We start from the raw sequence: 72089 nt of genomic DNA, 5'->3' as shown, positions 1-72089 counted from the left end.
GATGTGTAGCCGCCTGTGATGTGGCCCGGCATAGTATAGCTACCATAGCGCCTCACAGCATAGTAAATGAAGGCAGTAATTAGTATTTTAGCCATGCCTTGTAACTATCATAACATTTTAAGGGTTCTATCCCATAGATGGATATTCATCTAGTAAAAGGGTGTGGGAATTTTAAAGCCAGAGTGTCAAAAATCTATGGCATATTATAGCCTAATTCGATGTTGAAAAGACTACAAGCAAGTAGTGAGGTGTGTGTGTGTGTGTGTGCGCGTGTGCAAGTGCGCATACCTAAGCAGTAAACTTAGGGTTGTTCTTAATAAACAATATCCATAACAAGAAAATATGCACAATATATCCTAAGTAAGGCACATGTGCTACCTAGCTCACTTATTTGGCACAAAGGTATGTTCAAGAAATAAAATCTTAACCATTCGTCGATACAATTGGAATGAAACCTTATACATGTGAATAACCTCCTATAAACATTACAAATCAAAACTAGCTTCAAATTCAAAAAGATATTTTCATATTGATCTATACTAGTCAGCATAAGAATTTATAAATAACCATAAACATCACCAAGTTTAAAAGTTAATGTGTAAAACCTTACGACTATGATCTGACTAATGAGCAAAAAGTGAGGTGGAAAATGTGTGTAAACCAATTGGTGTGTTTACTCATATTAGAAAAGAGATTCTACATTATTAATGTATGAATATGGGTAATTTTTTACTAAACACACACATATGTAGCATGAGTTCATGTGTGTTCATGTACATGTTTGTATAAAGAAAAAAAGAAACAAATCATAGACCCAAGAATATGTATGTGGAAACCATACTCCAAGGACAATGGTGAAGCAATCAACCCCGTTCTGTTCAAAACTTTTGGCACCATATGCCACTTATCTAATCTTTAACAAATAGTGTGTGTGTGTGTGTGTGTTTGTTATAGCCGGCCACTTAAGCAAATGACCACAATCCAATAAGATATTGATAACCAAAACTTTACCTCAGAGAAAATCAATGCTATAACTAAACACGTACTTGATTAGAAACTCTCCGTGAGTGTCATATAACATAATGTTGTCTTTGTCAACCTCGTTGCATCATAAGTAGATGAGAATGTCCATGTGTGTGTGTGTGTGTGTGTGTGTGTGTGTGTGTGTGTGTGCATAGTTCAAAAACACACGACAATGAGATTAGAGTTTTCCACTCTCAATTTCAAGCCGAGATCTTCCACCATTTGATACCAAAAGAGGTACTTCAAAGACGAAGCTTGAGGTTTCATGTGCACATGTGTGTGTGTGTGTGTGTGAGTGTGTGTGAGAGAGAGAGAGAGAGAGAGAGAGAGAGAGAGAGAGAGAGAGAACAATAAGAGAGATCCCTTGGATGGTCTATAAGAGAAAAATTGTGTACAATCATTGCAATTAGTTGTAGGAGCAGTAGTGCAGATAAGGAAAAGTTGTATTGTTATCTCTAGGTGTGTGTTTTTGTGAGAGAGAGAGAGAGAGAGAGAGAGAGAGAGAGAGAGAGTGCGAGAGAGAGAGAGAGAGAGAGAGAGAGAGAGAAGGGGAAGCGGAGGAAAGCACAGATAGAGAAACAGGGGGAGAGAATTGGGCCTTCATTTTCAATTGATGTAAATGTGTTGTCTTCTTATTGAATTGCACATGGGTGTGTGTGTGTGTGTGTGTGTCACTGTTTTACTTTTTATAAATACACACCAAGGAACAAGACGTTCAAAAGACAATTGGCTAAAGATGTCTAGGCAAAGATTAGTACAAAAACAACTCAGTCTTTGATTCATAATTGTACAACATAATAAGAATGAAGTATCATTCGAAATGAGTTTATACAAAGGTATCAGAACTATCCCAGTTGAATCATCAAGTGTTTTCAAAGTCGAACTGCAGCAAGCTAAACCTTTTTAAGCCAAGATAGAGTTCTCGCCTGCATCCATATAGTCAAGACAACAGATATGTTAGACTTGGCTACGTATGGTAGGCTTCAAAGAACATATCAGTTGTTATCCATGTCAAACTTAAAAATTATTAGACTAGCTATTGTCCTATACAAAGTAATCCTACCAGAAATGCTTCATATGTTATAAAAGTTCTTCTTTATAATAACCATTTACTGTGAGAGGAAGTCGACTACTCCATATCATCCTATGTAATTCTTTAGTTTGAACATTGTATGAAAAAAACCCAGGTTTAGGTCAACCAGCAAGATCCTGAGTTAAACGAGTAATCTTTTAATTTTGCAATAGCTTGCTTACCTATCAACACCCATTTAAGTACCATAAAGAGATTTTCTTTGGTGTCAAAATAGCAATTGGATTAATGTGCCCATGAAGTATCAGCCAGAGTCACAAAAAATGGAGCTCATTTCCAATGGTAAAAAATACTTTCAAGTCATCCCTTAATCCGTGCCACAATGATCCATCAATAAGGTATAACAACAAAAGTTTTTAGATAGATTTTTACTCAAACTTTAGTGAGCAGGCCCGAAGTATAATTATCCAGATTTAAGCCATAGTTGGCGAGAAAAATTCCAACCAGATGTAGTGAAAAAAAGGACCAGATTTAAGCCAACAATCTAAGTATCAAGCTGAAGGTCAATGTTTTGTCGATGCAAGTAGCCTCCCCCATACCATACACAGGTAGTAAAGCAAAGAAAGACCAGATCAGTACTCACTAGATCAGTAACAAGGTCAGATCAGAATTTAAGCCAATTCTCTTTAAAGAATAAAAACTAGATTATGTATAAAGCCAAACCAAAAAAAAGCCAAACCATACTCCTAGTAATTAGTAGCAAGCTGCATGTCATATTTTCTACATGTCACAGTCAGCATGACAAAGTCCAACAAGGTCAGCACAGAGAAAAAGATCTTGCTAAAAATAGACCACAGCAGTATAAGCCAAGGATGTACTAGTCAGAACCAAAGCCAGATTCAGCCAACTCCAACCATACCCAAATACAGCTAGTTCATGAGAGTAAGATCTAGCCCAGAGACTAGGTCATAATTTTGGTAGTTGTAATAGAAGAAAGATCAGGACTAAGCCAGAAATCCAAGACCCAAAAAGCCAGCTAGTAATCAGTAAGCAGGTTTTAGGTAAACCAAAGCAGCCAAGCACCCCCACCTCAGTAGAGAGATTAAGCCAAATATCAATAGATAGTCATGGTATTTATCAGCAAAAAGTATGTATCATAACCAGATAGACATCTGCAATCTTCCAAACTCAGATTTCGGCAACAAAACCAGCAATGCCACAGGTTTTCAACACCAAACTCACCATAAGTATCAAGTTAATGCAAAACAATCAATGTTTCATAAGTTTCCATGATAAGCTACTACTTCAGACATAATTTGGCAGTAGAGCATCAAAAATCAGATCCGTATCCATAGATTTTAAGCCAAGCATCAAACCTAGAATATGCATGAATGTATAAGTTTAAATTTTATGGCAGTAACCCCCACCAGCTAGCTGTAGTTGAAAAAAACCAATTTTTTGGACTAAGCGGTATATCCACGACCCAAAAAGAACTTAACCAGTAATCAGCAACAGGATTTAAGTAAGTCAAAGCAAACAAGCATCTCCTCCTCCAGTAGAGAGTTTAAGCCAATCAACTATAGATACTCATGGTTTTAATCCGCAAAGTGTAAGTAACATACCTAGTTTAGAATGTGCAATTTCCAAGCCCAGCTACCATCAGTAAATCAATTCTCATGGTTTTGTAAAAACTTGTAAGCTGAAATCCTTTCTCCACAAAATCCCAATGTAACTTATTGCTAGCTTATGAACCACCACATAAACCATCAGAATACTAACTTGAAGGAATAAGAACCATCATATAACAATCCATAATATCAACCAGTGTTCAGCACAGTCAGAAAAGTTTTCCCCATATCACCATAATATAACACATTTAGGTAGTAGAAAAACCCCATCAGTAACCATACGTCTGTCAAAATTGATGCCATCAGAAAAAACTAGAGTGAGTATGTATGTAACCAGTAATAGATAAGAAGCAAAAAATCCCCTTTAGTGATGAGAAAATGTCAGTACCTAGGTTACCATACCATATTCCTTAGCTGATTTTTTTTTCAAATGTATAGTTCTTTCAAAATCCTTAAGGTAACAGCAGTTGTGTCAAACCTAGATTAGTGGTAAAAAGCCAGTGTGGTAAACAAGCATAGTTTATATTAAGGACAGTGAAAAAACCTTTGAAGTGGAAGCCATCCTAATCATCAACACAGTAGTAGTGGACTCCAGAGCCAAGCATCCACCGGTAATATTTAGACAGACCCAAGTCTAAGTGAAGGGAAGAACCCCTCATTATATAGGGTTAGTGGTTGTGTTTATGTCCGCAATCATCACCCAATCATCATGCCAGGTATGGCTGCCCTCTGCAAGCCCTCCGTTGTGCGCAATCCCCTTAGTGGGTCAAAACGCCCTTAGTTATGGATGTGACGCAGCAGCCTAGCCTCGAACTTGAAGCTAGAATCACTGCCAAGAATCATATCGAGCGATGGAGGCAAAAGAATCCCTACCAAGCCACCCATTGTCCAGCGAGAATCGTGAAGTATCATGAGTGAAGGGGGAGAGAGACCAATCGCGATAAAAACCAGAGTGTAATTTCTTTATGCCAGAAGGGAGGGAAACCTGGCCCCCTTTTTTTACTTTATGGGTTAAAAGATTTTTTAAGGGATTGCTCCCACAGAGCTTATATTCAAAAACTTGGCCCATACTGAACCATGCTAACCAAGACAGTAGTGTAAGTAATATTCGGAATTAAGGATCTAATTAAAATCACCTTATGAGGTAGTTTACAAGTGTGGCAATAGATATTGAATAAAAACTTTGCATTGGTTTATGCCAGGAGGACTTATAAGAGGCACTCATAAGACCATGCTCACCACGTCAGCCTAGTGATCCAACAACAAGGAGTTCAAACCTTACTTTAGTAATTCCAATCTTACGGTGGAGAACCTTATGCTAAGAGTAGGCTACTTGTAATTATGCAACAAAAGGATTAGTCCACTGCCAGAAGTATGTTGGGTACAGCATGAGCTATATACATAGTCTGGGTAGCAATACTATAAGGTTGAGTTAGTGTAACTAGAACTAGCCATCATAGTCAGATGCAGTGACCAAGTGTGTGTGTGTGTGTGTGTCACACACACACACACACACACACACACACGAAGAACGGATATGCTTGCATGTGAGCATTAGTTTCTCTTGCCAATTTGAGGTAGTTGAAACAATTAAGGAATCCTTATTTAATTAGATTTTAAACCTTAAAGTCCTTGTTGGGTATAGGAACCGAACATGTGGGCTGTTTTGTGCATTCTCAAAACAAACAAAGGACTCCCAATTATTGTTTTTGAGTCATGAACCCGAGACTTAATGGGGGGGGGGGGGGGGGGGGAGAGAGAGAGAGAGAGAGAGAGAGAGAGAGAGAGAGAGAGAGTCCACATGTGAAGTGTGTGTGTGTGGGAGGCAACCAAACCCTCAATTCCTCAAGGGCTTGAGAGGTCCCAAGGGAGGTTACATGAAAATAAGGGGACATGTGTAGTTCCATCCAAAGTATAGGAAGGTAGGGGGTAAGGTGTTTGTGCATGCCCAAAATTTCCTAATAGATTCTCATGAGAAAAGTGTGAGTGTGTGCCCCTTCACCGACCCAAGGAGAGGTGTGAGTTACTTGAGGCAGCAGGAAGAATGTGAATGGAGAGAAGATTGTGCTCATATAATTTTGTTGTCCCCATTCATAGCACATAAGTAGGGCTATCAAAGGTGTAACCATGATCATTGTGTGTGTGTGTGTGTGTGTGTGGATCACACACACACACACACACACACACCTTCCTTCCCTTGTTGCTACTGTCCAAGTCAGATTAGAGATGTTGCCTGTGAGCTTGATCTGAACTGCCTGAATCACAATTCCACCATTCTCTACAATTTGGCTGACTTTAGTCTCTTGCTTCTCCTCGATCTGCTCTCGATTCAGCTCACTTCACCTATTGTCGATTAAAGCTTGCTCATCACGATTTGCAACCTTTTTTGCCTTGCTTCTAATTTCTCTATTGCAACTCAATTTCATGCTTCCCGTGAGCCCTTGATTCCTTGCTCTATGCCTTCGATTGCAATGCCTTTTTGCTATTGCTACTTAGGGCTACTCAATTTTATTTGCAAAAAATTGATTGCCCTATGTCAGTTTTGCACGATTCACATGCTCAATTCTCCTTGCTTTGCTAACCACAACATTGTTGTCTGCTTTTAATTCCTTGCTCAAAATTCTTACTGCATGTGCTTGCTCACAGTGGACTCCTCATGGTGAGTGTTGCTCCCTTTGATGTTAATTTTCTAGTTCCACTTAATTTCCTTGCTTTCTAGTGCCCGACTCTCTCTCTCGTAGACCTTGCTTGATTCTACAGGTCTTGCCTGCATGCTAGTGCTTTTCTAGCTGCAACCTTTGCAATCAATTCATAGGGTTGTGCTCTTCCCAAGGTCTTCTACTTCTCTCACTCTAACGAGTGAGTGTGTGTGTGTGTGTGTGTGTGTGTGTGTGTGTGTGTGTGTGTGTGTGTGTGTGTGTGTGTGTGTGTGTGTGTGTGTGTGTGTGTGTGTGTGTGTGTGTGTGTGTGTGTGTGTGTGTGTGTGTGTGTGTGTGTGTGTGTGTGTGTGTTAGTTTATGTTTAAAAAGGTTCATATTGATTCCCATGACAAATAGTACTTACAATGAATGGAAAATTGAAGATAAAACACATTAGAATGATTCAATCTAAACAACATTTCTAACAATAGAACCACATCTTTCTCATAGATTGATTATCAGTTTACACTCGAATCTTCAATAGTCTGGAGGATGATGGAAGGAGACCCATAGCAAGCCAAGGCTCAGAACTTTACCTGCCACCATCCAACATCAAAAACATATCAAAATATGCTCACAAACTCTTGGGTAGAGAGGTATCCAAGCATCCTGAATCGCTTGCTATCTCACCTAGACCACTTTTTATCACCTCCCTTAAGTGAGTTACTAGGGTTAATCATATGACACGATTAGGGTAAATACACTAGATATGTACAAGTCTCTTCAATCATTTCAAATACACATGGTGAATAACTATTGTTATCACAAAGCGCTACAAGGTCAGTCACTAATTTGTAGCATTCTCAGATACCCATCAGCCTATTGAATGTATCCTTGCAAAGGTGCCAGTGCTACAAAACACCTGCTAACTCCATATTTCAATATCAATATTCTATGCTTGCAAACTCTTGGGTAGACAGGTATCCAAGCGTCCTGAATTGCTTGCTATCTCACCTAGACCATTTTCTATCACCTCCCTTAAATGAGTTACTAGGGTTAATCATATGATACAATTAGGGCAAATAATCCAGATATGTACATGTCTCTTCAATCATTTCAAATATATGTGGTGAGAATAATTATTGTTATCACAAAAAGCTATAAGGTCAGTCACTAATTTGTAGCATTCTTAGATACACATCAACCTATCGAATGTATCCTTGCAAAGATGCCAGTGCCACAAAACACTTGTTAACTCCATATTTCAATATCAATATTCGATATTAGGTATTGGCATGCAGTCCAGATAGACATAAAGTCCCTCTTATTCTCCATATCAAGTTATTACCATGCATAAACAAAAGTGATTTTCCTACAGTCTTATTCAGTAAGAACAGATCAGGTTATGTAAGTAATCATTCCCAATAGGGTGTATCCCCTACATATTTAGAAGGACAGATCGCACTTGTGGATGCTTCCATCATGATGCCACTCAGACTCAAAGTTAGGCTCTGCACCAAATGCGAGGGGTTGACACTGTGGCAATAGGTTGAAGCGTGCCAACAGATTGACTGCAGAAGAGTGGCAAAGGGAAGATTGGTTATTGCATTGTATCGAGCTCTACACAACACTCTTATATAGCGCCATAGCTTTTTGTTAATAGATATACCAGCTCATCGAAGAAAAAAATATCCCTACCAAGATGGTTTCCTTTAATTCCCTTTACATAGTTGATATTAATCAACCCCACTACTCCAACTCAGATGCATGCAAGTGGTTCCTTAAAGAGGTATTACTATTTACGACTATGCTTCGTTATCCAATAAGTGGATTATTTTGTGATGACTATCAGTAACCCTTGGCATTTCAAGACTACTACTTAGTGTGGCCACCAAAGCACCTAAGACGACTTTCAAGCACAATTTCCTGCATAGGTTAGCTAGAACTGGTACAAGTCGCTCAAACAGTGGACTCAAATTCGGCAAAAAAATCCTATCCGCAATGGTAAGTATCACACTTAATGAGTTTGAGAATCATTATCATAAACATATCCAGTTGTTCAAAGATATTTTCACAACAATTACAAGAATTGTGTACCCATGTACCATCTATCAAGGTGAAAATACAAAAAAAAACCCCAAAATAAAGGCATTATTCAGGTATCTTCAGAGGGATGAATTCTGCCTAATCCACCATCTTATCCCAAGAGAGAATTGCAGCCTGTAGAACATGAGCTAGCATCCAAATGTAACCAAGTTCAGGAATGAATCCGTAACTTGGCCATTTAATTGCAAAAACCAAGGTACAAGGCATTCCAAGTTTTTTCAATAGTCATGATGCCAGATAAACATATCCATCTTTCTGAATAAGAGCCATTTGTATGCACCAAGAAAAATATCAAGCATAAAATAGTCAAGTGTATGTGTGTGTGTGTGTGCGCGCGCGTATGTCGCACGTGTCGATGCAAGGAACTTGTCAATACACTGTGTGCGAGGTATAGATGGCTCCAAGTACGCAACTAGCTTAAACTAGTAAGCTCAAAGAAGACGATGGTGTGTCACTCACCGCTCTACGCTTGCTGTCGTGGAGGATTCCTCGCTGCGAAGAAGAGGGAGATGCCGCTACGCCACGCTCAACCGCCTCGCCGCCATCGTGCCGCCGCAATGCTCGATTGCACTCTCTCTCTCTCTCACGCATACACACACACACACATAAGGAGATGAAGAAGAAGAAGATGGAGATGGAGCAAGAGAACTCTTCAATTGCACAAATGAGAGAATGAGTGAATTTTAGGTTTAGTTGACTTTTATATGAGCTCGCTCCATTCACACTTGAGCACCCATGCTTAGCCAACTAATTCCTTGAATGTTCCAGTTAGAGTGCACCTCTCATCGGCGGTCACTCTTACCCTTTTCCTATTGGACCGACAAGCCCGGTACCTGACTCTACCAAATAAATAATACGGCGTCCATCTTAGGTGATAGGAATGTGCGTGAGGGTTAACATGCCCCCCTTCCTGATGTAGATTCCGTCCTCGGAAGCTATTGAGTTGAAGCTCGTTCGTTGAGGTGGAAGAGCATTTGAGATGAACGCCCTTAGCCTCCTTCAGACACTGCAAAATCAAACAACATTGGCACAGTAATTGCATTCTCATAAACAATAAGAAAACAATATGCAGTTGTAGGTAGACAATTTAATTGGTAACAGAATTTTAAACTATTTGTCAGCAATAAACATTAAATTGCAATATAATCAAACGCATAAACAGTTGTAAAGGTAAAAAATTAAACAAGTCTGGGGTCGTTAATTTAACGGTCGAAAGGCACTAAAGATCGACTATTAATACCATATGGGCAAGCTTCTCAATTTTCTCTGGTCAATTAAGTTGTTTAATCGTGAGAGCCAAGTATTTCATGTTCAAGGACTGACTAGAGGCTATACCTAGAAGACCTTGTAGTTAAGCTACGATAAAAAGAATTTCTCATGAAATCATCGCCTGACTGATTACCTTTTCTTTGACCCCCAAAGTTCTTTCACAGTGATTCAATTTTGATGTGTGTGCTTATTTTGTATGCCTTGGGTTTTTTGCTTTTCAAGGAAAAGCGTCTACACTGGGAACCTCTAGGGCTCTAGTACCATAGGCTATACATGTGAATGGAGTACCAAATCAAGCTGAGGTTTCTCTTCCAGCTTAAGATTTTATATTGTGGCACTTTGATTTTTTGTTTGTTCGTTTTCAGCATTTTAATTTTGTTACTTTGGGGGGTCATATAACACTGTTACCCTCCCCAGGCTCATCACACTAGTAAACTCCCTTTATAATACTTAAGCTAAAGGTCAATAGGGACTAAGCCCACTAGAAAGCCCTAGTACACTTCACACAATGCTGCCTAAATCAGATTAAGAACCTAAGTAACCATTAATAATTAGGAAGGCATTCCCCATGGTATTAAGAGAAGATCTCTAACGCTTAGCTTGGTTAAACTAGCTTAGTCGGACTACTTGATTTTTAAACACTTAGACAAGTGATTATGACAAAAAATTACATTGAATTTAATGTTTGATATTAAGCAAATGTGTTGAATATTATGCTACCAATCACAATTAAAGCAGACAAACATGGATGCAAAAAGATAAGGGGCAATGCTAATGGAGAAGAAACACCTGTTTGTGTTGATGGTCGTGCTTGATTTGAAGTGTGAACGAGAGAAAGATTCCATCAAGGTCCAAATCCTAACAACAGGCAATTGTTCCTGTACACACTATGAAACACAAACAATACCTCTAGGAGGTAAATTAGTGGGAAGAACGAACTTTGCTAATCACTAAACTCTAAAACAAAAACACTGATATCGTACTAATCTTACCTACCCTCCATCACTCAAGTGATGAGGATCAAAGTTGTTTGATGACATAGCTTTTTCAGTATACCGGATGTGAATGTGTAGTCTAGGTCAATGTTTTGACTTTTATTGTGCATACTCGTTTGCTAATTACTTTTGCTCTTTATTATTTTTGTTTTTTGTGAGTATAAGGCTTTATATATACATTCCCTAAGATTGGGAGATTGAGAGGTCAGGGAGGAAGGTTGAGAGGGAAGCAAGTGAATGATGACTGTCAGCAAACACTCCCCCCTTCCTTGGGTAGATCATACCGTTTGAAATGAGGTTGTCACCCTTTGAAACCAATTATTCCAGTTGGTAATAGGTGAGGATTTTTGCCATTAGTTTTCTATTACCTTAGGTGCCTCATCGAGTTGCAAGGGTGGTAAGGTACTCTCCCAGGATCAAACTTGAAGTGGTTCATTAAGTGATTCTTCAACACTGGGAGGTGTGGATTCCTTTGTAACTTTATGGAGGTCCACTATTATAGGTGGAGGCTGTGGAGAAGCTTTTACCTCTGTGGATGCATTACATGAGGAGCTAGAAGCTTCATGGGACTCCCCCCTTCCTAAGCTAGGTAGAACAAATCGTTCTTTCTTCGGTACCCAAACTAGCTTTGGAGCGGGTGTGTAGCATTCTATGATTTTTTTCTTTCCACGATCGTTGATTCATTTTGGAGCTACGGTATTGGGCTCACATGGGTTATGTGACAAGTAAGAACACAATCTACGTTTTGGCACCCAGATTTGATCATTTACTTGATAGTAGCCTTGGGCTTCCAATAGTCGTTTAGGAATCCATCGCCACGTTTCCTTATAATTTTTGGGGCGAGTGGGACGTTTCTTACAAGGCTTCTATTTTCTCGCACTAGCTATGGTCGCTAAAAAAGCTTTAGGGACCCACTTGTATGTTTTCTTTGTTATATTAGGATGAGTCTTGCCAGAAGCTATATCCATTGCTTGTAGCATATTTAAAGGTACGAGTGGTGGCATTTCATCCCCCTCAGGTGTTACCCAGGTCGTCCCCCTATTTCCCCAAGTGTCTATGGTTGCTGCTAGGTGGACCCAATCCACATTGTCTGACTCAGTCATCCCAGGTAGTACATCCATATAAGGAGAATCTTCCCCAACATGAGTGTCCGCTTTACACGTGTAACAATACTGCAATGGGGCCGAGTGAACTGTGGTGTCAGATCTATGATCAATTACAAACCTGTTTCCTAGAGGATGTGCTCAACCAGTCACAAGATCCACTCGAATGACAGAATCTTGAAACTGCAAGTAGACATGGTTTTTAGACCAGTCATGCACCATTTTTGGTTCCCTCATGAAAGGACGTCCTAAGATCATCTCAGATGCCATAGTGTGCTTGGAGAAATCATAGCAATGAAGGTAACTCTTATATTATGTCCAAAGAACTTGATCTTGAGATCTTCTAGCATCCCAATAGGTTTAACAACAGACCCATTGGCCACCTTCACTACTATGGTTGTGGTCGCAAGGTGAGTTCTTCCCATAGATTCCCAACAATTTTTAGTCACAATGCTAACCCCAACGCCACCATCAAGGATTCCCTTCACAGTTAATCCCTAGTGATTGGTATGGTCGCATTCGATTCATCACCCTCAAAGTATTGTCCCAACTTGTTAACAGGTATTTCTATAACAAGGTTCTCATCTAGGTTAGGTTGTGGATCTAAGAGTTTCTCCTTTATTGGCATGTCCCCAGCTTCATCCATCCGTGCAAATTGTGGCAGCCCAAACTTTAGTTCTCCATTGAGGAAGGCTTGAAGAGCTGAGACTAGCTCAGGGTCTTTATATAGTTTGGACATGATGGTGGTTCTAACTTCTGAAGACATGAAATCCATCAATTTGGCAATGTTTAACGGCACCTTTTGGACTTCAATCCCTTGACGTGGTGAAGATGGGATTCTTTGTAAACATTCTTTCCGTCAAGAAGTGAGTACGTCCACTTTCCCATGACTTTAAGTCACTTTCATCTTGGATGACACTAGGTATGGCTAAGGGTCTATGGACTTGGTGAGGTTGTTTTTGCATAGGGAACACGGTGTCTGTAATTTGGATCTGCCTAGGTGCTGGTTCTAGATCCCTTTGGGTATCTTCTACCAAACTCCTTAATTGCTTGACTCGCTCAATCTCCTCTGTAGGGTTTGGATAAGTTACTATATTCTTCTTCGATCCTGGTCATTGTGGCTCATGAAGATCTTACCTTGTTGGTTTCTATCTTAGTGGTCATTTTGGTCTCCATGGTTTCACATGAATCAGAATCCTCTTTCGCATCGTTCATATATACGGGGTCATCACCAGTCCCTATGTTGGTCTTTGGACTGGGGTCTGACTTCGCTGCTTTTTGTGATCTCTTCCTTCGTGTTTTCTTCTTTTTCTGAGAGTGGGAAATTGATGCCGTGTCTCTTTCCTCAAGGATATAATTCTGTTTTTGGAGCAATGATCGTGTGAGTACGTTTACGGGTACCACAGGTGTACTTTGTGATGGCTCCTCGGTAACTTCAATCAAGTTTAATGGCGTGATCTTCGGTGCATTTGGATTATTTGGACATTGGGAAATCAAATGATCTATGCCACATCGATTACACATGGGTATCGGCATTGTAAAGGTGCTCGCTTGATTGGTTTGCATTAGTGTTGCGTTCTTTTGTAGCCTAATAGGACACTCGGTTACACGATGTGGACCTCTACACTCATAGCATTGAAGAGGTGGTCTCTTAGCAGTGTAATTGATATTTTTGCCTCTTGCAGAAGGAGCAGCTACTTGATAGATATGTTTGACTTGTCCCCAATAGTCCTCCATGTAGTATTGTGGACTTTCTTCGAGCACATCCATCCCATAGGCAATATTAGGATCTATATCTTCTTCACAGCCTTCCAAACAAGCAATAGATGACTCACAACCCACATGATTCACAGAACTGATTCTCGGGTTTGGTGGTTGTGGTCCTAGCACTGGAGGTGGTAAGGGTGTTGTTTGAACAACATTTTGGGCCATAGGGACCATGTGTTGTGTTGTTTGTTCAAGAGGTGGGGCCGGCATCAATGCAGGCACTCGAGGTGTGTCTGTCCATGCTAAGGTTGTTCTATTGGCCATCGTGCGCTGAAATACTATACAACCCTTAGCTTGATGACCATACCTCCACCGGCATTGCAATTCCCATTGAATTTTACTCTAAAAGTAGGGCATTCACTGGTACTATGCGGTCCATAGCATAGTGAGCACCATTGTTGCTCCCTTCTTGGATACATATGATTGTTTTGCAGAGCACGATTGTCTCTAAGACTCTCTTGAATAGCCTTGGTGAGATCTGCTAAAGTCATCTCAGATATCTTTGGCTCCTTAGCAATAGGCTTTAAGGTCATTGGCTCATGTCATGATGCTTGCGAGCTAATAGATAAATAGGCTCACAGACACTCTTTCTCCTTGAATCATTAAATTATCCTTCAATTGGATCGCATTGGTGCGGTGACTGCTTCCCAAGTGGTGATACCTCTAATGACTAGGCCTTTGTAGATATTCTCATGTCGTAACCCCCTAATGAATCTATCAAGCAATTGGTTATTGTTGAAGCGCTCATTTGGATTACAACGAGAATTCAAATGCTTCAAGCAAATAATAAAGTCTCTCACCGACTCTCCTTCCTCTCGTTGGGCTTTCTGGAGCTGAGAGGCTACACCCCAAAGCACTCCCTCTCGTATAAATTCTTTCAAGGACAGTCTCCTAAGAGTAGGGTAAATCGTTTTTTCTTTCACCCTTAGGGTTCTATACCAATCCTCTGCCTTCCCACTTAAGGTTAGGCTTAAAGCATTACTCTTATGCAAGTCATGTGTTCTCCTAGAGAATCGCATATTTGTTCAAACACCTCGATATGCTTTCTTACATCCCCGTCTCCACTAAATTTTTGTTTGAGCTTGGCTATTTGTACTGCCTTACTTCTAGGCTCTCTATCAGGCGTGTTACGCATATTCTCAGCAATAGATCGACCAATAGCTTGAGCAAATGTTGCAAGGTCACCTAAGTGAACAGACACCATGAGTGAAGGTGCTCCAGAGACTACATGTGGAGTAGGTATTGGCATTGGGCTTAGCGCGTAGGAAGCCCTTGGATTCCACGTTGGGTACGGTGTTGTGCCATGTGGCGGCGCAAAGTTCATATGTGTGGCCCTAGGCATAGCAGACGTTGGATGTGACATGCTAAGGCTAGCCGGTATAGTCCCATGGAAATAAGGACTTGGGTATTGTGGTTGTGGATTATAGGTTGTTGAAGCAATGGGAGGGGTAGGAACTACATGAGTAAGAGGACCCATGGGTGTATACGATTGGTACACACTTGTAGGTACTGCTACAGGCATTGAGCTACCATGTAGTGGTGCTTTACTAACAAATGAGGTCCATGGTGTATTTCTCGGCATGCCCATCATTGGGGTAGGCATGGTAGCCGTGGTGTCATCAAGGGAAAGATGAGCTATACTTGGAAAGGTAAAGCTATCACTTGTGGGCTCAGATTGCACTGAGACCCCTGACGAAACAACATATGGAGGATCCATCGGACTTATCGAGGGAGTCTCCATTTGTGATAAGGTCGATTGTTTATCCTTTCCTGTATCGAAGAATCTCATGAGACCTGTTGAAGGCATGTTGATCCGCTTGTTCTGTCTCTCTAACTCAATGACCCTATGGATGACCTCACAAACTCTTCGTTGTTGATCCTCCACACTAGTAGCACCCATTGTGGATCGTAGGACATCTAACCAACCCACGTGATGGGTGCTAACCAACCCACGTGATAGGTGTGACCTGTGTATAGGTCGGTTAGAGTTTTCGTTTGTAGTTCGTACTCCCAGTTCTCATTTAAGAGCGTTCCATCTAGGATTGAGGTGCTAGGAGTGTCCTTTGAGCTAGATGCTATGTTGCTCTCTATGGGTTGACCCTTAATGGTCGCTAATTCAAGAGTACTCGATTGCTCTCCTAGCAAGGATATTGACATAGGGGCTTTCGCTTTTAACTCTCTTCGTTGCTCCGCCTTGCATAAACTCTCAAATTCCTTTTCCCTAGCCGCAATGATATATCGCTCAACCTCTTGCAATTCGGCAAGGCTTCTATCATCGGGTAATATGACCTCGGAGGGGAATAGCTTTGAAGAGTCAGGAGGTGCAGTGAATGAAGTATTCACGTGCACATTCTCTAAGGGTATAGGGTCTACGTTGGTAATGAATGGCGAATTTACTTCCCCACCCCCCTCATTTACATCATTAACTCCATGTTCGAAGCGAGTGGCTCTACTAAAGGTTTCCTTCAAGCGGCTAAGCATGCTCGGTCCGGACCGCCGGCCCATGGCATGCATGTCTTGGCTTGAGCTATCGGGATTAGGCATTGGGAAACCCTCCATGACGTCGTAGTCAGAGGAAGAGTCACTAGCCGCTATGTTCGGGTCTTGGTTTGTGCTACCTTGGATCCACGTCGAGGGCCCGGAACCTAAGGTAGGTGGATATTGAGAACTCGCGTAATTCAAAATTCTCTCTAAGTGCTCCATCTCTAGTACACGACCAGAGTGTAAATACATGTGCCTTTGGCACCCTACAAGCGTCGGCGAATAACCTCGAAGGTTAACCGCTTACTTTTTTAGGCGTCCGTTTTCACTCGTTTTTTTATGTTTTTTAATGATCAGTTTTTTATTAAAGTGTATGATAGCTCAAAACGAGCGTATCACTCAGAGGGTCACGGTGTGCTTTACAGCACAATGTTCGGTCACCTGAAGCTCGGTTGGTCCTCAAAAAAGTTTATTTTTAGCTACGTGTGAAGCTAAAATACGTAATTTTAAAGGGCGACTGAGGCCTGAGCTTGAGCATCAGCTTGAGCTTGGGTCTGGGCTTGGTTTGGGAGATATTCCCGATCCCGATCCTACCTTTAGTTTTTTTTTATTATTATTATTCTTTTTTAATGGCTAAGGTCGCCATGACCTGCGCGCGAGCACACACACACACACTCTACCTACCTACTTACAACTAATACACCTATTGTTACACACTAACACACTTCATTAGCTCTAACAGATCTACTTCCTATTTATTGTACTTTACATTACACAGAACTAACAACCTTAATACTAACACCTTATCACAAAGAAAAAAAACACAATACCTTTTAAAACTTCATTAACAAAGAAATACACAGTAGCAAAAACAAAATCCTTCTTCTCAACACACACACCTTCCTTCCCTACCTTTCCTACAATTGAAATTGCACCACAGCACAGAGTGTCATTCAAGCTTAGTGTATGGCATTCCCTGGTAGGGGCGCCAAAAATGTGCGCGTATGTCGCACGTGTCAATGCAAGGAACTTGCCAATACACTATGTGCGAGCCACAGATGGCTCCAAGCACGCAACTAGCTTAAACTAGTAAGCTCAAAGAAGACGATGGTGTGTCACTCACCGCTCTACGCTTGCTGTCGTGGAGGATTCCTTGCCGCGAAGAAGAGGGAGACGACGCGCTCAACCGCCTCGCCGCCGTCGTGCCGCCGCAATGCTCGATTGCACTCTCTCTCTCTCTCTCTCTCTCTCTCTCTCTCTCTCTCTCTCTCATACACACACACACGAGATGAAGAAGAAGAAGATGGAGATGAAGCAAGAGCACTCTTCAATTGCACAAATGAGAGAATGATTGAATTTTAGATTAGTTTACTTTTATATGAGCTTGTCCCATTCACACTTGGACGCCCATGCTTAGCCAACTAATTCCTTGAATGTTCCAGTTAGAGTGCACCTTTCATCGGCCATCACTCTTACCCTTTTCCTATTGGACCGACAAGCTCGGTACCTGACTCTACCAAATAAATAATATGGCATATGTCTTAGGTGATAGGAATGTGCGTGAGGGTTAACAGTGCGTGTGTGTGTGTGTGTGTGTCACACACTCCTACTCTTTATCTTGCTCTCTCTAGTGCTAACTCTGCTCTCCCCAAGGCTAAGCAATAAGGAATATCAATCCACAAAAGTGTCATTATCTATTTAAGCAAGGCCAGCCACACGGTGGTTCCTTTTACCATGCTAAGTGGCAGGTTATGCCACCCAATAACTTTCATGCATTTGTTTATGTATCGCCATCATTAGCAAAATAAAAAACAATGAATACTGGGTAAGAAACCCCTTTATCCCCCAAAAATTTTGAACCATATGTACCTACAATTTGTTATGAACAATGCACCTCACGGCATAGTAAATGAAGGCAATAATTAGTAATTTAGCCATGCCTTGTAACTATCATAACATTTTAAGGGTTCTATCCCATATATGGATATTCATCTAGTAAAAAGGGTGTGGGAATTTTAAAGGTAGAGTGTCGACAATCTATGGCATATTATAGCCTAATTTGATGCTGAAAATACTACAAGCAAGTAGTGAAAAGTGTGTCACTCCCACTCTTTATCTTGCTCTCTCTAATGCTAACTCTGCTCTCCCCAAGGCTTGCTTGATTCTCTACAGAGCTTCAATTCTACCAAGATTCCATGCTTGAGCTCAAGAGGAGTTGCACACGTTGAGAGCTTTGAGCTCCGTCCGATCTCTTCCAATCCACCCTCTCCTTGTTGGATCTGTGCTACAGATTTGTGTCAAAGCCCCTCCAATCTAACGTTGATGAGCACCGAGCTCTGTCGCCACTAAGATTGCCACAAAGCCTTTGCACGCGCGTCAAGAAGCGAGTCAAAAAACCTATGCTCTAATATCAGTTGAAAGTGCATGTGTGGTGCAGATGTGTGCGCACAATGCTGTGTAGGGAAGGGGAGAAGAGAGCACAATGTTGTGTGGGTGGAGAACGCCTCTCGGAAGGAAGTAAATGAGAGTGATCGTTATTCATATATATGTACATGAATAAGGGTAAGTATGGGTAGTCGACAACCGGACACGTCACCTTTACCCCTACACATCAATTCTACCTCCTCAAGGGAAAAACGTTTTGGATTGCGGAAGAATTGACATCAAATCAACTCAAGGTTAAAGCAAGCAAGCTCAAGAAGGTAACACAAAGACTTCAAACAAGGTAAATGGGCAATCTATGAAGGTGGTAAAGCCATCATGCAAGAGTTTTAAAATCCCACATCAGTTCTGCCCACAGTTGACCCCTCCCTAGGTTATGTTTTCCCCTTTCCTTTTTACCCTACCGATGGACCCCAGTCCTTAACCGATATGTATCGATCATTGTCTACTTGGACGGGACCGTTGTAATGTTTTTTTCGGTCTCATGGGTCATATCTAACCTCCGTTGATGATAATTCAATCTATGTATCTATCTATCATTATCAATCTATGTATCTATCTATCTATATGGTCAATATACATGCCAGATGCAAGAAGCGTGCACAACATGAAAATGGGTAGTTTATCTAAGAGGTAAAGCCATTATCCAAGAGTTTTGAACTCCAAAACCGGCTCCTCCCTCACCTACCCCTTCTTAGATTTTGTTCATATTATCTTCTCTTTTTCACCCCTTATTGGACCTCCAATCTTTAACTGAGATGTATCTAACAACCCCTTCACTTACAAGGAACTCTTTGTTATGTTTTGTTTTCGGTCTCATAGGTCATATCTGACCTCCATGGACAATCTCTCTCTCTCTCTCTCTCTCTCTCTCTCTCTCTCTCGTCAACATGCATGCCAAATCTAGTGCAAGGGTTTTCTATATGACTTTAATCTCCAAAACTGCAATGGTTGTTATGCTTGAATGCAAAAGATTTGATTTTACAAGTTTGAAAGAGAAATACACTTGCCCCTGATGGATTTAGTGGAGTGATGATAGGAGTCCACAGAGATCTAGAACCTAAGGTTGTTTTTTAGCACCCGTCGAGAAGGGCTCTTGCACTGTCAATTAAGGTACATAATAACTTCCTCAGTATTGTCAACATATACGCGTCTAACGACTCCAAGGGTAGGAAGATGTTAACATTCGCATTACTTTGCATCCCTCTACTAGAAACTATGCCAAATTCCAGCTTTTGCAAATTTGCAAAAAGTTTGAAAAGATCGTCCTATATTTAAGATTTGATACTTTCCTTGGTGAGAGTTTCAAAACTTACCATGTGTAGGCACTTCTATACCTTTTCCCTCTTTAAAGAACCCTCCAAGAGTCACCTTGATTACCTCACTCTAATTTGTTTGTAGTTGTTTTCGGGAAGTAATACATATAAACTCATAGTTGTGAGTTATCAAAACCTAAAAAGAGTCCTGGATATAAGGACACAGTTATGAGTCCCAACACAAAAAATAGGGCACATTTTGATTTGGCCTATTTTAACCATGGTGAAGAAGAGGAAAGGAACTTCAACTTCCAAAAACAAATCATCCAAGGCTATAGAGTTTGCTCCAATACATTGCCGTTTGCCTTCCAACAATCGTGAATGATGTATAGCTATGATGTATAGCTAGCACTCACACTATATTCCTCAAGTTTTTGCTTCCTTTGGGAGATAGACCTATTCAACATCGTCAAAGGTTTCTTGTACACAATATATAGCTCCCATTTTCCACAAAAAATAAGTAAAGCTTGCACTCAACATATTTGTTTCAACTATCACCTAGCTTTGGATTAGCACATGAAAGCATCTAAATTTTAAACAATTCTACATTTGCGCACCAAAGATGTTTTTGGGTGGAACATCTTGGTGCCAATTGGTGTGTGAGCTTCACTCTATCGACAACGTGATCCACCCTAACAACAAAACGTCGAAACATAGGGTGGGGGTACAAGTTCTTGCCATGATATTTTCCTAAGCACGTGAGCATGAAGCATCAGATGTGCACATGCAATAGTTTTTTCTTCCACCACACAATCTTATACAACCCTCGAATTTAAAGGGCGACTACTTTTCACTTTGAAGGCATTTAAGAAACTCCCCTTTTCTTTCGACACAAATTGGAAGGGCATAGAACTATTTTTTCAAATTTCTTACAGTTGACCTTGCTCGAGCTTATCTTATGTGCTACCAAAATTGTAACAAGAGACACCAAAGTGAAACTAAGCTTGCTTGTTGAAATGAAGTCTTAAGGAGAGATGGCTACTTAAGTAGAACTAGCAAGAGCATCTAGTAGGAAGTACAAGTGCATAAGGCTCCAAAGTACCTCCAAAATCGGCCCCTCCAAAGGGGGGGTAAGGAAGTCATTCGGCATCTAGTACACATCTTTTGGAACCATCTACACCTCAACATGCTAACATCAAATGACTGTGCAACACAGGCTCTCACTCAAATGCACACCACGCTGCAACAAAACCATAACAATGGCAACCTGTATCATTCACACTTTGCCCTTACACTATAATAGTGTGTGCTATGAACATCTGATTGCTCTGAAGCTTGAGAAACACCAAGCTTCATAGCATAATAAACGGCAGAGATTGGATATAAACAATAAAAGCCTAAATTACCAATTAACACTTGCCATACTGAAGGAACCCCTAGTGATGGTGCTTGTGATGATGCTGATAATGATGTCCATGACCGCTCCCTGGGTAACCATTGAAAGAAGCAATGAGGTGCTCATCCTTTTTCTTCTCATGGTGCTCACGGAAAGCGTAAGCCGCCGATCCCAACGCTGCTGCCCCTGCCACCTCTGCCTCCAGCTTGTGCCGACGCGCATGGAGTGGGTCCACCTTGGCCTCGTGTGCCTCATACTGTCATCAAAATGTGCCATAGAGCAAAACATAAGTTACGAACCAACAGGGATCTCCTGTGCTGACGCGCATGCACAAACATTCGAATGCTGAATTGCATGGTAATCATCAAGAAAGACAATGTCTCACATATTCTCTACACATGGAACTTAATTCTTCCCAAATTCATACAGGCAAGATTCTCATATGAAGCATAAATTTAAGATGTTCCTCCTGATGTAAATAGCAAGCTGTCATTTTCCTCTGCCCCGATGCTCATCAAAACGCAAATGAATATGCACGACACAAGTGATAAGAAACACACACTTACCATTGCAAACGCCCCTGCAGCTAAGGCCCCGGCCTCCGCCATGTGTTCATTGCGGCTATGCCGATGATGATCTGCCATGGCATGATTGAGTTGGTCATGCTGATAGGCAGGGTTGTGATGAGGAGGATACGCAGGGTATGGCTGAAGCTGTACAGCATAGGGGTCCGGCAAATAGCCATAGGGCGGTGGAGGCGGGGGTGCTGGGTATGCGGGAGGAAGGGGAGGGAAGTAGCCGGGAGCAGGAGGGGGGACGCCATAGCCGTAGTTGTGCTCATGGTGTGCAGGATGACCATGGTGATGGCCATGATGATGATGATGGTCATGATAACCCATTTTGCAGATCTTAGGTAAGTTATAGGGCTGAGATGAACACCCGTATGAAAGAGTCGAGCTCGCTCTTCTGCTCTGCGTGTAGGATCGCGGGAGGAAGGGCGTGGGCTGGCAGGTTTAAAGGCTGAGGCACAACGCGCACACGACACGCTCAAGCGATCTGAAGCCGCACGCGCTTGAACTTTGGAGCAAGGTCCCAATAAGTGGGTATGGAACATAAACGTCGACCAATAACACTCGTGACTCCCCCTCACGACTAAAGAACACGGGTCTTCACGGCGAGGAGCTACGAGGTAGGCTCAGTCGTTCGATTTTAAATGGATGTGTTCGAGTTTACTTTTTGTTTTTAGTTTAATTTTTGGCCTGTCCAAAGGGCAAAGGCTATAGAGATGCCTTCTCTTTTTGCTGACTAAAATAGAAAAAAAAGAAGGGTTGTATTTTTAAGATTTTTTGATAGATAAAAAATGTTTATTGGTTGAAATAACATAGTGGGCACTCATTTGGATGACTACTCTGTAAATCTAATGATGGATTTGTTTTATTCACTCTCTTTGTAGTTTGGTAGTGGAGCACTTTTGACTCTTATTATTAGCGCGCGTGCTCTCTAGCCCCTCTCTCTCTCTCTCTCTCTCTCTCTCTCTCTCTCTCTCAAACTTTTGCTTGTTCTCTTACTAAGGTCCCTGTCAGACAAGTCCAGATCTAGCTGAGCTGGAAAAATCAGAGCAGTTGCCTTTGTTATCTGTTGTCACACTCTGCCCACCTAAGTGTGCCATGCTTGGTCATCATTTCCAGCTCCAGGATGGGCGGCCTGACCGCCTCGCCCAGATCTCATCATGCGCTGCTAATTGGCCACATAGCCTGCGTAGAGGGCTCGGCCGTCCGCGCAATAGCTGGGTACCGCCTTGCGCAGCTCCTGCAGCACCAGAATGAAGTTCTCGACGTCCTCCTTCAGAACCAGCAGTCATGTATGTGACAGGGGTAGTGTCATCTCTTGCACCCGTCATCAGATTCCTCCGACTCATCACTCTGTCTTCTGCCTCAACCTCGACACACAGCCCTTTTGCTAGCTACCAAATTGCTCGACCTGCTATTTTCAGAGCTCCGTAATCAGCACGATAGTGATTGTCGAGGCATGCAGGGTCGGGGTCATGAAGGCTCTCTCTCTCTCTCTCTCTCTCTCTCTGTGTGTGTGTGTGTGTTATTTTTCCGAGATGTGCTTTGCAGTCGGCCCGACACTACAGTGGTTGCCCCTACATATAGACATGCACTACATCTTTAAACCCCGAGGCTGCCAGCAACCATGTCATTCTGTGGCTTCCAATCCTCCTTGTTGAGGCCATGGATAGGAGGATGGACTTGCATGAAACAATCATTGATGTGTTGAACAAAGAGGTTTCCCTAACATCTCTATGTTGTAGTTCATTCAAGTTCGGAGCTCTCAAGGCCTGCTGATGTTCAGAGGTGAGGCAGTGGGCTACCTCGAGGTTAAGGAAGTGTCAAAATTGTTTTCAAAGCTCAACAAGCAAAGGGATCAGAACTCGAGGGTCCACGCATAGGTCACCACTCCCATGGACATGAAAGTTATCGACCTTGAGCGGAAATTGGTGGCGTATGCACATTTTCCTGTTGCAGGTTTTTATGTGAGTTTTTGTAGAGTCTCCTTATATTGAGCTTTTATGTGCCCTGCTCTACAGGTGGGGGAAATGAAGAAGCTAGTGGAGGAAGGAAAGTTGAAGTATATAGGGCTATCCAAGGCTTCGGCATCAACCATACAATGGGTCGATGCAATTCACCCCGTTAGTGCAATCCAGCTAGAGTGGTCTTTGTGGTCACGTGATGTGGAGAACGACATCATACCCACGTGCAGGTGGTTTCATCTTCTCTCCACTCTTGTTCCTAATCTTTTTACAAGATGATGATGTATTTGTCCAACAGGTAAATACACAAGACCACATCTTCTTGATGTGGTGATATAGCATTCCAATGGGTTTTTGTTGTGACTATCGTAGGCTGCGGTGAATATGGTAGGGTTTTGGGCAGATCCAAGCAAGAAGGTAGGGTGGAAGAGCTGAAGCTAGCAAAGAAGGTGCCGAGGGGGATGGGAGACAATGTGGAGTCAGGGCAAGTGGGTTGGGCGGCGGTGAATAGCTTCGGCAGGATAGCGATAGCGAAGTGCAAGAGAATGAAAGTAGGACACGTAAAAAAAGTATGGACCTCACCCAACACTAGTCAAAGATCACACGCTGGGCAAGGGGCTAGGAGGGTTGCAACCAACACCCCTGCTGCCCATGGCAGTGCTCACATACACACTCCAGGTCATTAAACCAGTTGCTCCTTTTTTGCTCATTTGCAATTTTTGCCCTCTTCTGTAGAGTTTTAGCTGCTTGCTTGCTCCCTTGTCCTGCCCTTTTGCATTTGGCTGCTGCTTCCTGGAGAAAGAGAAGGATCGTGACAAAGATAGGGTGAAAGACACTGAATTTTTAGTATCCTCAAAGATGTTTTAAGTTTGGCATCAGTACTAGTTTCCATTCGTTCCTCTTCTTTCAACTTAGCCTCATGTTCAAAAGGTTCTTTCTCCAGATCTTTGGTTCTCAAGAAGTGGGGTTTTTTGTTGGTTTTTGATGCTCGAAAGTCCAGGTTGAATGTAAATCGCTTTGTGTGTTTGTTTATTTCTGTGTCATGATGATGTTGCGCAAAAATTGCCCATGTGTGCTTTAAAAAAAATTAGCCTAATGCTCAAGCTCCTATTTGCAGGGTTAATTTGCATTCCATCTTGTGTTTGTTTGCTATCCGTGCTTTGGTAGTTGTGCTTGTTGCCTGATTTAAGACGGAAGTTGTGGCCATGGTAATGGTTACCAGCTTATTGTTTTGAATCAAGGTTGTCTAGAGTTAAGCTTATGATATTAATTATGCAGGTGATTTTGTTGAGTAACCTATTGAAAGTTTTGTGGCCTTAAAAGTTCTTAGGCTTTTCTTGGGTCTTGCAAGATGATCGATCGCTAGGCTCATGTTAGTGGAGGGATAATGTAGGGGAGGCAAGCTGATTTTTGCACTCTTGACAGGTGCCTACCTCGACTATGGTGTACTCGAGCAAGTGACAGTCATTGACCTACTGATCTTGTCCTGGGCAACTCCACTCGACGCTACTACCATCTAGAGACAACACTCGAAAGACTTCGCATTTGAGCCCAACGCTGCTGTATGTGAGAGAGTTGTACCTGTCATAGCCTTTGTGGGTGCCATCGACGGCGTTATAGCTCCCATGATGGGATTTGTCATGGATTTAGTGCAGCCTTGTCCACTTTAGTGGCTGCCATCTCCATCTCTTTAGAGCAAGTAACATCATGTCCTCTTTGAGCTTTGGGGTCAAGGATCTTGCTTCCAATCCCGTTGAGCAAAGGATCCCTTGCCAATGCCTTTCCCTTCTCAACCCAGCCTGCACGGGAATAAAACTTGTGGCTTTGTAACAAGCAGTGAAGAACTCGATGGCATGTAGCTGGGTTGGCAACAAGGGCCAAGTACATGTAGAACTCAAGGAATATGCAATGGAAGTAGGGCCAATTCTGTGGGCGTACGGTAGTGGTCGACGAGCTGGGGCGCTGTTACAGCCAGCGAGGGAGTAAATCAAGATGAGAGGGGTAGTATGTAGGGGAATTGGAGGCAGCTTAGTACTGAAGGGTGTGCTCAAAGGTGGAGTAAAACAACAAAATGGCTAGCAACACTATTGAGGAGATGGTGGAGGAGGTGAGCTGCATTGTGATCTTTCTTAGGTGCTAATTATGGTGGTTCCATGCTTTGGTCTGCATGATGTTGTTGTACGAAAAGGGGTTTTAGGTTTTTCTTTTCAAATTCATTTTGTACATTGAAGAAATTCAGACCTCATGTACTTGTGTGATACACTTGGATGAGTTTATGTGAAGGTCCCGAAAGCATGCACCTTTTTCCGAAGAAAGGAAGGCTCTCACACTCGCTTGAATTGCTTGCTCCTGACAATTTTGGCAAGGAGGCATGTTGTGTTTATAATGTCCTTGCTTTGCCATGTTCTAGCATGCTCCTCTATATGGTGAATGCCCTCTCTTGCAATGATCCCTCTCACTCACGTTCTCCTCCCAGTATTGCACGTCTTTTAGAGGTCATTTGGAAAGTTTGCAAGCATGTGGCTTGCAGTAGATTGCTGCTTCTGCTCTTGATTTCCTATAGTGTGGAATGCAGGTTTGTGTCCAAGTCGATCCAGAAGAGTGAAAAGCATTTTTACTTTTTGTAGCACTCAGGCTTGCATGCATATCGGTGATCAATGAAAGCTTTACTGCCTAGTTTTCTTTTGCAAGTTAAGCTTGATCTGATTAGGCCTTTGCTTATTCAAAACCACTTTGTTAGAGGGCAGCATTTGATCAATTGCATGAGCATAGTGGTGGAAATAATTGACTGATTCATTGCATGAGCTACACATAGTTGCAGCTACCAGAGCGTGATTATCTCAGGTTGGGTAGATCGTGAGCTGCCAACAATTTCTTCTTGTTTGAGGATCAAGCTGAGGGTAGTTACTACTAGAGATGATGCTGGTGGCTAGAGTTCTACCATTGAAGGTGGTCGATAGACAACTATTGGCTTGGTGTGTTGGCTTTACATCTTGGGTGATGCTTACTATGGGTTGTTAAGCTGAAGCTTGGATATTTGTGCACAAATCATGTAGATGCATGAGGTCGTGTGTGCACAAGGTAGGCTGTGAATGGTGGTGTTTCTTGGTGATAAGAATTTGGTGCTTCTGTTGATCTTGATAGTGATGTAGTAGATGTGATGTGGCTAGTTGGTCCGCCACAGCCTTGTGCCTGGTGCCAGTTTCACCGCTTCTCATTGCCTACTTTTTGAGAGCGCTCAAGATTGGAACTTTACCTTTATGAAATCTTATACTACTCAATGGTATCTTTATCTTTCTTTATTGATGTCTACTTAGCAATTAGTTTGATCATCTTGTCCATTGCCTTTATTGATGTCTACTTAGTAATTAGTTTGATCATCTTGTCCATTGCATACAAACATTATTTTTGACATGCATCTTTTTGCTTTGGCTCTTTTAACTCTTGAAGGAGGAAATGAGGTGCTTCTCAAGATGTAACCTTTGCGAGCAAATCGTCGTTATAAGTGAGTGTGATTGAGCAAAGGAGAATATACAAATAGTGTGATTGAGAGCTTAGAATATTAGTAATTACCATGATTGATGTATGCAGACAGTGTCCATGAAGTAATTATCAGTGCATCATTCTTGTTCACAACCTATATAAACTATATACGAGCATTTTTATTTGTACTGCTAAAAAGATCAAAGTTCTCACAACAAAGATGGAAATTGCTTCGACATTTTATCTATTGATTAGTACAAAATATCAACGATTAGTAGTAATATAGAACTCCCCATGGCAGGCCTTGTGATTTTATCACTTGTTCTTGTAGGAGTTTATCTTATATAGTTTATTCTTTGCCTTGGTGAAAACGAAATGCATGTGCATATGTGGTTAGCTCGAGGACCGCAGGGGGGGCATTGACCTATCTTTTTTGCTGGACGTTGATTGTCCTCGAGACTCCCGCGTGCTACTCCCATCGTCGATCCCATGACGGGGTCTTCATTCAAGACCCCGTGCCCTTTAGTCACGTGGGTGACTCCCCCCCAAATTATTAACTGCACATTCTTGTGTTAATCACCCTCGCTATTTCCTCGACATGCTAGTATAGATTGGTAAATGCGCCCATTTGGGCGGAGTTTCAAAGCTTAGACAGAGTTGACCCCTGCCTTTCATGCGAACGTTGTTCTTGCCCGTAGGCTAGGGTAACCCCCCCCCCCCCCCGGCCCTCCATCCAAAATGCCTCTAAGAGCCGATTCAAGCTTCAAGTGTAGCTTGGCAGAGTTTATTTTCAAAATGGGGTTTTTTCTCACAAGCTTTTCAAGAAAAAGGGGTTAGAGGGGTTTCCTTAATACCCTTTGAATGCACATTGTATTGCTAATTTCTTAGGGGTGAGCGCCCTAAGAGCTTCTACGAGCACCAACTGAATGTCATCAATGTCACTAGTGTGGGGCCGCCAAGTGTTGAGGATGAGAATGAGGATGCATGGGAAATATGTGGCATGGAAATTGAGAAGCAGTAGCTTCTAGTCTTTGGCACTATTGAATTTCACATCCAAGTCAGCTATTATAGAGTATTTGTACCAAGCGCTTGCAACAAAATATTATATCAGGACGACTTAAGAGAGCTTACAAATGGATTTGAATGCAGAGAGCCTGCTATTTTCCTCCCAAGTGAATCACATATGTATTTTTAGCAAGCATCTGCAAAAAAATATTAATATCAACAAGATGTACACTTAGTATGTAGATAAAATCAAGATCCAAATTGCAACGATACTACAACATCGAGTTGTTGACTTTGCCCCAACATTTGCTTGCCTAATCGCATTTAATGGATGGACTAGCTATTGAGAAAAACCATTGTTCAATATAATGGTGGTTTGTCCAAACGGGAGCATGTTCTTAGAAGCAATAGACACATCCTTGAAAGAAAAGACCATTGACTACTTCCCAGACGGTCCACCTCAAAATGTGTAAGTGTAGCACGTGAGTCCATGGGGAGGGTTTTCTTAGTCTCAAGGAATTATAGAATTATATTTACAAGAAGGTTTAAAAATAAAAATTTGAAAAACATGTTTATGAAGGAAAAGGGGTCATTGAATTGAAGATGGTGTGAGTGTGTGTGGAGTGATTTTAAAATACCTTTTAAATGCACCTATTATAGGTAATTTTTGGAAGGTGGATCCCCTAGGGGCTACTTGAAAAAGATCTACAAACGTGTTATTACAAAAGTTGGTGGTTCCAAAAGTGTGACTACCATCATTGTAGATAATGCAGCCAACTTCAAGGGGGTAGGTGCACCTATCATGGACAAGTGTTCTTAACTAACTTAGACTACACACACTCTAAATTTTCTATTGAAAGATGTAGGGAAGTCAAGCTTTGTGAAGGGGAAACTTATGAGGCCCTGAGCTTGGTGTGAGTGCACGATGCATGCATGTGCGGTGCAGGAAGGGGAAAAGGAGAGACATTCTGTGTGGGTGGAGAATAGAGCAGAAGCTTTCATCTCCTTATTCTTTGTACATAAAAGAATAGGGTAAGTTAGTGGTTAGTGAGTCAATGGGTGGCGGTCGGGGTGGCGGTCGACAAACGTCTAGCCTAGGACAAGGCACGTCGCCTTTTACCCGAACCATCTTCCACTTAAAGGTGAATGTGCAGATAAGTGGGTCCTACTAGTTACCTACTAGTATAAACATAAGAAATAGAGGCAAGGGACTCTCTCAACCTATTCTTGCTGACTCGCTCTCTCGATCTGCATGCAACCATATCTGCTCTAGTGATAGGCAAGAGTGTGAATCCACACTTGAGCCTGCATGCAAATCCCATAGACATCTCTATATGGTTTGCATAGATCCACTATGCGGCATGCTAACATCATTCATCGTAGAACTGGCATCCGTGCTGCAAATGCTCCCACTATAGCTCCTAAATTAGGCCTCAGCACTAATAGGTTGAACATGAGACGCATGAACGCTCAGGAAATCTGCACAATCCTGGTTGTACTAGCCTCCTCGGCGCTATCTGCATACACGCTGACAAAATCTGTGTAGCCCTCGCTGTACTAGCCTCCTTGCCACTATCTCCATACACTACATCATCATGACTACTCATCATGTATGGATGTGTCATTGATGACACTAGGATGGCTACGTCCCTCTCATCCATAGGTGGAACTATGTGTCCTTGCACCAACTCATAAGTCTCTAGCCATTAGGAAAGAAATGGACTCATTTTTGGGCCTTTTCTCTAGTGACAAAATGCCCCTTAGCCAATAGAAAGAAGGCTAACGTTACATAGAAAATCATTTTTCTCATTTTTGAAAATGTCCATGAAAATCATTTTGGTGAAATTGTCATCGTCACAAAAAAAGTAAGGCGCTTGATGACATCTTGCACAAGCGCCGAGCGCTTTTTTATGACCCGATGTTGCTATCTCGCAAAAGCATCAATCACCTTTTTGTGTGGTACTCACAATTCAAATTCGAACATCTCGTACTTGATAGCGATTGATAAGTCCTATTGAAGACTATGAAGAGGTAAGAACCAAGCGAATAGATGCCCATGAGGGGTCTCTTGGGCCTCTAGTCACTTGGTACTGCCCTCAAGAGGCCCTAGACTTAAAAAAGTTGTATCTTGAGCTAGAGACGTCGGATTTTAGTGTTTTAAAGTGCTGTCCTAGGGTATTTTGATAGCGATTGATAAGTCCTATTGAAGTTTTTGTGACGTACTCACAATTCAAATTCGAACATCTCGTACTTGATAGCGATTGATAAGTCCTATTGAAGACTATGAAGAGGTAAGAACCAAGCGAATAGAGGCCCATGAGGGGTCCCTTGGGCCTCTAGTCACTTGGTACTGCCCTCAGGAGGCCCTAGACTTAAAAAAGTTGTATCTTGAGCTAGAGACGTCGGATTTTAGTGTTTTAAAGTGCTGTCCTAGGGTATTTTGACATTCTGGATGCATCCGTGGTGTTCTTTTTGTATTTTGAAAACATCTCTTATGTTTTTTCTCTCATATCACATCACATCACTCATGAACATTCACGGACGTCGATTTTTGTGCACGCTTAAGTTGGACACGCGAAAAGAAATTTGTATGAGCATGCATTTAAGTAATCAACCAAACTTTTATGTATGTACTATGAGAAATAGAATTCCAAAAGACTACTTTTGTATTTTTCATGATTACCTCTCTCTATGTTGAGTTGGAATTTTCTTACAGGGCCCAAAATTGAGTCCAACTTTCTCCTAATGATGAGCATATCAAAGAACTCCATGTCTGTCATCTTTGATTGTGTCTTTAGGGAGCAGACCCGCTCTACTCTGTCTATACAAACTCTGACAACACCTGTTGTGTCTCATTGGAGCAATCTCGCTCCACCTTTGCCTCTATGAAGTCCACTGACATGTCTTTGCATAGCTACATTCTCAGTCTCCTAAGCATATTGGAGCTCACTCACAAATGAGACACATATCGTCTTTGGCTCCTCACACATCAATGTCGTCATTGAGACTATGCCCTCTCGCACGTGAGAAACTTGTAGTGGGTAGACGATATATGACCTAGCTTCTCACACAATGACTAGGCAACCCAACTACATCTGGAAAGAATGCTCTCAAAGAAGTACCTAACAACCATTGTCTCTCAAGCATCTCACTGAGATCAAGCTTTTTGCAATCTTAGGAACAAAACACACATGTTGTAGCATATAAGATGCACCACTGGGTAATGACAAGCATGCATCTCTTGCACCCTCTATGTCATATGTTGACCCGTCAGCTAGATACACACGACCAAAGCTCCCACCCACTAGCAAAAGTGTTAAACCACTCACAACATAATGTGACATGGAATGTTGCATACTTATCTAGTAGCCATCGATAGCAAGTGTCATCTCTATCAGACAAAAAAAGGAAGAAGAACACGAGAGATAAACGTACATCATTGTCATTTGCATATGAAGCCACCTCTCTAGTCTGTGTCAAAACCATCTCTGTATCATGTATAGATTTTTGTTGTTGCCTCATACGTCTAAAGTAGCTATGTCTAATGCCCTATGTGACAACAATGCCAACAATGCATGTATTGGCAAGAACAAGACCGCCGTCTTTCAGAAATCTTCATTGTCAACTCTGATCTGTCACACACAATGGATGTCATATTAGTGAAGAAAAACACATATGCGTCAAAGTGAAAAATCAATCTACCACTACGCTAATCATCATGAAACCGCATCAATCGAACGGTCGCATATACAATCCATAGCTCGACTAAGCTCTACCACGTGATGTAAAAAAGCAATTTCCAATGTTTTCTCTTAACCAAGCAGAATATGTGCATAACAAGCGCCAAGTGATAACACAGTCACAAAGAGTATCAACAACTCAAGAATAGGATAAACAACTCTTAATTGACCATAAAAATCTACTATCCAAGAATTAGAAACATTGTCTAATGAGAGAATTATAGCATCTTGCTCTACTTTACCTGCCACATTGGCCTCTGCTGTTGGCTTGTTGTCTTAAGACTCTTAACTCCTTCTTCTTCTTGGACCAGCAATCCTTCTTGATGTTGCCCTTCTTGCCGTAGTTCCAACATTCAAGAACTGACTTTGTGCGTGATTTGCTCCGCGTTGAGCTATCATGCTCCTTTTGGTTTTTGAACCTCTCCTTAGGCCTTCCTCTTCTTTCCACTGATAGTGCCACACTTAATGATTCACCTGTGCTTCTCCTTCGCATTTCCTCGCTTAGGAGAATACCCAAAACATCATCAAGCTTTAGAGTATTTGTGCCAGAGATAGAATTACTTACAACCATCACAAGGTTGTCCCAACTATCTGGTGTAGACGATAGTATAAGGAGAGCTCGCACTTTGCCATCAATATTGATTTTCACCGATGGAAGTTGACTTATGTTGGGTTTAAAGTCATCTAGGTGTTCTACAACTGAACCATTCTTTGCCATCTTTAGATTGAACAAGTGCTTCATGAGAAATACCTTATCGGATGCCGATGATTTCTTGTAGAGGCCGTCAAGTGACTTCATCAAGTCCTTCGTGGTCTTCATCTCCAAAACATTGAAGGCCACGGTTGACGCCAATCTTAACCGGATTATTCCCAGTTCCTTTCAGTCAATGACAATCCATGCTTCATCTGCAATTGTTGCATGCTTCTTTGCAAGATCGCCTAGTGGCAAATACAGGTCCTTCTGGTAGAGATAGTCTTCAATCTGCATCTTCTAGTGTTGGTAGTTCTTGCTGTTGAACTTCTGGATCTTGAGCTTCCCTTCCTCCGCCATTACTCCCACCCATTTCAAGGAATCCTTTCCTTGAGATACTTTAGATGTGGGCAAACCTTGCTCCGATACAGTTGTTTAGAAATATGTTGTACCTAAGTAGATAATTGAGTAGCTTACTCAATGGAGAGTGACAAACTTTCACACATGAAAGATTATAGAGTAGAGAGAGAGAGAGAGAGAGAGAGAGAGAAAGAGAGAGGGAGAGAGAAAGAAAGAGCACACATGATATACGTGGTTCACCCAATGTGGGCTACATCCATGGGGAAGCAGCCACTCAATGGCTTTAGTATTTCAAAGAAGATGTAGTTTACAAAGGGATTATACCCTTAATAGAGCTCCCACCTTGCTTCACTTTCACCACCTCACACCCACATTGTTCCATCAACTTCACACTCTAAAATGTGTGTAGAAATAGCCTCCTTTTATAGGCCAAAAGAGCTACCCTCTCTCATGAGAGGCAGCCATGTGTAGCCGCCCTTGTGTAGATCAATCCAAATGGACCCTCCAATCTGTCCATGTGTGGCCACCCTTGAGAAGACAAGTCCTCCTTAAAAACCGGTCACCGGCCATTGACTACTGGCCACCGGCCAACCGGCCAAAGAATTGGCTGTTTTTCGACCTCTTTTCGGACATTGTCCGAACATAATGTTCCAGCGAATTAGGCCTCTCGAGCTTTGCTCAAGACTGGCCGTGGAATTTTTTGTTTTTGACAAGTGATTTTTCTTCATGCACAATGGCTTCTCATCATAATGGGGCCTTACAAACGTTCATTTTTAATATAGAAAATTACAAGGGGTAAATCAGGCTCCATACTCAACAATCTCCCACTTGGAGACCAATCTCCAACCAAACCTGTGACTGCTTTCCATCCTCTCTTCTTATCCTTGAATGCCAATTGAAGATGAGCAGAAGCTCAAATTATCTTTGTTGACCACCTTTGTAAACATGTCTGCAGGATTTTCACTTGTATGCACCTTTCCTAGGTTTAGATGTCCCTCTTTCAAAAGTGTGCGTATGAAGTGATATCTCACCTCAATGTGCTTTGTGCTTCAATGAAAGGCTGAGTCCTTCACAAGATGGATAGCGCTTTGGCTATCACTGTACAAGACACAATTGTCTTGTTTAAATCCAAGCTCTTCTAAGAATCTGTGAAGCCACAGAATTTCTTTGCTTGCCTCTATCATTGCTACATATTGTGCTTCCGTGGTAGAAAGTTAGACCACCTTCTGTAGCTTTGAAGCCCGCTTACTGCTATGCCTCCAACCATGCAGACATAGCCAGTAGTGCTCCTTTGAGTATCTTTGTCACCTACCATATCTACATCAGCATACCCTTGAAGAAAAATACTAGTTCCTCCAAAATATAAAGCATTTGTTGTTGTCCCTCTCAGATACCTAACTATCCGCGTTACTGTTTGCCAATGCTCTTTACCTGGGTTGTCCATGAATCTACTTACAACTCCCAGTGCATATGCAATGTCTGGCCTTGTCCAGACCATAGCAGACATAAGAGAACCTACTGCTGTGCAGAGCAGCATATGGAACTTTAGACATATAGGCTATCTTCTCTTGTGTCTTTGGACACATATCCTTGGTTAGTTAAAGTGACGAGCCAAAGGTGTAGAAACCATTTTTGCATTTTGCATTGGAAACCTTTCTAGAATCTTCTTGATGTAATCCTCTTGAGATAGCTTTGTTGTCTTCTTCGTCCTGTCCCTTGATATCTTCATACCAAGTGTCCTCTTTGCAACACCTAAATCTTTCACTGAAAAATATTTAGACAGCTTCTCTTTTAGTTATTTAATGTCCTGCATGTTATCACTTGCAATCATAATGTCATCAACATACAAGGATGATGAACTTTCCATCTCCCAAATTCTTTGTGTAGATGCAGTGATACGAGTTGCATCTTCTGAATCCATGATCCAACATCCATTGATCGAACTTCAAGTACCATAGTCTTGATGCCTGCTTTAAACCATACAAGCTCTTCTTTAATTTGCAAACCATTTTCTCCTTACCCCTTACTTCATACCCCTTTGGTTGAAGAATGTAAATTTCCTCCTCTAAGTCATCATGAGGGAATGCCATATTTACATCCATTTGCTTGAGATTTAAATCATGAGAAGCCACAAGGCTTAAGACAAGCCTGATTGAATTCATTTTTACAACAAGAGAAAGTATTTTATTGAAGTCAATACCTTTCTTTTGAGAAAACCATTTTACCACAAGCCTATACTTGTACCTTTTATTCCCACCTTCTTCTTCCTTCAGCTTATACACCGATTTGTTCGGAAGTGCCCACTTACCTTTAGGCAATTCAACCAACTCCCATGTTTGGTTGGGATGTAATGAGTCCATCTCCACTTGCATGCTCTTTATCCATTCTTCTTTGGATTTGTGTTGCATAGCTTCCTCATATGATTCTGGCTCTCCAGAATCTGAGATCAAGAGATCGTTATAGGAAGGAATAAACCTTTCTAGAGGTCTACTTGCTCTTGTAGATCTTTGGGGAATATGCTGAGGCTCCTCATTTGGTTGACGTTTTTGTACGTTGTCATCGTTTACACTCCTTGAGTCTTCACCGTCCTCCTCAAGCTCCATGCACTCTTATCACCTGTTTCTTTTGTTTGTTTTCTTTTCAAGTAATCTTTGTACATATTTTGTTCATTGAAAATTACATCCCTACTTCTAAAGATTTTACCATCTTCAAGATTCCATAGGGGATACCCAAAGTCAACTTCTCCATAGCCAATGAAGAAACACTTTTTGGACTTTGCATCTAGCTTTGACCTTAGGCTTCTATCTATGTGCATGAAACCCTCACACCCAAACACATTGAGAAATTCATAATTCACCGATTTACCTATCCATGCCTCTTCTGAAACTCCCCCATCCAATGTCGTTGAGGGTGACTGGTTGATTAAGAACATAGATGTCCTTATAGCTTTCGCCCAAAGCATAAGCAGTAGGCGTGCATGTAGCCGCATGCTTCGCTTGATGATTGTCATGTTCATTCTTTCCGAATTCCCATTTTGTTGAGGTGTCCTTGGGGTTATCTTTTGCCTTTGAATGCATTGCTAGCACAAAAGCTTTCAAAAGCTTGGCTATAATATTCGCCTCCATTGTTGGATCCGAGGCATTTAACCTTGGTATCTACTTCATTTTCCACAAAGTCTTTCCACCTTTGAAATATGAAAAACACGTCGCATTTATTCTTCATGACATAAACCCATGTCTTTCTAGTTGCATCATCTATGAATGTTACATAGTACAATGAGCCACCAAGGGATGGTGTACGTGCAGGACCCCAAACATCAGAATGAACCAATTCAAGTTTTTTAATTTTTTTTTTGTTTCGTACTTTTAGGAATTTTACCCTCTTTTGTCTAACATATAAACACAATCTTCACAGAACTCTAAGTCCACTTCTTTCAAACCTAGTAGAAGCTTCTTTGATTTAAGGATTTGCATTCCTTTGGCACTCATATGCCCAAGCCGATAGTGCCACACTGTTGGCGGATACACCGCGACGGACATCAGCACAACAAGAACTCACCTAACAAGATTTGTTAGCTAAGGACGAAGCTCGACCCGTAGGCGTGTGGAAGCAAGCATAGGGTGTCAATCTACACTCGACCGACTCTCGACTAATTCCTATAGAGGTCTCTACCCAATGTCTAAGCTACAACCTTCAGGAGTGCATAAGAAGAGGTTTCCTACAATGCTTCCAAGAGCCAAATACCCATCAAACGTTCTCGAAAAACCACAAAACTTGAAGGAGACCCTACTATCACCAATAGGTCGCTCTCCCTAATGTCTATGAACCAAAATCCCAACCCTAAACACCTAGTGCAAAATCACGTAGGATGTCTGGTCGAAATTTGCAGGTCGTCGTTTCCGAAAACTAAAGTGCCTATTGTGTAGATATGCTGAAATGCGAAAACGGATAACGTATGCTCACCGAATCACCAGATGAAGCTCGTGGACCGAGCTCACAAAACCAGACCGTACGCCCGCAATGTAGGTATTGGCGCGTAGCTCTCGTCGGGGGCAACACGCTGCACTTCTCCGCACTCGATTTCGACCACCTGTGCGCGCGTAACATCAAGATGAAACTCTCACTCTCTCTCGTACACAGTACGCTCACTCACAGACGGAACTTTTTTAAAAATGACAAAGGTTTTTTTCATTAAGGTCAAAAAGTGGTATAAATACCTTACAATATCAAACCCTAATGTTCCAATTTAACCATCTACTCAATCTAAATGTAAAAATGGGATACAATCTGGAAGCTTCTGTAAGCCCCACTATTTACAAAGGTGAAATGTCGGTTTTTCTCAATAAATGAATAATTACAAAAAATAATATTCCGCCGAGCTCCATAGGGTATGTCCCGCTGCTAACACTCCCCCCCTCCTTGTTCATGTCGTCCCCGACATGGCAGTTGAGCTGCGTCTTCAGTGTAGGCTTTCTCTCATCTTGAGAAGGGACTCATATCGCGCATGTTGAGCTAGTAGCGTCGGGCCGAATATGTCTATGCTGATTGTGAAGAAGCCGGTGTAGAAGGCTTCTTCAAAGGCCTGGAGGTGATAAGATGGCAAAAACATAATCCTTTGATACAATGCATGTATCACCTCGTGAGAAGGCTGACCAGACAAATCGTATGCACATCTGTATGTATCTTGAAAGAAGAAGATATTGTATGTCGCCTGGCCTGGTTTGAAGGTCTCGAAGACTGCCAAAAGTGTTTTACATATCTTTCTCATCATGATGCAAGATAGGTCAGGCGAGCCAGTGTGAACAATTTGATGGTGCCCGTTAGGGTTTTCACCATGTATTGCTCACTTATTCTCTCGCCTGCCTTCAAGCCTGGCAGCTTCAGGTAATTTAGCCAAGTGGGTTGGCTTCACTGCAACAACTCATGGGCTTTCCATGTCCTCATTCTTGGTAGAGGACAGAAACTGAGGTTATCTCTGATCACTTTAGGTGCCCCTACCAGATGAATTAGATATTGAGGATACTTTGTCAACCATGCCTTTCTCCACCTGGGCTAAGAGTCCACTATCAGCTTGACTCCTTCCGGTTTGGAGATACTAGCCATTCACGCCGAAGGTTACTAGCATCTATCAGTTGAATAGTCATCGACTTAAACACCCTCTGCTCCCACTCCAATGCTTCTTTGGTTGTGTCTTTGACTGCCGCTTCTATGGCCTTTTGCAACTTCTCTTCTTCTTCTTGTGTCAGATCTTGTGGCTCTTGTGAGGGTCCACCAGGATTTCCTCTTGCATGGTGGTGTCCACTGGATCTGGCACGTTCTCTATGTCAATACCCTCCATGGATGCTGGCCCGGTGCTAAACTGCTGCTCTTCCGTTTGCTGCTAGCCTCTCAGCTCTTCTATTTGCTTTTGAAGTGTCTTCTTTTACTCTTTTGCTTGCTCTCCCATGTTTACTAGGAGGTCATTTAGATCTGCATGTATCTTTTCCGCCTCCTCGAGCTTTCTCTTGATGGCTTCTAACTCATTCTTCATGGCCTGATTTTCTTCTTCTAGGAGGTTTTGCATTACCATAGACCCCTCGGCCAGCATTAGCCTTTGCCGCTTCTCTAGTGTTAAATCCTTTTGGAGCTCCTTCATTTGTTCTTCATATAGCTCATTCTCTGAAGTGGTGCCAGCCGAGCTAGTAGCTCTGACTCTGGCAGGAGATGCCCGCGCAGCCTTTGGATGGTTTGGTCTTTGACTTTAATCTAATCTTTATCACTTCATCCTGGCTCGCTTCATGCTCTATCTCTGCCTTTTCTTTGGCATTTCTCAGGGTTTCCACTTCTTTGGATTCTTCAGCAAGTTGTAGGGTTAGGTTGTCCCTATCTCTCTCTGCATCTGTCAACAATGACTTGCTGATTTTCTTGTATTCTTCTTCAGCTCTTTGAAGCTTGTTTTCTGCTACCTGATTTTCTCATTCCATCTCCTGGCATCTTTGTAATGCCGCGTCCAAACTAGCTTGCAGCTTTGTTTGTTTGTCCATATTCTCTTGGCTTTGTCTTTGTAGTGTGTCGAATTCAGCCTTGATCTGAACTTCATTGGCTTTGAAATTATCAATCTCACTTTCCGTGGCCATTGATCTTGCCCTAAGCCCGGTTAGCTTGCGCATCACCACATCCCAGTCATTGGTCGGTGGCTGTAGGTCCAATGTATCAGTGGCCATCTCTTTCAATTCCACTAACCGCAGAATCTGCATCTGTTCCTTGGGCCTTGTGCTTGCCAACTCAAAGGCCACAGTGGCTGCCTCTTCTCGTCAATAATCAGCAGCTAGTAGATCAAGAAATATTCTCAAGTTCTTTTCTTCTGGATCTAACTTCTCCTCTTTCGGTTTAGCTTCTTCTTTCTGCTCTTTCTCTTGGCTCTTCTCTTGCTTTGCATCTTCTTGTTCATCCTCCTTTTGTTGGGTTTGTGGAGGGCTAAGAGGAGGTGGTGATGGCGGTGGGTTGGCCTCCCTGCTTGACGGTGGAGTTGTTGGCTTCTTCTTGAAGTCCCGATCCACCTTGGTCTTTCTCTCCCTTTCTTGGCCTTCCTGCTCTTCCAGCAGCTGCCGTCGTACTTCGTCCACTTCTTCTTCTGTAAAAGGGACATTAGGGATATTTTCTGTCGTAGCATCTAGGATCTCAAATTTTTTTATGTAGTCTTCAAACCGATCTTGGTGCACCCTTCGAGACGATCCCGACATGGCTTCCAGGGAGGGCTTCCACAGCTCGCTTAGATCTCCCTTGAGTGCTCTTTCGGCTCTGAAGCTTTCCATTAGTCGCTCTAGCCGCGCCGCTTTTTGTGATTTGGTTTCTTTGATCGGTGCTTATACACTTTCCTTCTTTCCTTTCTTCGACTTCGGCGGCTCTTCTAGCACGGTTTCTAATAGGCGCTTCAAACGCGTGGCAACTCTGGGTGCCCTGGGAGGTTCTTCTTCTTTATCTTCTTTCAGCTTTAACCAATCATTATGTGAAGGAGGTTCTGGCCAGTTTCCCTTGGCATGCAGTGCTTCATAAATCACTTTTGTTATTAGCTTACCAGGTACAATGTAGGTGGGATTTTTGTTCCCCATCTTCACCAGGTTGTCATGGATGTAGGCAGCATAATTGATCACTTTTGGCTTGCTCTTCTGCATTGCCCAGGTGAAAGTGGTGGCAATGCCTCCAGGTGGCATTATGTACTTTTGTGGCCGCTTTGTACACATGTGGAAGTATTGGTTGTAGAGCTGGCTCATGATAGCCACTTTTGGGTTTGCAATGTCTTCAAAAGTGTAGTTGTTCTTCTTTTCGGAGTACACCTTGACTTCATCTCGGCGCTTTGTCACACTATCTCCCTTGTTGGAGATGTCAAGAGCGGCTGCCACCACCCTCTCTGTGATGACAATCATGGTATCCGGATTGCCTTGCAGATCAGTGACTCTGACCACTCCATCTTCTTTGATAGTGGTTACAAATTCCCACACTCTTTTGATGTCAATCCCCGCTGGCAAAGCTTCAAAGTAGTTATGAAGGTCCAGCTTTTCCAGATAATCTCCCATCTTGCTTCTGAAAAATTCGTTGAGCTCTCGTGGTATCATGGGTAGCTCTACTGCATTTCCTTCAATATCTTTGAACACGCCTTGGTAGATCTTCAAATCATTGGACTCTAGCAAATCATCCTGAATCCATGTGCTTGTTGGCTTCAAGGTTCCTTCTGTGATCACAAATGGCTCTACTTCTTCCAAGTAGTCTTTTATTGTCATTCTCTTCTTCTTTGCCGGTGATTTTGCGGCTGCCATGGATCCTATTGCACTCAGTAGTCCGAACTTAGCGTTTTTTTCATATCAGCTGAGAAACTGAGTTTTAACTATCCAAATGACTCGAAAATTGAAAATAAAACTTAAAAGGAACTAGGGAAACTCTGCATGTGCTCACAGTATCATTCTGGCAAAAAATTATCATTTAGACATCCTATGAGTAGGATGTCTATCTTGCCTGTTTTTTGTGAGACTTGGTATGTTGGTTGTCCTTGACCCGTTGAACATGGCTATGTGATTGGAATTGGGTTTGGGCATCAAAAAGTGCATTTCTGGGCAGATTCAGGCTTTTGGCTTAAAAATTGGGTAGGATTTCCTCAACAGGTGGCAAATGATATTCAAATGGGTTGAAAGCTGATATACAGGCTCCTTGCACTATGTTAATGGCCCCTATGAAGTCAGTTCTTGCACAGTAGGTCAAAATCATGCTGGAGACATCCTACGCATAGGATGTCTTTTTCATCAAAATAGCTTGAAAGTGGTTCTGTGGGTAACTTTTGGCATGTGGAACATGGCCCTGCTCTGGGATTTTGATTTGGACAAGAATTGGTGTTGGTAAGAGCATGTGTAGTGTTTTTGGGCTCAAAAAGTGCATCTTGGAGGTGTTGGGGGTCAAATGTGATGGGAATGGCTTGAAACTTGATATATGGGCTTATGAAAGTGTCATAAAGAGATCTGGAACTGAAAAATATCAGCTGGGGGCCAATTTGGTCATTTAGACATCCTACGCGTAGGATGTCTATTTCATCATTTTTCATTTGTGACCCCACAGATAGCTTGGCAATGTGCTCATGAGTGTATTGTGCAAGTTTCATATGATTTGGACAAGTTTTGGTAGGTCTATGGCCCATTATTGCCTCTATGCTCTAACTTTGCGTTTTTTGATGCATATGAGGTCAATTTTTGTCCAAATGTGATGAAACTTGGTGGCTAGCATGTATAGGCTATTCAGAAGCTGTGTGTGATGAGAAATGTTAGGTTTGGTGCCCAGATTTTGCCTTGAGACATCCTACGCATAGGATGTCTCCTGATGAAAATTATATTGGAGATGCTACTGGTACTTGCCCTGACTCCCCCTGACACCCTTTTAAGCATTATTTCTACGCATAGGATGTCTCCTGATGAAAATTATATTGGAGGTGCTACTGGTACCTACCCTGACTCCCCCTGAGTCCCTTTTAAGCATTATTTCTACAAAAAAGTTAAATTGATAGAAAGAAACTCCCTGTGTGGATTTCAGAGCCTCCGAGCCGTTTTCTGACTCTTGGAGTGCTTTTCGGCGATGAAATTTCTTGATGTTGGTCTCCATAGCTTCACGGTCCCTTGGGGATCCTTGCCATATGGTTTTTGTCGACTTTGGCTTCACTGGAGCTCCGTTTGGCAATTTGTCGCTCTGGAAGCACCCGTGGTTGCGTTTTCATGTCTTCGATGACTTGTGGTGGTCTACCACCATAGGACTTGGTTGTTGATGGTTTAGGAAAGCCGCTCGTGAAGTTTGGTGGCAAACGGATATGCGGTTTGGTCGCGAGGTCTATTTGACGCTTTGTGTGTCTGATGCCGTTTTTTAAGTTTAGTGCCGCTTCGGGTCACCGTCTGGCCATGTGAGCTACATAGACTTGTCGACCATGTCGAGATGCTCCTACCTATGAGTTTTGGTAGCATTTGGGTGGCTTTCCGCCGATATCCCATTTGATGGCCTCTTGCGGGGCTCTAGGAATTAGGGTTTTTCCCGATGGTATTCTAATGCGTTTGGTCATCCAAAAGTGGTCTCCTATGCTAGGGTAAGCCACCGATGAAGTCTCATTGCTTTTGGGTTAGCCGTTAGGTGGTCACTTCTACCTGTAGGTCTCTACTGCCCTCTTCCTGTGTGAACCCTATGCTAGTTTTCGCGACAAAACAACAAACATGCGCGAAAAGCTCAAGGTGGTGAGCCTACCTCTCATGTCTGGAGCCTGTCAGGTGGTCGTGCGCGTCGTAGAAGCTGCTAGAAGTCCCGTTCGCTCTAGGTGGCAGGAGCTCTCTCTCAAAAGTCAATAGTAGAAATGAGCTTAAAATGAAGTGAAAATTTCTTATAATGGGGTTCCCCGAACCACTTTCCATGAAATTTGACATGTGCTTTTAACTTCTTGCGAGATGCGGTTTAGGCTCAAAAATTTCTCGATTTGGACTCCATTTGCCCAGTTTACGAGAAATTTGACGTTTCGGTCAAAATCTGGCCAAAACACGCTTTCCGCTCCATTCACATAATTGCACCCCCATTGTACCATAGGTTGTCCTATAGTCACTGATCATCCCCATATTTTTTGTTTTTCATTACGACCGTTTTTCACCTGCTTTTTGTATTTTTGAAGTTTTTCTGCAAAAAATTAGTAAAATTAAAAGGAAAATAGCAAATTAAACCCAGAAAATCCCCAAAAATTATAATAAATCAAAAACATCACCGCAAAACACTATATACACTCACATGCAATTTTTATGGCCGGATTTCTCTATTTTTTCAATATTTTGTCCGAAAAATGGCTATTTTTACTTATATACACACACCTAGGGACTTGATTTGGCGTTTGGCCCCATTTACTTGTCTATTCATGCTGTATAAGGGCATATGTACTTGGGTTAGTCCAGAAAATTTCACAATCAAACGACAACCCTTAAAAATAATCGAAAAACATGCCCTTTTTTGCTCTTTCTGCCATTGGGTCCGCATTTGAGAATGCCTCCCCCCCTCCTAGCCGGAGTCCTCCTCGACGACAAGGTATCGCCTCGGTGTATGTGTCGTGTCTGGGTTTTAAAAAATCGTGCTAATGCTTGGCCGTGTAATGTGACCCTACATGATGCACACTCGATCAATGCATGGAAAAATTAATGATGTGCAAGAGGAGGGTATAAGCAATATGCTTATTGGCATTCGCCGTCGAGGTTTCCTCTTTGTTGTTGATTTGGCCGGCATATTTTCTTTGCAAGTAAAAGTTGTAACTCTACCGCTCTCTGTTTGATCGTCTTTCTTGCAAAAGTCGCTTGGTTTGCCACTATTGTCGATATGGCCGTAGTCGTCTCCTTGGAGAGAATTTTCGTGGCGGAATTGGCCATAGACTTTGTCTCTTTTGCTTTCCATTTGTAGCTTTGCTTTGGAGGTTTTTGTAGGTTTATTGCTACTTCCGCAGTTGTCATTGTTTTGCTGCTGATTGGCACCCACATAGATCGGTTTGTCGGTTTCATATGTAGTGTGTGTCTGTTCGCAGATTTTGCTTGTACTGAAGGGAGTTCCTATTGCTTTGGTTTCGGAATCCAAATGCGAGTCGCACTTAAGTTGTTACTGAGCATTCTTTTGAGGATCCATATCTGTTTTATTCCCTTAGTTTTTGGTTGAATTGTTTTCTCCTTTTGACTCATGTTGTTGTGTTGTGGTTTGTTTGCCATCTCACCTCTATCCTTCCGCACCCATACTTGTTTTTCTCGTGTTGCTAACCTTGACTTTTGATTGTGGTCGATGTTGTTTTATGGTTGGAGTGAACATGGTTGGCAGTTCCCTGTTTGGTCGCCATGGGTATCGTGTTGTTCTTTAGTGGCACCCATCCTTTTGGTTCTTTATCCAGTGATTGTGTTGCTGCCATCTGGTTCTTGCGGGGTTGCTGAGCAAAGGCTACCACCTGTTGTTCTTGTGCATGTTGAATTTTGACCGCATCCGCATTCCAATCTATCTGCACATTATACTCTTTTTGCCAAGGTTGTCCCAACAACATGGGGTGTTGTGTGCTTTCATCCTCGACCACATAAAATGATATATTGACTCCATGCAGGTGCAATGTTTACCTGAAACAATGTCGCGTGATCCACTGGTCGTTTGGCACTACATATAGTACAATTGTTAACATAAGCATGTGTGTCAGCATACATAGTTGGCCAATAAATCCCTAATTGTTTCAATCTCTGGTGTGTTTTCATTGTTGAACAATCAAATGCACAATCCTGGACGTGTGTTTCTTCCAGATAAGACTCGAATTCCTCCGGATTTATACATAATCGTAGAATCTGGTCCGATCCTAGATGATACAGTCGTCCTGCAATCAACTGGAAGTTTTTTATTTGTTGAATTGTTTGCTGTTTGGATTTGTCTTTCTTGTTATCAAACCTACCTCCAAAGGAAAGAATGCTAACAATTTCCTGAGAACATTTGGGTATCATTTCAATATTGAAAAGATAAGCGTCAGGTATGTCATCATCTACTCCTTCAGGAGCTTCCCCGTTTTGTAGCCTTGAAAGATGATCCGCCTGTAGATGTGTTTTACCCTTTTTGACCACCACTTTGAAATCAAACTCTAGCAATATAATAAACCAGCGTACAATTCTCCCAGTATTGCATGGTTTATTTACCAGATACAAAAGAGCTTGATGATCTGTGAAGAACACAAATTTGTTTGCGAGCAAATAATGCCGAAATTTCTTTACAGCATAAATCATTCCTAAACCCTCTATTTCAGTGCTTGTGTAGTTCTTTTCTGCGTTGTTTAACTGTCGGCTTGCATAACAAACTGGGAAATCCGTTGTTCCGTCTCCAGGTTGAGCCAGAATACTCCCGATTGCATATGCAGATGCATCAATGTGAACGTGGAATATCTTTTCCCAATCTAGTGCCTCAAGTACAGGTGCTGATACAAGGTTTTCCTTAAGCTTTTGAAATGAAGTTTCACACTCCTCAATCCAGTCGAAACTAACTAACAAACATTACAAAGGTTGTGCGATGACTGCATACATATATATGAATCTTTGATAATATCTGCAGTGTCCCATGAAGGATTGCATTTGTTTCGTGTTAGTAGACCTGGGCAGGTCTACTATGACTTTGATTTTGTCTAGGTCAGTGGTTATGCCATTTCTTGAGACAATGTGTCCTAAGATGCGGCCTTGCCCAACCATAAAAATGCACTTTTCCGGGTTAAGACAGATTCGATATGTTATGCACTTCTCAAATACCTTTTGTAAATGGTCAATATGTTCCTCTCGTAGAAGAGAGTGTACACAAAGATCATCCATATATATTTCTAAAAATATTCTCAGGTATTCTATGAACGCATGCGTCATTAACCTCTAAAAGGTAGCTAGTGCATTGGTTAAGCCAAAAGGCATAACTCTATACGCATATATTTCCCATTCTGTGGAAAACGTTGTTTTGTGTTGATCCTCTATTGCAATTGCCAGTTGGTTTTACCCTGAAAACCCATCTAGAAAGGAATAAGTCCGTTTCTCGGCCACCCTCTCAGAAGTACATGTTCTGTGATCGGCAAGGGATAATTATCCCTTATGGTGGTTGCATTTACCTTTTTGAGGTTCACACACACTCGCAGCTTTCCGTTCTTTTTGGGGACAACCACAATGGGTGAAACCCAATCTGTATTGTTAACCCTCAAGGCTCATGGACACCATATCACCTACGACGGACGTTGTATTTTTTACTTGGTAGAGTCAGGTACCGGGCTTGTCGGTCCAATAGGAAAAGGGTAAGAGTGACCCCCGATGAGAGGCGCACTCTAACTGGAACATTCAAGGGATTAGTTGACTAAGCATGGGCGCCCAAGTGTGAATGGGGCGAGCTCATATAAAAGTCAACTAAATCTAAAATTCACTCATTCTCTCATTTGTGCAATTGAAGAGTGCTCTTGCTCCATCTCCATCTTCTTCTTCTTCATCTCCTTGTGTGTGTGTGTGTGTGTGTGTGTGTGTGTGTGTGTGTGTGTGAGAGAGAGAGAGAGAGAGAGTGTGTGTGTGCGATCGAGCATTGCGGCGGCACGACGGCGGCGAGGCAGTTGAGCGCGGCGTAGCGGTGTCTCCCTCTTCTTCGCGGCGAGGAATCCTCCACGAAGCAAGCGTAGAGCAGTGAGTGACACACCATCGTCATCTTTGAGCTTACTAGTTTATGCTTGTTGTGTGCTTGGAGCCATTTGTGGCTCACACGCAGTGTATCAGCAAGTTCCTTGCATCGACACATGCGACATACGCGCACATTCTTGGCGCCGCTGCCGGGGAATGCCATACACTAAGCTTGAATGGCACTCTGTGCTTCTTTTGTGGTGCAATTTCTATTGTAGGAAAGGTAAGGAAGGAGTGTGTGTGTATGTTGAGAAGACGGATTTGGTGTTATACTGTGTGTTTTTTTTGTTAATGGAGTTTTCAGAGGTCCTGTGTTTATTCTATGTGTATTAAGGTTGTTAGTTTTTTTTGTTAATGGAGTTTTAAGGTACTGTGTTTATTCTCTGTGTACTAAGGTTGTTAGTTTTCTGTGTACAGTAAGTAGGAAGTAGATCTGTGAGAGTTAATAGAGTGTGTTAGTGTGTAACAGTAGGTGTATTAGTTAAGAGTAGGTAGATAGAGTGTGTGTGCGCTCTCGCGCAGGGTACGGCGACCTTATCCTTTTATTATTAAAAAAAAAAATTGAAAAATTTAAAGGTAGGACCGGGATCGGAAATTTCTTCCAGACCCAAGCCCTGACCCAAGCCCAACAGGCCTAGGCCTCAGTCGCCTTTTTAAATTACCAATTTTAGCTTCACACGTAGCTAAAAAATTGATTTTTTGAGGACAACGGAACTTCAGATACCCGAAAATTATGCTGTAAAGCACACGGTGACCCTCTAAGTGATACGCTCGTTTCGAGCTATCACACGCTTTAATTAAAAAAAATCAAACATTAAAAAACATTTAAAAAACATTAAAAACGTAAAAAACACGAGTGAAAACAGACGCTTAAAAAAGGTAAGCGGTTAACCTTGGAGGTTATTCGCCAACGCTTGTAGGCTACCAAAGGCACATGCATCTGCGCTCTCGTCGTGTGCTAGAGATGGAGTAACTAGAGAGAATTTCGACTTATGCGATTTCTCAATATCCACCTACTTTAGGTTCCGGGCCCTCGACGGGGACCCAAGGCAGTACGAACCAAGACCTAAACATAGCGGCTAGTGACTCTTCCTCTGAATATGATGTCATGGAGGGTTTCCCAATGCCTAATCCCGATAGATCAAGCCAAGACATGCATGCCATGGACCCACGGTCCGGGCCGAGCGTACTTAGCCGCCTGAAGGAAACCTTTAGTAGAGCCACTCGCTCCGAACATGGAGCTAATGATGTAAATGAGGGGGGTGGGGAAGTAAATTCTCCATTCATGACCAACGTAGACCCTATACCGTTAGAGAATGTGCACGTGGATACTTCATTCACTGCACCTCCTGACTCTTCAGAGTTATTTCCCTCCGAGGTCATATTACCCGATGGTAGAAGCCTTGCCGAAGTGCAAGACGTTGAGCGATATATCCTTGCAGCAAGGGAAAAGGAAATTGAGAGCTTACACAAGGCGGAGCAACGAAGAGAGTTAAAAGAAAAAGCCCCTATGTCAATATCCTTGCTAAGAGAGCACTCGAGTGCTCCTGACTTAGCAACCGCTAAGGGCCAACCCCTAGAAAGCAACATTGCATCTAGCTCAAAGAACACCCCTAGCACCTCAATCCTAGATGGAGTGTTCTTAAATGAGAACTGGGAGTACGAACTACAAACAGAGACTCTGATCGACCTATACATAGGTCACACCTATCGCGTGGGTTGGTTAGATGTCCTACAATCCATAATGGGCGCTACTAGTGTGGAGGATCAACAACAAAGAGTTTGTGAGGTCATCCATTGGGTCATTGAGTTAGAGAGACAGAACAAGGGGATCAACATGCCTTCAACGGGTCTCATGAGATTCTTGGATACAGGGAAGGCTAAACAACCGACCTTATCGCAAATGGAGACTCCCTCAGTAAGTCTGATGGATCCCCCATATGTTGTTTCTCCAGGGGTCTCAGTGCAATCTGAGCCCACAAGTGATAGCTTCACCTTGCCAAGTCTAGCTCATCTTTCCCTTGATGACACCACGGCTACCATGCCTACCCCAATGATGGGCATGCCAAGAAACACGCCATGGACCTCATTTGTTAGTAAAGCACCGCTACATGGTAGCTCAATGCCTGCAACAATACCTACAAGTGTGTACCAATCGTATACACCTATGGGTCCTCGTACTCATGTAGTCCCTACTCCTCCAATTGTTTCAACAACTTATGCTCCACAACCACAACACCCAAGTTCTTATTTCCATGGGACTATACCGGCTAGCATTAGCATGTCACATCGACGTCTGTTATGCCTAGGGCCACCCATACGAACTATGGACCACCACATGGCAGATGGATGGAGCTGGGGAGTTGCCAATAGAGGAGGAACACTTAGATCCACAACCCAACCTAGATGAGAACCTTGTTATAGAAATACATGTTAACAAGTTGGGACAATACTTTGAGGGTGATGAATCCAATGCGACCATACCAATCACTACTAAGGGATTAATTGTGAAGGGAATCCTTGATGGTGGCGCTGGGGTTAGCATTGGGACTAAAAATTGTTGGGAAGCCTTGGGAAGACCTCACCTTGCGACCACAACCATAGTAGTGAAGATGGCCAATGGGTCTATTGTTAAACCAATCGGTGAGAGACTTTATAAGTCGCTTGAAGCATTTGAATTTTCGTTGTAATCCAAATGAGCGCTTCAACAATAAACAATTGCTTGATAGATTCATTAGGGGTTACGACATGAGGACATCTACAATGGCCTAGTCTTTAGAGGTATCACCACTTGGGAAGCAGTCACCGCACCAATGCGATCCAATTGGAGGATAATTTAATGATTCAAGGAGAAAGAGTGTCTATTGAACCTAAATCTATTAGCTCGCAAGCATCAGGGCATCAGCCAATGACCCTAAAGCCTATTGCTAAGGAGCCAAAGATATATGAGATGACTTTAGTAGATCCCACCAAGGCTATTCAAGAGAGTCTTAGAGACAATCGTGCTCGGCAAAACAATGATATGTATCCAAGAAGGGAGCAACAATGGTGCTCAGTATGCTATGGACCGCATAGTACCAGTGAATGCCCTACTTTTAGAGTAAAATTCAATGGGAACTGCAATGCCTGTGGGGGGTATGGTCATCAAGCTAAGGATTGCATAGTATTTAAGCACGCGATGGCCAATAGACCAACCTTAGCATGGACAGACACACCTCGAGTGCCTGCATTGATGCCGGCCCCAGCTCTTGAACAAACAACACAACACATGGTCCCTAGGGCCCAAAATGTTGTTCAAACAACACCCTTACCACCTCCAGTGCTAGGACCGCAACCACCACATCCGAGAATCACTTATGTGAATCAAGTGGGTTGTGAGTCATCTATTTCTTGTTTGGAAGGCTGTGAGGAAGATATAGATCCTAATATTGCATATGGACTGGATGTACTTAAAGAAAGTCCACAATACTACATGGAGGACTATTGGGGACAAGTCAAATCTGTATATCAAGTAGCTTCTCTTGCGGCAAGAGGCCAAAATATCAATTACACCGCTAAGAGACCACCTCTTCAATGCTATGAGTGTGGAGGTCCACATCGTGTAGCCGAGTGTCCTATTAGGCTACAAAAGAACGCCACACTAATGCAAACCAATCAAGCGAGCACATCTACAATGCCAATACTTGAGTGTAATCGATGTGGCATAGATCATTTGATTGCCCAATGTCCAAATAATCCAAATGCACCGAAGATCACGCCATTAAACTTGATTAAAGTTATCGAGGAGCCATCACAAAGTACACCTGTGGTACCAATTAACGTACTCACACGATCGATGCTCCAAAAACAAAACTACATTCTTGAGGAAAGAGACACGACATCAATTGCCCAATCTCAGAAAAAGAAGAAAATACGAAGGAAGAGATCGCAAAAAACAGCGAAGTCAGACCCCAGTTCAAAGACCAACATAGGGACTGGTGACGACCTTGTATATATGAACGACGCTGAAGAGGATTCGGATTCAGGTGAAACCATGGGGACCAAAAGGACCACTAAGATAGAAACCAACAAGGAAGATCTTCATGAGCCACAATGGCCTGGATCCAAAAAGAAGATAGGAACTTACCCAAACCCTACAGAGGAGATTGAGCGAATCAAGCAATTAAGGAGTTTGGTAGAAGATACCCAAAGGGATCTAGAACCAGCACCTAGGAAGATCCAGATTACAGACACCATGTTCCCTACGCAACAACAACCTCACCAAGACCATAGACCCTTAGCCATACCTAGTGTCATCCAAGAAGAAAGTGACTTAAAGTCATGGGAAAGTGGGCGCACTCACTTCTTGATGGAAAGAATGTTTACAGAGGGACTACTTGATCCTATCAAAGAAATGGAGATCCCATCTTCGCCACGTCAAGGGACTGAAGCCCAAAAGGTGCCATTAAACATTGTCAAATTGATGGATTTCATGTCTTCAGAAGTTAGAACCACCATCATGTCCAAACTATATAAAGACCCTGAGCTAGTCTCAGCTCTTCGAGCCTTCCTTAATGGAGAACTGAAGTGTGGGCTACCACAATTTGCACAGATGGATGGAGCTGGCGAGATGCCAATAGAGGAGGAGCACTTAGATCCACAACCCAACCTAGATGAGAACCTTGTTATAGAAATACCTGTTAACAAGTTGGGACAATACTTTGAGGGTGATGAATCCAATGCGACCATACCAATCACTACTAAGGGATTAACTGTGAAGGGAATCCTTGATGGTGGCGCTGGAGTTACCATTGTGACTAAAAATTATTGGGAAACTATGGGAAGACCTCACCTTGCGACCACAACCATAGTAGTGAAGATGGCCAATGGGTCTATTGTTGAGCGTATTGGGATGCTAGAAGATCTCAAGATCAAGGTCTTTGGACATAAAATAAGGATTATCTTCATTGTTATGGATTTCTCCAAGCACACTTTGGCATCGGAGATGATCTTAGGATGTCCTTTCATGAGGGAAGGAAAAATGGTGCATGACTGGTCTAAAAACCATGTCTACTGGCAGTTCCAAGATTCTGTCATTCGAGTGGATCTTGTGACTGGTCGAGCACATCCCCTAGGAAACAGGTTTATAATTGATCATAGATCTGACACCTCAGTTCACTCGGCCCCATTGCAGTATTGTTACACGTGTAAAGCGGACACTGATGTTGGGGAAGATTCTCCTTATATGGATGTACTACTTGGGATGACTGAATCGGACAATGTGGATTCTCCTTATATGGATGTACTACCTGGGATGAGTGAATCGGACAATGTGGATTGGGTCCACCTAGCAGCAATCATAGACACTTGGGGAAATAGGGGGACAATCTGGGTAACACCTGAGGGGGATGAAATACCACCACTTGTACCCTTAAATATGCTAGAAGCAATGCATATAGCTTCTGATGATCTACAAGATGAAAGTTTGACTGCCATTGGAACCAGTAGCGCCTCACAAGACTATAGCCCGATTTGGGGTCAGAATCGTCAGTTGAAATTGAGTCTGAGGACGAAGAATCTGAGTTAAGTCTTAGTGCAAATGTGGGGCAAACCATTCAGGGCCCAATGGTAACCTAGATGACAATCTATCCAAGGGAGCAGAAGACATAAGTAGTGATTCATCTAGTGACTCTATACTAGAGATTGTCCGTAATCGAGAATTAAACAAGAAGAGTAAGAGATATAAGAGGCGACGATATCGAGCAAATGTGCGTGCTAGAATAAATGAAAAGAAATCTACCGCAGAATGGCTTAATTATATAGGGGCATGTGATTCTCATCGAAAGTTGGTAGATAACTGGGGTGAATACCTTCAAAGCGTTATGTGGTGTAGTCCACAACCCATTGACATCGCACAACTAGAGGCTATAGAGAAGCCAAAGTTGAGCCGTACTGTAAGGAGACGACAAAATCGAGAGTTAGCTCAGTAACAAAAGGAATCGGAAATGAAATCATAGTCCACAGAACAATAGGACCCCACAAACTTACACCCTGCACCTGAACATTTCGAATCCTATACCACAAAGGAACGTAAGGTTGTGTATACAAAGGCTCAAAGAAAACCTATCGATGGGAGCAATGGAGTCTATGACGGTCCAGCGATAGTTAAGGAAATAGAGTTAGCAGACCCAGGAGAAGAGTCTAAACTTGTTTTCATTGCATAAGATCTGACCGAGACTGAGGAGTGTGTACATAAAGAACTTCTCAAGGAATTCAGGGATATATTTGCCTGGACTTATCATGATATGAAAGGTGTTCCACCTTCCGTGGTGCAACACACAATCCCCATGAATAGCATGGCTAAACCAGTTCAGCAACGACCCTACCCAATGAATCCTAAATATGCAAAAATCGTTCAAGAAGAGATTGAAAAGCTTGTGGAATGCGGATTCATATACCCTATTGAGCACTCAGAATGGGTGTCTCCAATAGTGATTGTGCCAAAAAAAGAATGGAAAACTCAGAGTGTGCGTGGATCTCAAGAAGGTCAATGCCGCCACTAGGAGGGACCATTACCCCTTGCCATATTCAGAACATGTGCTTGAAAGAGTTGCAGGGAAGGAAGCTTATAACTTTTTACATGGGTACTCTGGCTCCCGGGTAGGTCACCTAATAAAAATGTAACCTATCACGTGAGTTCAACAGAGGGGTATTTAAAGTTCTTGAAACTAACAGAAACATAAATACAGAAGGGCATTATTTTTTCAAATTTGAAAAAAACTTACAGATTTTAAAAGAAAAGGGTACATTATATTCTTAACAAAATTCACAGATAAGGGGTTTTACAAACATGTCTTGAACGCACGTGATATGGTACTTTTGCACATAGTGAACCCCCCGAGCTCTGGCTACAATCAAATCACAATTGCGTTGGAGGACCAAGCTAAAACAGCTTTTATAATCGAATTTGGAGTGTTCGCATTTCGTGTTATGGCTTTTGGCTTAACCAATGCCCCGGCTACCTTTCAAAGATTAATAAACACTGCTTTTAGAGAATATTTGAGGGAGTTTTGTGAAGCTTTCTTAGATGACCTTTGTGTTTATTCCTCTTGGAAAGAACATCTATCATGCTTACGAAAAGTGTTTGAGAAGTGTAGATTGTATCGCATCTCCTTAAACCCTTTCAAATGCCAATTCTGGATTAAACATGGAGTCATTTTAGGGCATATAGTGTCAAAAAATGGGATTTCCACAGATGAGGGAAAAATTAAAGCCATTGCTGAATTGCCACCACCTACAAACTATAAAGGAGTTCAAAGGTTCATGGGCCATGTTGATTATTACCGACGGTTTATTTTAAACTTTGCCAAGATAGCTCGTCCTTTGTACAAGCTTCTTATTGAGTTCCAATGGATTGCGGAGTGTGACCATGCTTATGAGTCATTGAAAAAGACCTTGACTAGTGCTCCTATTCTACGAGTGCCCGATTGGAATGTAATTTTTCATGTGCATATTGATGCATCGAACTTTGCTATTGGGTGTGTTCTAGCTCAACCAGGAGAACGTAAACTGGACTACCCCATTAGCTTTGCAAGTCGTCAGTTGAATGATGCTGAGAGAAACTACACCACTAAAGAGCGAGAAGGTTTATGTATGATTTATGCAGTGAAGAAATTTCACTACTACCTTTTGGCCAACAAGTTTGTGTTCTATGTTGATCATCAAGCGTTGTTGTATCTAGTAAATAAACCTTGTTCCATGGGAAGAATTACACGATGGTTGTTAATTCTCCTTGAGTTTGATTTTACCGTTGTGGTGAGACCTAGTAAAAGACATGTCATGGCGGATCATTTGTCTCGCATACCCAATGGTGAAGCCCCTACTGGGGTCGATGATAAGTTGCCCGATACTTCTCTATTCCTAGTCAAAACCACACCTGAATGGAGTGAGAAGATTGTGAACTTTCTAGTTAATGGTTTTCCACCCAAAGAGCTTCGTAAAGACATAGCTCGAAAATTGTTAAAAGAATGCGAACCTTACTCTCTCATTGCAGGAACTCTCTATAGGCTAGGGAAGGATGATATTCTTAGACGTTGTGCCCGTGAAGATGAGTATTTATACATACTGCAAGAAGCCCACATGGGTATAGCCGGAGGACATTTCTCAGGGGAACTAACAGCTAGAAAGGTGTTGCAATCAGGCTGTTGGTGGCCAACCTTATTTAAGGATGCATCAATTTTTTGCAAAAGGATGTGATGAATGCCAACGTTACAAGATCACACAACAAAAGGATAGGATGCCCTTACATCCTGTTAAAGTGACTCAACCATTTGAAAAATGGGGTTTGGACGTTGTAGGCCCAATTAGTCCAGCAGCTCGTAGCACTCAATCTCGATATATTATCGTTGCCACTGACTATGTGACAAAGTGGGTGGAAGCCAGGGTGACACGTGAGGCCGATGCGAGGTCAACTGCCAAGTTTCTCTTTGAGAACATTATTACAAGATTTGGTTGTCCCTTTGAGATTGTGAGTGACAATAGTACTCATTTTATAAATGGAGTAATAAAAGAACTCACTACCAACTTTATGATAGCTCACCATAAGTCCACACCTTATTATCCACAAGCAAACGGCCAAGCTGAGAGCACCAACAAGACCTTAATCTCTATCTTGACCAAAACGGTGGAAGCTCATCGCACAAATTGGGATTTAAAGCTTACATCATCTCTATGGGCTTATCGTACTACGTACAAAGTTGCCATTAACTGCACACCATTCAAGATTGGTTGGACTCTGACACACCTCTACGATACCCTATTGAGCTAAACAACACCTATGGAAAAGTGCTATATAACGCCTTATTGGACACGGGTGCCAAATATAATCTGCTATCATATGGGGTGTGGTGTCAGTTAGGAAAGTCACCTCTATCTGAGAGTATTATCCAAGTCAAGGGTGTCAAAAACAAGAAAAAAACTTCGGTTTTTGGAATCTGGCACACTTCTGTCAGTTATGACAATGGGGTTGTAGCTCAAGACTTTTTGGTCATGCCTGTTGGAACTATGGAGGGGTAATATAAATCTAGGACAAACGTGGATGACAACCACCAAATGCACTATTGATTGGGGGATAGGGGGTGTCACAACACAGAAACCAACTCTTAGCCCTGCCACTCAAGCCATAGTCCCTGAGATATTGCCTCTTAAGGAAATAAAACCCAAAACATTGCATGTCCAAGAGGTTGAACCATATGTCCCCATAGCCCAACTCTCTAGAGCTTCAACGAATGTAGCTGAAATAAAGCTTGAGACATACAAGACCCATCCCCATATAACAAAGAAAACATACAAGTGGGTCCCTAAAGCTTCTTTAGCGACCATAGCCGGTGCTAAAAGACAAGAGCCTGGTAAGAGACGTCCCATTCGCCCCAAGAAATGTAAAGAATTGTTGCGTTGGATTCCTAAAAAACTATTGAAAGCCCAAGGCTACTATGAAGGAAATGATCAAATCTGAGTGCCAAAACGTAAATTGTGCTCTTACTTGTCACCGGGCCCATGTGAGCTCAATCCTGTGGCTCCAAAACGAATTGAAGATCGTGGAAAGGAAAAAATCACGGAATCTTACACACCCGCTCTAGAGCTAGTTTGGGTACCGAAGAAAGAACGATTTGTTCCCCCTAGCTCAGGAACAGCGAAATCAAATGAAGCAACTTGCTCTTCATGTAGTTCCTATACAATAAATAGAAGCTTCAACACAACCTCCACTTACTATTGTACATATCCATACAAGCAAGAAAGAGTTTGCACCTCTCGTTGTAAGTTCACTACCTACAACAATGTTGCAAATAAAATCATGGGAGAGTACCTTACCACCCTTGCAACTAGATGAAATGCATAGGGCGGTCGAAAATAATAGTTAAAACCTTCACCCATAACAACTTGGAACAATTGGTTTCAAAAGGTGAAGACATCATTCCAAAAGGTATGATCTACCCACGGAAGGGGGGAGTGTTTGCTGACATCCATCATTCACTTGCTTCCCCCTCAACCTTCCTCCCTGACCTCTCAATCTCCAATCTTAGGGAATGTATATATAAAGCCTTATACTCACAAAAACAAGATAAAAAAGTAAAATAACAAGAGCCATAACACAAAATTATAAAAACACATTATGCACAAGAACACGACCCTTGTAATATTTGCACTCTAACCATCATCTATTTGTGTGTACAGATATGGCTAGTACGCTAGAGTCGTCCCCTCCTGCCTTGGGTGAGAGGTACCCTCGTTACTTTTCACAAATGTTCCACATGGTCTTTCCGGTGCTTGCATGTGAATGGGATTTGGTAGGTACGCTAGCATGTGAGAGGAATTTTGAGGAGTTAGAATGGCTGATACGTCTCTTGACCACGACTGATCCATACTTAGTAGAGAGTGTATCTCCCATTGCACAAGCCTACCCTTTTGACCAAGATGACTATACGCGTCTAGTGACCTTCTTAGTAAACATGGGTACCTATGATGAAGAAGAAGATTTACATGACTACACGGATGGCACATATGGTCTCATGGATGATGACCTTGTTTATCTCGACGAGCGCGACGAGGATAGGGGTTTAGCCTTAGGGTTTCCCCCCAATCTCAACAATATCCTATTCCCTTGACTCTCTAGGGGGAGTACAAATAATTAGGTTAGGGTTCCTTCTTTTTTTTTTGTTCAAATAAGTGTTGGTACCTTTTCCCAATGATGTGCCTCCTAGAGGTATTCTTTGTGTTTCCTAGTGTGTATAGGAACGTGTTGCTGTTGTTAGCATTTGGACCTTCATGGAATATTTCTCTCGTTTACACTTCAAATCAAGCGCGACCATCAACACAAACAGGTGTTTCTTGTCCATTAGCATTGTCCCTTATCTTTTTTGCATCCATGTTTGTCTGCCTTGATTGTGATTGGTAGCATAATATTCAACGCATTTGCTTAGTACCAAACATTAAATTCAATGTAATTTTTTGTCATAATCACTTGTCTAGATTTAAAAATCAAGCAGTGCGACTAAGCTAGTTTGACCAAGTTAGGTGTTACAGATCTTCTCTTAATACCATGGGGAATGCCCTCCTAATAATCAATGGTTACTTAGGTTCTTAATCCGATTTAGACAGCATTGTGTGAAATGTACTAGGGCTTTCTAGTGGGCATAGTCCCTATTGACCTTTAGCTTAAGTATTATAAAGGGAGTTTACTAGTGTGATGAGCCTGGGGAGGTGTAACGGTGTTATATGACCCCCCAAAGTTACAAAATTAAAATGTTGAAAACGAAAAAAAAAAAAAACCAAAGTGCCACAATGTAAAATCTTAGCTTGATGTGGTACTTCACTCACATGTATCGCCTATGGTACTAGAGCCCTAGAGGTTCCCAGTGTGGGCGCTTTTCCTTGAAAAGCAAAAAACCCAAGGCATACAAAATAAGCACACACATCAAAATGGAATCACTGAGAAAAGACTTTGGGGGGTCAAAGAAAAAGTAATCCGTCATGCGATGATTTCATGAGAAATTCCTTTTATCGTAGCTTAACTACAAGGTCTTCTAGGTATAGCCTCTAGTCAGCCCTCGAACATGAAATACTTGGCTCTCACGATTAAACAACTTAATTGACCAGAGAAAATTGAGAAGCTTACCCATGGTATTAATTGTCGATCTTTAGTGCCTTTCGATCGTTAAATTAGCGACCCCAGACTTGTTCAAGTTTTTACCTTTCCAACTGTTTATGCGTTGATTATATTGCAATTTAATGTTTATTGCTGACAAATGGTTTAAAATTCTGTTACCAATCAAATTGTCTGCCTACAACTGCATATGCTTTTTGATTCTATATGAGAATGCAATTACTGTGCCAATGTTGTTTGATTTTGCAATGATGATTGAAGAAGGCTAAGGACATTCATCTCAAATGCTCTTCCACCTCAACGAACGAGCTTCAACTCAATAGCTTCCGAGGACGGAATCTACATCAGGAAGAGGGGCATGTTAACCCTCACGGCTCACGGACACCATATCACCTACGACGGACGTTGTATTATTTACTTGGTAGAGTCAGGTATCGGGCTTGTCGGTCCAATAGGAAAAGGGTAAGAGTGATCGTCGATGAGAGGCGCACTCTAACTGGAACATTCAAGGGATTAGTTGGCTAAGCATGGGCGCCCAAGTGTGAATGGGGCGAGCTCATATAAAAGTCAACTAAACCTAAAATTCACTCATAATTCTCTCATTTGTGCAATTGAAGAGTGCTCTTGCTCCATCTCCATCTTCTTCTTCTTCATCTCCTTGTGTGTGTGTGTGTGTGTGTGTGTGTGTGTGTATGCGTGAGAGAGAGAGAGAGAGTGTGTGTGCGATTGAGCATTGCGGCGGCACGACGGCAGCGAGGCGGTTGAGCGTGGCGTAGCGGCGTCTCCCTCTTCTTCGCGGCGAGAAATCCTCCACGAAGCAAGTGTAGAGCGGTGAGTGACACACCATCGTCATCTTTGAGCTTACTAGTTTAGGCTTGTTGTGTGCTTGGAGCCATTTGTGGCTCGCACGCAGTGTATCAGCAAGTTCCTTGCATTGACACGTGCGACATACGCGCACATGTATGCTCGATTTCATAGATGAATGCAGCATCCATCAGCTTGTCAATCTCCTCTTTGATTCGTTTACCAAATGTGTCATTATATGTATAAGGACGCTGTTTGTTAGGTTTGGCATCTGATTTCAAAGGAATTGTATGTTGGCATATCGATGGATCAACTCCTTTGAGGTCTTTGTAGGACCATGCAAACACATCTTTATACTTCTTGAGAAGTTGTGTTAATTGTTGTTCTTCTTCAGGCTCTAAATCAGTTGTGATATAGACCGGCTGAGGCTTTTCACCTGGTTCAGCGAGGTCTATCCATTTTGCATTTTCCGGCCTATCATAAGATTCCTGGTTTATTCTTTCCCTGATTGGTGGTGTCATTATGATTTTTCTGTCCTGGATGGTGAATTTCCGAGAGTGTGATGGTACATTCATGTTTTCTTTTTCTGACTCCTCCTTACCATCACTTTCTCCCTCAGTAGTCCATACCTCTCGTAAAGACCGTTTTAGTTCTTGGTATTTCTTTTTACGCTCCAATTTGGTCCACTCTGGGTCTTTTGTTGTTTCTTGTTTTGATTTTTGAGATTTTTTTTATTTTGTTTCTGTTTTAGCTTTTCGTACTTATTTTATTTCATCTTACGTCTGTTCCCTTCACACTCTCGAGAATCTTCCTAATATTTGGTATTTTACACAATCCTCTGCTTTGACAAGCATTAGATAGTGAGTTTTATCTTTTATCTTGGGCATCAGGTTCTCTCTCATTTTGTTTTCTGCTCGTTTTCTCCTATAGCGTTCCTGGCGTCTAGGGTGCTGATTGGCAAAATCATAAAACTTGACATTCGTTGTTTTCTCCCCACGCTCGCTTGAGCTGTCTGAACACTCATTATCTGCATCATTATTTACCTCCAGATACTCAAAGGAGTTATAAAACTCTTCTTATTCTGGTGGTTCTACAATCTCATCTCCTCCTCGTATAAGGCTTACCATGTAATAGGGTAGCATATCATAGCCATCCTTATCGCAAAATTTTATCGTTGGACTATCTGTAATGGTACAGACATCCAACGTTGCTAGTATGTGTTCCCATTCCAGAGGTTCCAAGGCATCTTCAGGAAAAGGTTCCGGAATATAATCCTTGTCCTCAATAGCTCTTTCTAAGACGCATTCCTCTCTTTTTAAGCTCCCACAATGTGAAGCTCCGCACATCCATAGCTCTTTTTGTTGCCCTAACCATGCTAGGAGTTCGGACCCTGCCAATGTAGCTGAATCAAACTCTTCCACTGGTGTCTAGTTCACATCTTTGTAACTATGGTCTTTTAGGTGTATTTTGGTTGTAGTCTCACCATGTATGAGGTATATGTGGTCGTAACCTCAATCCTGGACCATCTTTAATTGTCTCATGAATGGTCTTCCCAAGATGATCTCGCAATTGTTCTTTTTGTCGAAATCGACTATTGCAAATGTATGCTCATACTCGATTCCGCACGAGGTGACAATTACTTTTTCTAAGAGTCCTAAAGGCTTCTCCATGAATCCATCTGCCAGTTGCAATTTCATTCTGGTAGCTCTCAAAGCCGGTTTTTCCCATTTTTTCCAGATTTCCTTAGTGGCAATAGCGACTCCTGCTCCACTGTATAGAATAGCTTTGAAAATTACTCCCTGGAATTCTATTGGTAGCGTGGTGTTTCCATCTTCTCCCTCGCAATATTCTCCAACCTTGTTTAAGGATACTGGCTTAGTGTTTAGTTGAGGCTTGTCCAATTCTCTGATCCCTTCTTGAAGCTTCGAGGTGGTCTTTCACTCCAATTTTTTCTAAGCATTTGCCTACGGTGGTCCACATGTTTGGTCGTAACCTCAGGAGTTCGGCTAATGTGATTGTACATGCCACAGGGGTGGATAGCAACTCAATCAACCCTTGTGAATCCATCACTCTGTTAGAAGAAAGTCTTTGGGATGGGATTGCTCTCACCTCAGACTTGGCTTCATACTCTCCTAGGTAAGAGGGTAGAGTTTTTAGTGAGTCTAGTTGGCTGTGCCCCGAACTAATTGATCCCTGGTCTCCCTCTTGCGAATGTATATCAAAGTTCATTTGTGATCTTGCCTCAAATTCTTCAATAGGAGGTAAGATCTCATTTTTCTCTTTTCTCGTGCTATTCATGTGGTAACTCACCCTGTTAGCTTCGTTGGCATCACGGATTTGCTTCCACAGGTCATCTAGACCGTTACAATCCTTACCCATTTCTACCAATGTTTTAGGCTGGAACCCCTCACTTGTCTCATTTGTTGTATTTGGCACTATGATAGGCTCTCCCCTAGACTCAGAGGCATTCGTGAGTCTTTCCTTCGTTTCTACTTGTTTCTCTAAAGTTGGTTTGATAGGGGTTGGAGCTGGTACTTCATGCCAACTTGCAGGTTTACCAAGCGGGTTTTCTATCAAGGATTGAGCTGTTTCAATCATCTTTCGACACATTTCCAACCTCTGTTTTTCTATTTCAGCATATGGATAAGTCATCCATCTTTGCTCTTGGGTTTGGTTGTTCTTGAGTCTGGCTTCGTAAGCTTTTAAAAGTGTGTCTAGCTACTCATTTACCTTTTCTGCCAACATTGATCCTCCTGATCTTGCACTTTTGGGTTCTGCTATTTCCTTGGGTGCTATGGTTGCCGCAGTGTGTGAGCTTAGACTAGCTAGATCCTCTAACCGCTCTAATCTATCCTTTGTGTGTTTTAACTCCTCGGATAGAGCCGTTTGCTCTCGTTCCCTCTTGGCTTTCATACGCGCCTTTCTAGCTTTCCAAGTGCTTCTATGATTCTTCAATTATGGATTCGTTCGTCATTCTTTGAGCTTGGGCTCGTGTCACTGCCTGAATAGGTATTATTGTCTCGTTTTCTAACTCTCCACTGGAAGGCACTACTTCCAGCATGTTCAAGGTAGTTTTTGCTCCTTTGCTCGGGTTCTTAGGGCAATCAGGAATTAAATGAGCAACTCCACACTCGGTGCAATATGCGTTGACTCTAATGATTTCATCATGAGGACAGTCTCTTAGCCAATGGTCTCCACCACACTTGTAGCAGGGTCCCTTAGGTTGTTGAGGTGTTCCTTGAGCTCCTCTTTGTTGGTATGCATGTCTCTGCCCTCCCATGCCTCCGTTGGCTATGAACAACAATGTTCATTCATCCAAGCTATATCTTCCTTCTCCTGCTGTCTGTGCAGCTGTTGGTGGTCCTGCACTTCCTATCATGCTCCATGGTTCTGGCATTGAGGGTTCTTCCGGTGGATAATAGGCTGGATTTGCAGCATATCCATTGGGATCTTCATAATATTCATGCATAGGCACCAAAGCCTTCTCTTTTGGTTCGGTTATTGTTGGTGTGTATCTTATGCCGACTGGTCGTAATCCTGGTAGGGGTGGTTGTTGCACCAACACTGGTTGTGGTCTTTCTACACCTACAGGTCCTGGTAGGTTGCCTGCTTGATACCGAGGCATCGATGGAAGTTGAGGAGATGCTACCTAAGCTTGGGGAGCGTAAGGTCGTTCTCTCACATACCCCTTGTTATAATAACATTCCTCCGTCCCATGGTTTGTCCATTTTTGTTCAGTAGCACACCACTTGGACTGTTAGCCTGAAGTTTGGCGTACATGTTAATCTTTTTTAGCACTTCCTCTACAAGCTGCTCCTGGCTTACAGCTACTTATCCTTTCGGTGCCGTCTTAGCGGACTTGCTTCCACTTTGCTGTGAGGATGAATCGTCGTCAAGATCTTTGAATTCACCCTTCTTGTAGACCGCACAATTGTCTACAAGGTAAAGAGCCTCCTTAGTTAACTCATTTAACGTCGTGATCCTCTTCATATGTAAGTCCTTTTGGAGATCTGCATTCCTCAGTCCTTGGATAAATATAAGCATAAGTCTGGACTGAGTTGGCAGTTCTTCCACAGGGCAGAACTTAACATATCTTTTTAGTCGTAGGGCTGCCTTTTGCACAGACTCCCCTTCTTTCTGTTTGAATTTATGGATTTGTGAAACTGTATTATGAGCTATCCCCCTTTGTGAGAATTTCTCAATGAACTCATCAAACACCTCCTCCATAAACTCAAAGTCTCTACGCTCCATCGAGTCAAACCAAGTAGCAGCATCCTCCTCTAGGGTTAGTCCAAACCCTGCAAATTGGGTAGGGAAGTCTAACACCTCTTCAGCTCTAATTACACGCACAAAGGCTGCTACATGATCTCTAGGATCTCTGTTTCCTGTGTACTATTTTTTGCTTCCACCTTCTATGCACCTTGAGTGGACTACAATAGGCAAACCAATATTCCATCATGCTATCCTCTCATATATGCTACCTTTGTAATTCCATATCTATCAGCAAATAATCCCTTCTGAACTTTATTAATATTTCCCATGCTAATAAGTACTCCAATAATGCACGTATCACAAAGGCACTTTTTTCCCGCTGGGTTTTTTTTTCCCTTTGGTCATCCAAGTATTATACCCTAATTTTGGACCTCATCATTCTACTTCCCTTGTACATACTTTTCATAAATAACCAACAGCCTCATCATTATGCTATTACAACGAAAAAATGCAACATCATCTCTCACATCAAACATATTCAGACCAATGAAGATGCTGCAAGAAATTGAATCTCATCAACAAATTCAACAACCAATGAAGACAATCCATCAACAACCAATCATAAACCTTCCACAGCCTCCAAGTACACATTTCAATAGTGCCCGAGGACAGGCACTAAAATTGGAAGGGGGGGATGTCAACTGAGTCAACGTCAGTTAACAGAAGCTGCTAAAGACCAAAGATGTACGGATGCACATCAAAGGTCAATATGAAGAAGCAGTAAATATTGGAGTTACACATTTTCCACGTTATCTCAAAATGGTCACGTATTGTAAATTCCCAATTTATTTGAAGCCATTGTAATTTTTTAATGTGTTACGGGCTCAATGGGAGTTCCAAGCTGTAAAGAATAGGTCAGTTATTGTAAGTGGTGGAGCCCTAAAGGCCTTGGGCACCTCGACATTGCATATTTTTACCCTAGGTATATAAGACAGTGTGTAAATGAAATTAGGGTTCTCAAGCTCATGTTTGTTGAGAGCACTCTTTGGTGAGAGCTCTTGAGGTGTGTGGCTATGGAGTCCTTGAGCTTCTCCTTGCTCATGAGACTTGATTAATACTAATCAATGATTCATTATCTCTCACTATGCCTCTCTCATGCTTATATGATTGCCTATGATGCTTAGATTAGCTAGATCTACACTAATTAGAGGTTAATCCCTCTCTAATCTTGTGTGATTGCCCTCTTTTGCTTGTGTGTGCATGTAGGTTTGATTGGAGTGTGGTGCTCGATAGATCTATGTGTGTGAGCTTGCGATTAGTGTATTGCATAATAGGATTAGTGTTGTGTGCGTTTTGCAATCGTAGTGTGTGTGATTGGGTTGATTGGAGGTGAAGAGAAGTGGATATGGAGATTGCCCTTCATTGTGGCTTAGCTCCTCCATAGGCCGAGAAGCTCACCCCATAGAGTTAACCATTTGTGTTGCCACGATTAGCTCACTAACCGTGTGAGTGTTTCCATGCCCTAGCCGGGTAGTTGATCCCTCCGTATTGACAATTTTGTCGGTCATTGGAGCTATTGCAACGATGGAACCCCCAACATTGAGAAGCATAAGTGATAGCCTTGTGACATGTGTCCCCCTTTTTCCTTTTGTGAGAGTTTTAGGTAATTAAATAATGCTGTTAAACTCTCATTGGACCCCTTTGTCTTCTGGCCAATAGGAATCAGGCAAGCCATTGGGTTGTTGAATGCTCATTGGACCCCTTGGGAGACTGGGCAATAGTCTTCTAGAGAGCTTAATTCTTATTGGTTCTTTTATTAAGTGTTTTTAAATGAATTAAACTTGTCATAATAACTAATAGCTAATTCTCCTAAATGATTTTCTCATGTTAAATTGATCATTTAATATGGGGAAGTGCCAGGGGAGAAAAAGTTAGAATATTGGTTAAGCTGGCAGACCGGCCACAGTTGGGATCCAAAGGAGGGGAATATAGGGATCCAAAGGGGGGGGGGGGGCATCTGCAAAAGAGCAAGGTGCAACAATGGGCTTGAAAGACCCTAAGGTTCAGCCCATTAAGACTACCAAAATGCTAAGGTTCCAAAATTCAAAGGTTGTGTCCAAAGGTCATCACTAGGGAAATTGGATGCTTTGTGTGTGTATCAAAACAGTTTAGAGAGTCCTAGAAGTAGGAGATGAGAAACACACACACACAAACACACTCACAAGCTCCTTTACACAAAGGGAAAGAGGGACACGTGTCAGCTCCCTAGCCCAGATGCCCACAAGGTGTACTCAAATCCTATTGGATGGCCATGCAGGTGGACCAATGAGAATTAGGCTAGAGTAAATCTAGTTTAATTAATTTAAAAACACTTAATAAAAGAACCAATAAGAATTAAGCTCTCTAGAAGACTATTGGAGAGTCTCCCAAGGGGTTCGATGAGCATTCAGCAGCCCAATGGCTTGCCTGATTCCTACTGGCCAGGAGACAAAGGGGTCCGATGAGAGTTTAGTAGCATTATTTAATTACCTAAAGCTCTCACAAAAGGGGAAAGGGGGACATATGTCAGAAGGCTATCACTTATGCGAAAAACTCATTGGCCAAGCCTGGCATGGACCAATGGGGTGTTAGAATGAGCAAATAGCAAGAGGGGTCGACCAAGAGAGAGAGGGGGCTGATTTTCCAAAGGCATTATTGCATACACACACACACACACACACACACACACACACACACACACTAGTCCATGTGTGGAGTAAGAAGACTCTCTCTCTCCTTCTCAAGCTTTAATGGAAAGCTTATCACCTACTCCAAGCTTGTGAGAAGGGAGGCCTACACCAACAACTCTTGGCTTTGTGATGCAAATCCAACCAAGAGCCAAGCTTCAATGCATGCTCATCTCCTCTACCATGCTAATTACTAAGCTAAGCTATGATAATAGGAGTGATTATGTGAGGAGATGTATATCTTTCTCGTAAGACTACTCCTTCTTCTTCTCAATCTACTCTCATACCCTGCTAGCTCTCAGCATCTTCGAAGATGTGTGAGGTATTGGGTCTGAGACCGTGAGGGAATTGATGTTGTGTTTGATAAGTGTTTTGCTTAGTTCTTGAAGCTGACATCTTCATTGCACTAGCTAGTACTGAAGGAACACACCATAATACAAAGCCTTTTCGAGGGGGGACCGGCTCCATGTAAATCCGGTCCTCAACTGTTGTCAATAGCTTATTTTTCTCTCTTTTGAAGTATTGTTCATGCTATCTAACTAGGTGTTATACTTTTTGTTGCTCTCTCCACCCAAGTGTGCGCGTATGTCGCACGTGTCAATGCAAGGAACTTGCCGATACACTGTGTGCGAGCCACAAATGGCTCCAAGCACACAACAAGCTTAAACTAGTAAGCTCAAAGATGGCGTTGGTGTGTCACTCATCGCTCTACGCTTCTTGTCGTGGAGGATTCCTCACCGCGAAGAAGAGGGAGACGTCGCTACGCCGCGCTCAACCACCTCGCCGCCATCGTGTCGTCGCAATACTCGATCGCTCTCTCTCTCTCTCTCTCTCTCTCTCTCTCTCACACACACACACACACACACACACACACACACAAGGAGATGATGAAGAAGAAGAAGATGGAGATGGAGCAAGAGCACTCTTCAATTGCACAAATGAGGAGAGAATGAGTGAATTTTAAATTTAGTTGACTTTTATATGAGCTCGCGCCCCATTCACACTTGGGCAACCATGCTTAGCCAACTAATCTTGAATGTTCCAGTTAGAGCGTGCCTCTCATCGGCGATCACTCTTACCCTTTTCGTATTGGAAAGTAAATAATACAACGTCCGTCGTAGTTGATAGGGTGTCCATGAGCCGTGAGGGTTAACATGCCCCCTTCCTAATGTAGATTCCGTCCTCGGAAGCTATTAAGTTGAAGCTTGTTCATCGAGGTGGAAGAGCATTTGAGATGAATGTCCTTAGCCTTCTTCAGTCCTGCAAAATCAAACAACACTGACACAGTAATTGCATTCTCATATACATTTAAAAAGCATATGCAGTTTTAGGCAGACAAATTGATTGGTAGCAAAATTCTAAACCATTTGTCAGTAATAAACATTAAATTGCAATATAATCGACGCATAAACAGTTGGAAAGGTAAAAACTTGAACAAGTCTGGGGTCGCTAATTTAATGATCGAAAGGCACTAAAGATCGACAATTAATACCATGGGTAAGCTTCTCAATTTTCTCTGGTCAATTAAGTTGTTTAATCGCGAGAGCCAAGTATTTCATGTTCGAGGGCTGACTAGAGGCTATACCTAGAAGACCTTGTAGTTAAGCTACGATAAAAGGAATTTCTCATGAAATCATCGCATGACGGATTACTTTTTCTTTGACCCCCCAAAGTCTTTTCATAGTGATTCCATTTTGATGTGTGTGCTTATTTTGTATGCCTTGGGTTTTTTGCTTTTCAAGGAAAAGCGCCCACACTGGGAACCTCTAGGGCTCTAGTACCATAGGCGATACATGTGAGTGAAGTACCACATCAAGCTGAGATTTCTCTTCCAACTTAAGATTTTACATTGTGGCACTTTGGTTTTTTTTTTTTTAACGTTTTCAGCATTTTAATTTTGTAACTTTGGGGGGTCATATAACACCGTTACACCTCCCCAGGCTCATCACACTAGTAAACTCCCTTTATAATACTTAAGCTAAAGGTCAATAGGGACTATGCCCACTAGAAAGCCCTAGTACATTTCATACAATGTTGTCTAAATCGGATTAAGAACCTAAGTAACCATTGATTATTAGGAAGGCATTCCCCATGGTATTAAGAGAAGATCTGTAACACCTAACTTGGTCAAACTAGCTTAGTCGGACTGCTTGATTTTTAAATCTAGACAAGTGATTATGACAAAAAATTACATTGAATTTAATGTTTGGTACTAAGCAAATGCGTTGAATATTATGATACCAATCACAATCAAAGCAGACAAACATGGATGCAAAAAAGATAAGGGACAATGCTAATGAACAAGAAACACATGTTTATGCTGATGGTCGTTGATTTGAAGTGTGAACGAGAGAAAGATCCCATGAAGGTCCAAATCCTAACAATAGCAACACGTTCTTGTACACACTAAGAAACACAAAGAATACCTCTAGGAGGCACATCAGTGGGAAAAGGTACCAACGCTTATTGAACACAATTAAAAAACATAATGAACCCTAACCTAATTATTTGCACTCCCCTTAGAGAGTCAAGGGAATAGGCTAAACCCCTATCCTCGTCGTCGAGATAAACAAAGTCATCATCCATGAGACCATATATGTGCCATCCGTGTAGTCATGTAAATCTTCTTCTTCATCATAGGTACCCATGTTTACTAAGAAGGTCACTAGACGCCTATAGTCATCTTGGTCAAAAGGGTAGGCTTGTGCAATGGGAGAAACGCTCTCTACTAAGTATGGATCAGTCATGGTCAAGAGATGTATCAGCCATTCTAACTCCTCGAAATTCCTCTCACATGCTAGCGTACCTACCAAATCCCATTCACATGCAAGCACCGAAAAGACCATGTGAAACATTTGTGGAAAGTAACGAGGGTACCTCTCACCCAAGGCAAGAGTGGATGACTCTAGCGTACTAGCCATATATGTACACGCAAATAGATGATGGTTAGAGTGCAAATATTACAAGGGTCGTGTTCTTGTGCATAATGTGTGTTATGATTTTGTGTTATGGCTCTTGCTCTTTTACTATTTTATCTTATTTTTGTGAGTATAAGGATTTAAATATACATTCCCTAAGATTGCAGATTAAGAATTCAGGGAGGAAGGTTGAGAGGGAACAAGTGAATGATGGATATCAGCAAACACTCCCCCCTTCCTTGGGTAGATCATACCTTTTGGAATGATGTCGTCACCTTTTGACCAATTGTTCCAAGTTGTTATGGGTGAAGGCTTTAACCAATAGTTTTCGACCACCCTATGCGTTTCATCTAGTTGCAAGGGTGGTAAGGTACTCTCCCATGATTTTATTTGCAACATTGATGTAGGTGGTGAACTTACAATGGGAGGTGCAAACTCTGTCTTGCTTGTATGGATATGTACAATGGTAGGTGGAGGTTGTGTTGAAGCTTCTATTTCTGTATAGGAACTACACGAAGAGCAAGAAGCTTCACTTGATTTCACTGTTCCTGAGCTAGGTGGAACAAATAGTTCTTTCTTTGGTACCCAAACTAGCTCTAGAGCAGGTGTGTAGCATTCTATGATTTTTTTCTTTCCACGATCGTCAATTCATTGTGGAGCTACAGGATTGGGCTCATATGGGTCAGGCGACAAGTAAGAACACAATCTACGTTTTGGCACCCAGATTTGATCATTTCCTTGGTAGTAGCCTTGGGCTTCAAATAGTCGTTTAGAAATCCAACGCCACGTTTCCTTATATTTCTTTGAGCGAGTGGGACGTTTCTTACAAGGCTTCTGTTTTTTAGCATCAACCATGGTCGCTAAAGAAGATTTACGGACCCACTTGTATGTTTTCTTTGTTATATTAGGATGAGTTTTTTCAGAAGCTATATGCATTGCTTGTAGCATATTTAAGGGTACGGGCATTTCATCCCCCTCAGGTGTTACCCAGGTCGTCCCCCTATTTCCAAAAGTGTCTATGGTTGCTGCTAGGTGGACCCAATCCACATTGTCGGACTCAGTCATCCCAGGTAGTACATCCATATAAGGAGAATCTTCCCCAACATCAGTGTCCACTTTACACGTGTAACAATATTGCAATGGGGCCGAGTGAACTGTGGTGTCAGATCTATGATCAATTATAAACCTGTTTCCTAGGGGATGTGCTCGACCAGTCACACGATCCACTCGAATGACAGAATCTTGGAACTGCAAGTACACATGGTTTTTAGACCAGTCATGTACCTTTTTTACTTCCCTCATGAAAGGATGTCCTAAGATCATCTCCGATGCCATAGTGTGTTTGGAGAAATCCATAACAATAAAGGTAATCCTTATTTTATGTCCAAAGACCTTGATCTTGAGATCTTCTAGCATCCCAATACGTTTAATAATAGACCCATTGACCATCTTCACTACAATGGCTGTGGTCGCAAGGTGAGGTCTTCCCATAGTTTTCCATCAATTTTTAGTCACAATGCTAACTCAAGCGCCACCATTAAGGATTCCCTTCACGGTTAATCCCTTAGTAGTGATTGGTATGGTCGCATTGGATTCATCACCCTCAAAGTGTTGTCCCAACTTGTTAACAGGTATTTCTATAACAAGGTTCTCATCTAGGTTGGGTTGTGGATCTAATTGTTCCTCCTCTATTGGCATCTCCCCAGCTCCATCCATCTGTGCAAATTGTGGTAGCCCAAACTTTAGTTCTCCGTTGAGGAAGGCTCAAAGAGCTGAGACTAGCTCAGGGTCTTTATATAGTTTGGACATGATGGTGGTTCTAACTTCTGAAGACATGAAATCCATCAATTTGGCAATGTTTAATGGCACCTTTTGGGCTTCAGTCCCTTGACGTGGGGAAGATGGTATCTCCATATCTTCGATAGGGTCAGGTAGTCCCTCTGTAAAAATTCTTTCCATCAAGAAGTGAGTACGTCCACTTTCCCATGACTTTAAGTCACTTTCTTCTTGGATGACACTAGGTATGGCTAAGGGTCTATGGACTTGGTGAGGTTGTTGTTGCATAGGGAACATGGTGTCTGTAATTTGGATCTGCCTAGGTGCTGGTTCTAGATCCCTTTGGGTATCTTCTACCAAACTCCTTAATTGATTGACTAGCTCGACCTCCTCTGTAGGGTTTGGATAAGTTCCTATCCTCTTCTTGCATCCCTGCCATTGTGACTCATGAAGATCTTCCTTGTTGGTTTCTATCTTAGTGGTTGTTTTGGTCTCCGTGGTTTCACCTGAATCCGAATCTTCTTCAGCGTCGTTCATATATACGGGGTCGTCACCAGTCCCTATGTTCTTCGTGTTTTCTTCTGTTTCTGAGATTGGGCAATTGATGCCGTGTCTTTTTGCTCAAGAATATATTTTTTTTTTTGGAGCATCAATCGTGTGAGTACGTTTACTGGTACCACAGATGTACTTTGTGATGGCTCCTCGGTAACTTCAATCAAGTTTAATGGCATGATCTTCGGTGCATTTGGATTATTTGGACATTGGGCAATCAAATGATCTATGCCACATCCATTACACATGAGTATCGGCATTGTAGACGTGCTCGCTTGATTGGTTTGCATTAGTGTGGCGTTCTTTTGTAGCCTAATAGGATACTCGGCTACACGATGTGGACCTCCACACTCATAGCATTGAAGAGGTGGTCTCTTAGCGGTGTAATTGATATTTTGGCCTCTTGCCGCAAGAGCAACTACTTGATATACATGTTTGACTTGTCCCCAATAGTCCTTCATGTAGTATTGTGGACTTTGTTTAAGTACATCCAACCCATATGCAATATTAGGATCCATACTTTCCTCCCAACCTTCCAAACAAGAAATAGATGACTCACAACCCACTTGATTCACATAAGTGATTCTCGGATGTGGTGGTTGCGATCCTAGAACTGGACGTGGTAAGGGTGTTGTTTGAACAACATTTTGGGCCCTAGGGACCATGTGTTGTGCTGTTTGTTCAAGAGGTGGGGCCGGCATCAATGCAGGCACTCGAGGTGTGTCTGTCCATGTTAAGGTTGTTCTATTGGCCAGCATGCGCTTAAATACTATACAATCCTTAGCTTGATGACCATACCTCCACAGGCATTGCAATTCCCATTGAATTTTA

General features: G+C 42.2%; 1 protein-coding gene and 1 pseudogene across 1 annotated transcript; one reads left to right on the top strand and one right to left on the bottom strand.

Annotated features, from left to right (window-relative positions):
• Window positions 1–20980: 20980 nt before the first annotated feature.
• LOC147438685 (uncharacterized) lies at window positions 20981–22214 on the bottom strand. The gene is made up of 3 exons (XM_086484696.1): window positions 21702–22214; window positions 21312–21391; window positions 20981–21225 (listed from the first exon to the last, which is right to left on the bottom strand). The coding sequence occupies exons 1-3, from the start codon at window positions 22032–22034 to the stop codon at window positions 21012–21014; spliced, it is 627 nt and encodes a 208-aa protein (XP_086340822.1). The 5' UTR covers window positions 22035–22214; the 3' UTR covers window positions 20981–21011.
• Window positions 22215–22684: 470 nt separating this feature from the next.
• On the top strand, window positions 22685–23483 carry LOC147438684 (uncharacterized; annotated as a pseudogene).
• The last annotated feature ends 48606 nt before the right edge of the window (window positions 23484–72089 follow it).

The sequence above is a fragment of the Adiantum capillus-veneris genome, chromosome 16 (genome assembly GCF_014529385.1).
Source record: "Adiantum capillus-veneris isolate H3 chromosome 16, ASM1452938v2, whole genome shotgun sequence".
NCBI lineage: Eukaryota > Viridiplantae > Streptophyta > Polypodiopsida > Polypodiales > Pteridaceae > Adiantum > Adiantum capillus-veneris.
The sequence above is the reverse complement of the archived record's forward strand: the minus strand, read 5'-3'. Positions and strand labels throughout refer to the sequence as shown.

Bases quoted from the DNA above. Each gene is read 5' to 3' on its own strand.
- LOC147438685 (XM_086484696.1), bottom strand. From the start codon at position 22,034: ATGGGTTATCATGACCATCATCATCATCATGGCCATCACCATGGTCAT. The intron at 21,392-21,701 runs GTAAGTGTGTGT...TTTTGATGACAG, and splicing joins CTGCAGGGGCGTTTGCAATG to TATGAGGCACACGAGGCCAA. The intron at 21,226-21,311 runs GTTGGGATCGGC...ATGGTTACCCAG, and splicing joins GAGGTGGCAGGGGCAGCAGC to GGAGCGGTCATGGACATCAT.